The sequence below is a fragment of the Littorina saxatilis genome, linkage group LG14 (assembly GCF_037325665.1).
Source record: "Littorina saxatilis isolate snail1 linkage group LG14, US_GU_Lsax_2.0, whole genome shotgun sequence".
Classification (NCBI taxonomy): domain Eukaryota; kingdom Metazoa; phylum Mollusca; class Gastropoda; order Littorinimorpha; family Littorinidae; genus Littorina; species Littorina saxatilis.
In genome coordinates, this window is record NC_090258.1 from 1,004,227 (window position 1) to 1,063,791 (window position 59,565).

A 59,565-nucleotide genomic window follows, 5' to 3' on the forward strand; every position below is an offset into this window, starting at 1 on the left:
AACGGCTTACTAATTCGTAAATCGTGAACATCAAGCTACGGGAACAGTCACACAAACTCAAAAAGTATAATTATTTAGGGCTCTTCGGATTATTTTTTTTATCATGCACACATACAAACACACACGTAGTCACAGGCAGACAGATGCATAAACTCACGCACTTGCACACCAAAACACCATGCCAAAGACACATTTCAAAAACAACACACCAAACAGCAGATCTTATACAAAGGAAAAATGTAATCGCTGAGCTTTTTGCAATTAACCTTGATAGTGTAAAGTGTGTGTCCTAATCACTTAGCGACCTTAATATGAGTTTTTCAGACGTCATCGTCTTAAAATAGAACAGCGCTGTGGAGCGAGATTTTACATTTTATTTCTTCAAAGTCATGAGGCTATATCTTTTGAGCCCATGAAATAATGCTTCTGAAACCTGGCACACATGTAATGACACCATGGTTTGCACAGTAAACAACGTTGTGTGCATGGCACATTTGTTTCCAGGACGTTACGAACGTTTGCAAATTGTTAACGAAAAACCGTTACAACGTCCATTCTCGGGATCTGTTTGCTCCAAGTACTAGCGCGAATCCAGATGAGGGTCTTTGTCGTCGTTCTGTGAAATTTGGTGAGGCTGCTATTTGTAGTTATAGATTTATTGCATATCAACTGCAGCTACCCAGCAAAAACACCACTAAAAACATGGATTTTTGGCTGTTTTTCAGTTTTGTGGTCGCTCTCTTTTATACGCTAGATAAGCCTGACAGTGCGACGGATTTGAACGAAATGTGTTTGAACTGTTAGGTAAGATACCAAATAAACTTTCGTATATAAAAAATGTACAATATCATTCAGTTGAAGTCACTGTTTTGACGGTTGAAAGTGAATCATGCCGTCAAAAAAACCGCTATTTTTGAGGGTAGGCGTGGTCATGGACCAGTGACGTCATACCCAGATATTGCTCAGATTCCAGAAACACATACTTGAGCAGAAGAAAGACTTATCTTCAAATACACGTATATTTCTGACCGAAAAAAAGCTGTTTAAAACACACACACACACACACACACACACACACACACACACACACACACACACACACACACACACACACACACACATACACACACACATCATAAAGAACAATAACAAGCTAAATGCTTACGGACACAAACGCACTTGCCATCCCAACCCACACACACTGTCACACAAACAATGCCTAGTTTGAAGCATGGTCAATTGGTAATTTGGTATTCACACAGGATTTGTGTCTTGCTCTCATTACAAGAATCATATTGCCAAGTGCTATAGTTTGCTTGTATGTCTATAACGAGGCAGGGTCTAGTCGGTGAGGGCAATTGGCCCTGTACGTTCCAGAAGTTGTCGCTGCTCCCGGGACCTGCCAGGGTTTCGCCGTTGGACCATCTATAGTCCGTACCTTCCAACCGTGCCCCCAGGTAAAAACGGTCACCCGACGAGGCTGAGGAAGAGACCCAGAAAGGGGAACTTTGAAAAAACCAATTTGGCTACTGCCCTTTGACGCGAACACCCGCTTACTTGACAGATACCATCTTATATTGGCTGAGACGCATAAGGCAGCTGGAGTTTTCTTTATTTCAGGTCACAAACGGGGAAATCAGAGGTTACAAAATAAAACAGCTCTAAGTTAGCATGGTAGCAAAGTAAAGTGCGAAGTGCTCTAGCCACTGAGATACCTACCTGTTCACTGTTAAAGCCACTAAACTACCTACCTGTTTACTGCTCTACCCTCTGAAATACCTACCTGTTTACTGCTCTACCCTCTGAAATACCTACCTGTTTACTGCTCTACCCACTGAAATACCTACCTGTTTACTGCTCTACCCTCTGAAATACCTACCTGTTTACTGCTCTACCCACCGAAATACCTACCTGTTTACTGCTCTACCCACTGAACTACCTACCTGTTTACTGCTCTACCCACCGAAATACCTACCTGTTTACTGCTCTACCCACTGAAATACCTACCTGTTTACAGCTCTACCCACTGTTTACTGCTCTATCCACTGAAATACCTACCTGTTTACTGCTCTTGCCGCTGAACTACCAACCTGTTCGCTGCCCTAACTACTGAACTACATACCTGTTCACTGCTCTAGCCACTGAACTACTTACCTGTTCGTTGCCCTAACTACTGAACTACATACCTGTTCTCTGCTCTAGCCACTGATCTACCTACATGTTCTCTGCTCTAGCCACTGGGGAACTACCTACCTGTTTTCTGCTCTAGCGACTGAACTACATACCTGTTCTCTGCTCTAGCCACTGAACTACCTACCGTTGTGCACTTTCAGGAGTTCCACAATCCATTGACTTTTGCTGCGGTTATCCAAGCTGGCCAAACGTCCGTGATTGTCCTCGCAGAATGCCTTGCTGTTGTGGTATGTTGCCACCTGTGGCGAGAGGTCGAGAAAGAAACACAGGTTGTCCGGACGACTCAGGTAGTAACACTTCTCGATTGGACATTTGTCTGCACAATAGAACAGATATTTTCGAAAGACCTTTTTACGCGTTTTCATGCACATGTAGATGACAATCATTTTTGAGTTGGCTGTCGGACTGTACAACAAAACTTTCTTTTGGGAGGCAAAAGTCTCTTGGGCTAACCACACACACACACACACACACACACACACACACACACACACACACACACACACACACACACACACACACACACACACACACTGTTACACGACACTTGAGATTGCCACAAGTTCTCAAATGCCGTATAGTTGTGTTCTTTTATTCTACGTCGCCCGTCTTCGCAGCAGCAGAAAACAACTCGTCAAATTGAGTTCGAGGATTTATTTAGTATTCCATACATACAACTGCACATCTAGCAGAACTCAAAGTAGAAGCTTTTTTACATACAAATCGCGCTGGCCTATATAGCAAATACTCAATCTCGAGAATATTCCAGACCGAACATGATACAACTACATTATACAGTGACGTTCTCTGTGACGTACATCAAAAGGTGCCGACGCACTTAATCCGAGCGAAAGCCACGAACCCAACGTGGTAAACAACTTGTTTTGACAGGACTAGAAAGTTCACCTGCATTCTCGTCCAAGCATACATATTGTGTTTACAAAATATAATATCGGTACTTTCCCACAAAGTACAAACAAGTCAACTACATGCAACACACAAAACCGAACCAAAGTTCAGCAGCAGCTTTGTCCCTTGGCAGGTTGGTTTGCCTGGTTTCCGCTCTTCTGGAAAGGTCTCGTTGACTTTGACGTCCCCAGGGTCCTTCCATGAGCAATGAGATAACGCTCAGCAGCATCAGTAATGTCCTTCAAACCCCGCAGTTTTTGCTCTTCCAAGCGGGTCGCCAGGTCCTTCGGGCAAGCATTAAGGAATTGCTCCTTCACGATCAAGTCCCGCAGACTCTCGTATGACTGCTCTTCACCTGATAACTCCACCCACTTCTGCAGGTATGACGACAGGCGCTCCACAAACTGGCTCGGTGTCTCTCCAGACAATGGCTGGCATTCGCGGAAGCGTTGACGGTAGCCCCTTTCAGTGAAGTTGTAACAACGCAACAGAGCTTCCTTCAGTACATCAGAGTCTCTGGCGTCATCGTTTGAGAGTCTAGTGTAGACCTCAAGTGCTGCCCCAGTCAAGTTTGCGCTGAATTGAATCGCCCAGTCGTCGCGCTGCCATCTAGCACTCTCAGCGAACCTCTCGAATCTTGCAAGGTAGCAGTCGATCTGGTCCTTCCCGTCAGCGAATGCTGGAAGTTTCGGTGCCCTGTGTAACATTTGCTGCTGGTTATCTCTTTGGCGTGGTGCCTCGTGCTCATTTTGAACACGCACCATTTCTGTCTGAAGCTCTAAGCGCTTCATCTCCATTTCTATTTGGAGCTCTAAGCGTTTCATCTCCATTTGCCTTTCTTCACGCTGTGCTTCTCTTTCTCTTTCTTTTTCTTCACGCTCACGCTGCGCTTGTCTTTCTTCACGCGTCAGCAGTCGTGTCTGGGACTCGACGAACTCCGTCAACTGCTTGCCTTTCAGTCCCAGTTCAATTCCTTTTCCCCAGAACTCAGCCATTCTGGTCTTTTCCGGTGCGTTCGTCTGTATTCTTTCACATCCACGAACGTAGACGAATGTAGTCTTCTAAAAGAACACAGTCTCTACTGCACCTCCGATGCTTCTCTCGTTGCTGGTCACCTAGCGTAGACGCAGGCTGCCACCCTCCTCGTCTAACGTGACGGCGCACTCTGCTCACGATACGTACACGACGTACCTCAGTCGTATTTCGTAGTATTAATGCACTAGCTCCGCGACGAAGTCCGACTCGTCCAAACGGCAGCTAACCTCTGTAATCCCGATACACTCCGGCGTCGCTCACCGTACCGAGCTGCGGCGATTACCAAACTCTTCACCAGTCACACCGAATCCACGGTTCCGTAGTCGCAATACTGATCCCTCAGGATACACCCGATTGATGGCTACCTCCTGTGACTTTCTTGACACTAGTCCTTGTTGCTGGAAAACCCTTGGCGTTAAACGTAGATCATTGGCTTGGCCCCCAATTGTTACACGACACTTGAGATTGCCACAAGTTCTCAAATGTCGTATAGTTGTGTTCTTTTATTCTACGTCGCCCGTCTTCGCAGCAGCAGAAAACAACTCGTCAAATTGAGTTCGAGGATTTATTTAGCATTCCATACATACAACTGCACATCTAGCAGAACTCAAAGTAGAAGCTTTTTTACATACAAATCGCGCTGGCCTATATAGCAAATACTCAATCTCGAGAATATTCCAGACCGAACATGATACAACTACATTATACAGTGACGTTCTCTGTGACGTACATCAAAAGGTGCCGACGCACTTAATCCGAGCGAACGCCACGAACCCAACGTGGTAAACAACTTGTTTTGACAGGACTAGAAAGTTCACCTGCATTCTCGTCCAAGCATAAATATTGTGTTCACAAAATATAATATCGGTACTTTCCCACAAAGTACAAACAAGTCAACTACATGCAACACACAAAACCGAACCAAAGTTCAGCAACAGCAGCGTTTCCTAACACACAAACACACACACACACACACACACACACACACACTCATACACGGTTTGAAGATTAGGCTGGAGGCCTAAAACCTTTAATGTTTTCATTTTCAGCGCACTTACCCCACTCATTCAATGTTTCACTCCCTTACTCACTCTGTGGCTCACTCCCTAAGTCATTGTCGCCATTACTCACTCTGTGGCTCACTCCCTCAGTCATTGTCGCCATTACTCACTCTGTGGCTCACTCCCTAAGTCATTGTCGCCATTACTCACTCTGTGGCTCACTCCCTCAGTCATTGTCGCCATTACTCACTCTGTGGCTCACTCCCTCAGTCATTGTCGCCATTACTCACTCTGTGGCTCACTCCCTAAGTCATTGTCGCCATTACTCACTCTGTGGCTCACTCCCTCAGTCATTGTCGCCATTACTCACTCTGTGGCTCACTCCCTAAGTCATTGTCGCCATTACTCACTCTGTGGCTCACTCCCTAAGTCATTGTCGCCATTACTCACTCTGTGGCTCACTCCCTAAGTCATTGTCGCCATTACTCACTCTGTGGCTCACTCCCTAAGTCATTGTCGCCATTACTCACTCTGTGGCTCACTCCCTCAGTCATTGTCGCCATTACTCACTCTGTGGCTCACTCCCTCAGTCATTGTCGCCATTACTCACTCTGTGGCTCACTCCCTCAGTCATTGTCGCCATTACTCACTCTGTGGCTCACTCCCTCAGTCATTGTCGCCATTACTCACTCTGTGGCTCACTCCCTCAGTCATTGTCGCCATTACTCACTCTGTGGCTCACTCCCTAAGTCATTGTCGCCATTACTCACTCTGTGGCTCACTCCCTCAGTCATTGTCGCCATTACTTACTCTGTGGCTCACTCCCTCAGTCATTGTCGCCATTACTCACTCTGTGGCTCACTCCCTCAGTCATTGTCGCCATTACTTACTCTGTGGCTCACTCCCTAAGTCATTGTCGCCATTACTCACTCTGTGGCTCACTCCCTAAGTCATTGTCGCCATTACTCACTCTGTGGCTCACTCCCTAAGTCATTGTCGCCATTACTCACTCTGTGGCTCACTCCCTAAGTCATTGTCGCCATTACTCACTCTGTGGCTCACTCCCTCAGTCATTGTCGCCATTACTCACTCTGTGGCTCACTCCCTCAGTCATTGTCGCCATTACTCACTCTGTGGCTCACTCCCTCAGTCATTGTCGCCATTACTCACTCTGTGGCTCACTCCCTCAGTCATTGTCGCCATTACTCACTCTGTGGCTCACTCCCTAAGTCATTGTCGCCATTACTCACTCTGTGGCTCACTCCCTCAGTCATTGTCGCCATTACTCACTCTGTGGCTCACTCCCTCAGTCATTGTCGCCATTACTCACTCTGTGGCTCACTCCCTAAGTCATTGTCGCCATTACTCACTCTGTGGCTCACTCCCTCAGTCATTGTCGCCATTACTCACACAATCTCTTGCTTATTTACGCACCTGGACAGTTATCGTGTTCCATAGTATTACCATTTCTTCCTGACATTTCTACATTTAGCACACGTATCAGAGGGCGGGGATGTAGCTCAGTCGGTAGCGCGCTGGATTTGTATCCAGTTGGCCGCTGTCAGCGTGAGTTCGTCCCCACGTTCGGCGAGAGATTTATTTCTCAGAGTCAACTTTGTGTGCAGACTCTCCTCGGTGTCCGAACACCCCCGTGTGTATACGCAAGCACAAGACCAAGTGCGCACGAAAAAGATCCTGTAATCCATGTCAGAGTTCGGTGGGTTATAGAAACACGAAAATACCCAGCATGCTTCCTCCGAAAACGGCGTATGGCTGCCTAAATGGCGGGGTAAAAAACGGTCATACACGTAAAATTCCACTCGTGCAAAAAACACGAGTGTACGTGGGAGTTTGAGCCCACGAACGCAGAAGAAGAAGAAGAAGACGCACACGTATCAGAACATAGATTGCTATGTTTTCTCAATGACAGCAATGGCAAGATTTTTCACGCAGCTTTCTTTCTTTCTTTCTTTCTTTATTTGGTGTTTAACGTCGTTTTCAACCACGAAGGTTATATCGCGACGAGGGAAAGGGGGGAGATGGGATAGGGGAAAGGGGGGAAATGGGATAGAGCCACTTGTTAAGTGTTTCTTGTTCACAAAACCACTAATCAAAAAATTGCTCCAGGGGCCCGCAACGCAGCACAATATATGACCTTACTGGGAGAATGCAAGTTTCCAGTACAAAGAACTAAACATTTCTTACATACTGCTTGACTAAAATCTTTACAAACATTGACTATATTCTATACAAGAACCACTTAACAAGGGTAATAAGTGAAGAATTTTATGGGTGAGAAAAGGAAAGCAAAAGGACTTTGGGGAGGCAGAAATAGAGAAGAAACAAGAAAAAGATCCTAATTAGGTTCACGGCATCGAGAGTGATGCGACCTTCTCTCAGAAGTTAGTAGAGAAGGCTCCCCCATCCACCACCCGGGGGACGCGCCTCTACGCCAATTAGGGGGCGCGAGGTCACGCAGCTCAAACGACTTGAAAAGGAACCATGCAATTTGTCTAAAACTAATGTTTCACATCAGTTTACGAAACTGGCAACTCGGCAAATGACTATCAACATTTCTGGTCTCAGGTGGTGAAATTTGTTTGCAAACAAACATCATGTGAAGTTCGGACTCTATGATAACAAACATCATGTGAAGTTCGGACTCTATGATAACAAACATCATGTGAAGTTCGGACTCTATGATAACAAACATCATGTGAAGTTCGGACTCTATGATAACAAACATCATGTGAAGTTCGGACTCTATGATAACAAACATCATGTGAAGTTCGGACTCTATGATAACAAACATCATGTGAAGTTCGGACTCTATGATAACAAACATCATGTGAAGTTCGGACTCTATGATAACAAACATCATGTGAAGTTCGGACTCTATGATAACCGGGCACAAAGTGCAATCACTGCCGGCAGGAATGTTTGACTTTGCGTAACGCTTGCCATCCAGGAATTGGCTTTTAACCCTTACACTGGTGCAATTCTGTAACACATGTTACATAGCCACTGGTGAATTAACAGAGAGAAAAAAAACCAGTCATACAGGTTTTCGCATCCATGGGAGGTAATCGGAACCGACCAAACAGACTGAGCCAGTAGCGCGACATATGTCGTGACAACCAGGTGACAGTATACGTAAAGCCACCACAAGGCTGATTCCTTGGCGCGGTGTGGTGGTTTGAGTGCCTCGATGACCCTGAGAGCTATGCCAGCGGGAGTGTAAACTCCTGGTAGGGCCACCCAAGCTGGACAGGTCAAAGGGTAGAGGTCAGACTAATTCAGCCACCTCTCCCCGAGGCTAATGGGGTATGAGAAGAATCACTCAGACAAAAAACCAAGGACGGGGGACGTTCTGCAGCCATGGACGGCAAGTCCCCTACGACAAGGAAAAGTCGGAGAAGAAACCACTGCTGAAGACGGATGCGCTGGGCCACAGTGCGCGTAACGACAGTGCAACGCATTTCACTCCCATGATGGACAACGACGATTCAACACGTGATGGTGCTCTACCTGTGGAGTCCCCCCGGGCTGGTAGATTGCCGGGCCCTATGCCTCAAAGGGGCCCAACCCAAGCTACCGGAGGTCACCCCGTCCCGCCTCGAGGAGCCAGCCTACGGAGGCGGAGGGTAAATGCTACTGGCCAAAGAAGAACAACAAGCGCGCAGGAGACTCCTCGACCGCTGAGCATTCTTCAATGGAATGCGGAAGGAGTGTACAACAAAAAGCTTCCTCTCACTGAAAGACTGTATGCTGACAATATTGATGTAGCCTGTATCCAAGAAACGCACCTGAATCCGAACCACCGGTTCACCATCAGATGATCCTAAACCTGCAGACAGGACAGAGAAGGAAGACACAAAGGAGGAGTGCTGATGCTCATCAAGAACAGTAGACCAGCACAAGAAATCAAAGTGGACACAAATCAGCAAGCTGAAGTCCAAGGAGTCAAAATCACAGTGGACAGCTCTGTCATTACCATCTACAACCTGTACTGCCCCCCAGACAAAGAACTTTCCTTGCAGTATCTGGAAAATCTACCAGCCGAGAACTGTTTGGTGGTTGGCGATTTCAACAGCCACTCAACTTGTTGGGGCTACGAGGACAGGAAGTGGAGGACTGGCAGATCGACGCTCAAATGATACTGCTGAACGATCCAGAAAACCCATCCACCTTCTTCTCACGTAGGTGGCTGTCGACTTCCATCCCAGACCTTGCCTTTGCAACTGATGACTTCTCCAAGAAAACCACAAGAGGGATACTTAGCCAGTTAGGAGGCAGCGACCACCGGCCAGTGAAGCTGGCCATCAACTTGCAGTACAGGCCACAGAACAGTACAACGTTTCCAAGATGGAACTACAAGAAGGCAGACTGGAACATATTTGCGAGCCTCACAGACCTCTACACCAAGGGCCTGAAGACAGACGACCTTCAGGGTCAAGGTCAAATAACTAAACCTAGCAATGACATCATACACTAAGAACTGCTTTACACATTTGTCCTACCAAAATACATGTGACCTTGACCCAAGGTCAAGGTCATCCAAGGTCATGCAACACAAAGCTGTTAATTCAAGACATAGGAAGTACAATGGTGCTTATTGGCTCTTTCTACCATGAGATATGGTCACTTTTAGTGGTTCACTACCTTATTTTGGTCACATTTCATAAGGGTCAAAGTGACCTTGACCTTGATCATATGTGACCAAATGTGTCTCATGATGAAAGCATAACATGTGCCCCACATAATGTTTAAGTTTGAAACAGTTATCTTCCATAGTTCAGGGTCAAGGTCACTTCAAAATATGTATACAATCCAACTTTGAAGAGCTCCTGTGACCTTGACCTTGAAGCAAGGTAAACCAAACTGGTATCAAAAGATGGGGCTTACTTTGCCCTATATATCATATATAGGTGACCTATTCAATCTTAAAAACTTCAGAGAAAATGTGAAAAATAGCTGTTTTTTAGACAACATTTATGGCCCCTGCGACCTTGACCTTGAAGCAAGGTCAAGATGCTATGTATGTTTTTTGGGGCCTTGTCATCATACACCATCTTGCCAAATTTGGTACTGATAGACTGAATAGTGTCCAAGAAATATCCAACGTTAAAGTTTTCCGGACGGACGGTCGGACGGACGACTCGGGTGAGTACATAGACTCACTTTTGCTTCGCATGTGAGTCAAAAAGCGACAGTGCTAGGATTTTTCAAATAACATTTTAACTTCTTTCGAAGGATCTCGTGATCCACTAGGTCAAAAGCTTTTTTTAGGTCCAAGAAAACATCCCCAAAAATGTCTAACCTATTAATAGGATAAGGATAAGGATAAGGATAAGATTTTATATAGTCCATGAGGGTAACCTCACAGAAATTCGGGCTGCTTTCTCCCTGGGGAAAGCGAGCTGCCATACAGTATACGGCGCTACTCATTTTTTTTCCCTGCATGCGTGTATTCATGTTTCCAAGCCCTGAGACTTAATGCCGTGTGAGATGGAATTTTTTTTTAAACTTTATTCCAAGTCACACGGGTATTTGATGGACATTTTTATCTATTCCTATACAATTTTGCCAGGAAAGACCCTTTTGTCAATCGTGGGATCTTTAACGTGCACACCGAAATGGATGAGTACCATGAATCAGTTAATCTGGCAAGGCAGTATTACATGAGTGTTGAGAGCGAAAACCAGACTGAAGTTGATGCAAAAGGTTGTGGTCCTCCAAATAAGTAACCAGATGTTTCTGAACATGCCTTTCAAGAGGCTTAGATAATACAGAAAACAAAGATATAGGTCTAAAATCATTTAAGTCTTGAGAACCTTTTTTCTTTGGCAAAGGTATGACTTTCGCTTTTTTAAATTCTTTTGGAAAAAAATGTTGTTGAATACATAAATTGTAAACATAAGTCAGCGACTCTACTACAAGGAGTAGACAATTTTAATAATTTATTACTTATTTCATCAAGTCCGGAAGATTTTTTATTTTCTTACCGTGCTATGTACTGGCCAACTTCATGGATGGCCATTATCGGAATAACAAACACATCCGTATTTCTTATGTCATCACAGAACATCTGCAAGCGTTTACAACAGGAATGTGGTTCTGTACCTGGAGATTTTGAGTGAGAATCTACCAGTGATTCAGCAACAGACAAAAAATAATCGTTAAAATCGTTGGCCTTTATATTCTGAGGAATACTTTTTTTGTTTGTTGAAGAGTTGCCTTTTAAAAACGTGTTCAGGGGTGTTATGTATGAGTGACGTCGAAAGTACACGCCGACTTCAGCGAAGTCATGACTTGAAAGTCGCCACCTACCGCAGGCGCTCAGTCGGTATGCACGGGTGACAACCAGACCGCCGACTTTCAAGTTGCCGTGTAAAGCAAGGTCACCAGTCAATCTATTTTTATAACGAGGAATTCCTTCCTTTGCGCATGCGCTAGGGTCATTCGATAACATCCTCCCGCTTCCTCGCACGGGGAGTTCGACTATTCAGAGACGGAGAGTAGTGAAATATGGGTCAGTGCTACTTTGCGCTGAAACGAATCAAAGATGTCTTCGCTAATCTTATCGGTGTTGGTTCTAAAATAATATGATAAGGGAAGTGAATCTCGCAAAAAAAATATCTTTTTAGTCCAGCACTTCCAACTATTGGGTTCTGTCTAAAAACGATTACGGCGCAAAATTCGTCGACTTTGATGGCGGAAAACCATGAAAATGGCCATTCTGTTCACTGAAGTCGGCGTGTAAACCATTTAGACGACCTCCGGAGCACGTCTAAATTTAGTCGCCAGTTTCGGCGGTACAAGCGTGTAGTCGCCACCCGTACATACCGTGTACCTCGCGGTTGGCGGCACTCGCTGTTTGCACGCCGCCTAAACGTTTAGACGTCCCTCATACATAACACCCCAGGGCGCGCCAGATTTTTGAAACATCTTTGCTGTTTCCCACAAGTTTATTAAAATTTGATCGCTTCGCGTTTCTCACAAGATTCTTTACTCTGTTACGCGCTATTTTATAATCTTCAAATAATTTGTTTGTCTTTGCTTCGATGACATCAATGGTTAACCAGGGAGGAAGTTTAGGATGTCTTACTCGTTTCCGCCTCACAGGTGCATGTCGATTTACCACATCGATAAAGACGGAATACCAGGCTTCAAGTGCTTCGTTAGGATAGGTAAAATTAAGAACATAAGCAAAAGGTGTACAATTCAAATCATTAAAGAAGAGACCTTGATTAAGAGAGAGAGAGAGAGAGAGAGAGACAGACAGACAGAGAGAGAGAGAGAGAGAGAGAGAGAGAGAGACAGACAAACAGACAGACAGACAGACAGACAGACAGACAGACAGACAGACAAAAAGTCAGAGAGAGGTCGAAAACCGTCCTTAAGGGCTTCAGAGAAGAATGACATCTACACTGTTCGACGTTAGTTAGTTAGTTGGTTAAATGTTGCTTTTTGAGTCCAGCGGACCATATAGGCCAAATCAGGACCCCGACGTGCCATAACGGCATTGTTAGAGCTCAGACAATACATGGATGCATATGTAAACATATCTGACTGTCTTGGATACAAAATTGATCTTTGTTTGTAATAAAATACCAAACGTGTTCCGTTCTAGCTGTCACAATACAATAACCGGTCTCATCTTAAACATCTGCCTACTTTTTTATGACGCGAAGTATAGTACGTGTGCGGGTGACGTCATTGCTACGCGTACATGTACACGTCTTGACTACACGTAGCACTTCTTGAACTCTGCACTGAAGGGGAGGAAGAGAAAGCTGGACCTACCTGACGCAACGCGGTAGTAGTCAACCCCCATTTGCGGACGGAGGAACTTTCTGTCGACGTAGATCGTTCTGAACAGAAGGCAGTGCTTGTTTTGACTGCGGTAAAAGAACGAAGAACACCAGGGCTTTGTTGAACACAGACCAGCGCAGGTCATCAGTGTGACGTACTTCTCTAGGTCAGACTTATTGACGGGGTCAGGCCAGTAGTTTCTGAAGTAAAGGTCCGGGCCCCAGTTGACTGGAGCCGGTTGGCTGTAGCAAACTTCCACAAACAGGCTGGTCATCAACAGCAGGAATCTGTCAACAACGTAACGCGTTTGGTTTATGTATGTTTTGTTCACTTTTTGCTATAAATTATAATTGTTGCCAACACACACACACATACACACACACACACACACACACACACACACACACACACACACACATACAACAGGGCCGGACTACCGGGGGGGGGGGGGGGAGGGGGTTATGGGGATTACGCAACCCCCCCCCCCCCCCTAGCCTAAACATGTACCTCACTTATTTAAAACATTTTTGGCTCACGTAAGTGTAGCCTATGCGATGCTAAACTTTGTCTGTCTGTGCGTGTGTATGTGTGTGTGTGTGCGTGTGTGTGATAGAAACTTTAACATTTGACTAAACAAAGAAATGCTAATTTAGTAGTAAGGAAAAGGTATGCCTCATGCCTCGGCGCAATGCGCAATGCGCAAGGGTAGGGTCCATCATAAAGTGATAGGTTAAGGTGCCTGTGTTTAAGTAGTGATAAAGAGGGATTGCGTTTAAACGGTTTATTGAGTTTTATATTTTGTCATGTGATTTCATGTGCCTGTACCTATTGCTCGATACTAATGACCACTCCAGCTGGGGTAATGACAGGACTACTGCCCCCCGGCCTTTTTTTTTATTGGTGCTTAACGCGGCTGGGTTACTGAGCCGCCTCCTTTCTATTGACAGTAACCCCCTCCCCATTTTCTCCGCGCTTCACCGAACACTCTCTCTTTAATAGCTATGTAGTTTGGCGCCCTGTCAGGGGAGGTGTCAGGATAAGGTAATTAAACGGTACCGATACGCTTCGCGGAAGCCCCTCACCGATAAACCACCAGAGGTGGTCAGCAGTTAGAGAAGTTTAATAGGACGCGGTTTGCCTACCCCGAGGTTTGCTTAGAGTTTAATGCTTAGATTAGTGCTAGACAAATGGTGTGGGGTGGGTGTGGAAGTTAGCTCGACTGATGAGAGGGATGGGAGCTGATGTACACATATAACAAAAGTTTTAACAAGTAGACTCAGATTGTTGTTTTTTATGTAGGTGTTATAAACATCGGAGGTACATTTTACACCGAACACGAGTTGTTCTACAGTCAGTCATACATAATGTTAGGTTAGAGACTGATCACGTCTGACCATTGCACCACACAGATGCAAGACCTAAACATGTTAGAACTTGTTGATTGATCAGCACTAAAAATAGAAACGCGTAGTTAGACACTAGTGTGATGCGGTCAAAAAGGGGGGGTATAAAAAAAAGTTCTTTCTGGTGTTTACATCTGAGTATTGCACCACAGAGATGCAAGACCTTGTATGTTAGACCATGTTGATTGGTCAGCCTCTAAAAATAGAATCGCGTAGTAAGACACAGGTGTGAGGCGGGGTATAAAAAAAGTTCTTCTGGGTGTTTACGCCCGAGTATTGTACCACAGAGACACAAGACCTAAACATGTTAGAACTTGTTGATTGGTCAGCACCTAAAAATAGAAACGCGTAGTTAGAATACGACGGTGATGCGGGCAAAGAGGGGGTATAAATAAACTTCTTCTGGGGCTAACTCTTGAGTCTCTTCGACTTTACAAGTGGGTGGTGGTGAACAAAAACAACTATGGCGACCAACAGCAGCAGCAGCAGTGACGCTAACACAACGCCACAACCGGCCTCAACAGATTTGGTAAGTTGATTTTGTTTTTGTAAAGATAAAAAAAATAAAGTAGCGTGTTACTTTTTTCTCAGACATAGCTTTTTAGAAAAATAAATGTTTTTATGTAAGATTTTTTTTGATATTGTTTTTTTTTTTTTTTTGTAGTTCAGACATAGTTTTTTTTTTATTGCAGCGTAACCAATGCCCGCACTGTGAACAGGTTTTTACACAAAACTACAACCTTAACGCTCATGTTAACGAAGCCCATAACAAAGCCAGACCTTTTCTCTGTGCTATGTGCGGCAAGTCGTTTAGCAGAAAACACGGCCTTGCTCGGCATGAAAAAACCAAAAACTGCCAAGATGTTGCGAGTCGGACACCTCCACCACCAGTGCCGACAGGCGGACAGAAAAGAAAAAGTTCGTCTTCACAGGAAGCCCCTTCCCCCAAAAAGGGATTAAACAAACGAAGTCTAGAAAAAGAAAAAATCAAAAAGTTACCTTTTGAAGAAAGACAAATGTACGAAAAGCATTGGAATTCTGTTAAATCTCATAAGCGGCCTGGTAAACTTCAGTCAACCTATACCATTCTCTGGAACCCTTGTTCTGATTTCCCTGATTGGGACGAGTCGCTTCTTGATCTGTTCCATGAACAGAACAAACGCTTCAAAATCAATTTTTCTCACTCTTTTCTTCTCAAAAACAAAGAGTCGGGTGACTTGTCTTTCTTTCATGCCTCAGTCAATAACCACTCTGTCTTACAACGACCGCGCCTGATCAACTCAAAGCAGGACTTTCTTTCTTTTCTCGATGAAATCAGTGACCGTGACATTCTAGAACAAGTTAGACTCGAACGCCCAAACTCTCGGTATGCTGTTCATACCATCATGTCTTCCAGTTTCTATGTCACGCCTTTGACTGACTTTCCTATCGGATGTGCCTGTGGTAGTCTACCTGACTACATCACAAACACACCGTTCTTGCACAAACTCCAAAAAGATCAGAATCATCATTTTCCTTATACTGATGGTCTGTGTCTCTTTCGCTGTCTTGCTTTGTACAAAGGAGCCTCGCTTCATTCTTTGCAAAAACCCACAAAAACCTTGTTCAAACAGTGGGCCGGACATTTCCCCCCTGTCCACTTTCCGGGGGTCACTTTGTTTCAACTTGAGTCGATTGAATCTGAGTTTAAGGTGAACATAGATGTGTTTGAGTTTGATGAGAACCAAACACCTGTCTGTCTCGTTCCTCTGCGTCGTAGCGCTTACAAACATCCTGGCGTTATGCGCCTCTTGCGTTACAAAGACCATTTCATGTACATTTTAGACATTGATAAACTCGGTCATGCTTTGGCTTGTTCCAAATGCGGGAAACTCTGGTCGTCTTTGTTTAAAATGAATCGACATGAACAGACTTGTCAGGGTGAGGGTTCAAAAGAAACGTTGAAAGGCGGGGTTTACTCACCACCCCAAAACATTTTTCAACAGTTACAAAACCACGGTGTTCAGGTAGCCACAGATTTTGTTTTTCCCTACAGAGCGACTTTTGATTTTGAGGTGTTTTTTGACACAGATAACTTGCCGCAGACAAAATCAGCTGAGTCAAACTGTACACAGTATACAGCAAAACATATTCCTCTTTCTGTTTCTGTATGCAGTAATGTTCCCCATTTCACAGAACCAACCTGTTTTGTGAGTAAAGGTAACCCTCAAGAACTAGTGAACAACATGGTTAACTACCTAGAACGTATCTCCGAGGCCTCCTGCGCTCTTCTTTGTGAAGAATTTAAAGATGTGTTTGACCAGTTGACTGAGATCGAAGAGACACAACAACAAGAAACAGATAACCTCAACATCCCCGTAGAAAGACTCAGACAGAAATTATATGAGTATTTACAAGAACTGCCTGTCGTAGGTTTCAATTCTTCCCGCTACGATCTGAATGTGATCAAACCTTTTCTCATTGAAAAGTTTGTCAAAGACAAAACAGCCCATAACGATCTTCCAAAAGACGACAGTCAAACAGACCCTGTTTTTGAACCAGATGGTTTTGATACCGTGGGTGAAGAAGAAGAAGAAGAAGAAGAAGAAGAAGAAGAAGAAGACAAAGAAGTCAAAACAGAGGGAAAAAAGAAGGCCCCTAAAAGACCCCCTTTCAAGTTTGTTGTTAAACGAAACAACCAGTATATGTGTCTTTGTACAGACAAACTTCGGTTTCTCGACATCAACAATTTTCTTGCGCCAGGTTTTAGTTATTCCAAGTACCTCAAGGCGTTCGGTGTCGAAGAGCAAAAGGGTTTTTTCTGCTATGAATACGTCACTAGTCTAAGTACACTAGATGAAAGAGAACTCCCACCCCATGCAGCTTTTTTTAGTAAGCTCAAAAACTCAAATATTTCTGATACAGAGTACGCTTTTTGTCAGCGTGTGTGGACTGAAAACAAAATGATGACTTTGAAGGATTTTTTGGTGTGGTACAACAACCTAGACACAGGGCCGTTTCTGGTTGCTTTGCAGCATCAGATTAGTATGTACGCTAGTCTGCGAGTTGATTTGCTGAAAGACGGTATTTCTGTCCCCGGTGTGACACTGAAGTATCTGTTTGACACGTTGTCTTCAGATACCTACTTTTCACTTTTTAACGAAAAACAAAAAGACGTTCACGCACTTTTGCGAAAGAACATTGTCGGGGGTCCGTCTATTGTCTTTCACAGATACCACGAAAAAGACAAAACATACATTCGTGGTAATCAGGACAAACCGGTACAGTCTGTTCAGGGATTTGATGCAAATGCGCTGTATTTAGCTGCACTCATGCAAGACATGCCCACAGAGCACCCTGTCATTCGTAGAAAAGAAAACGCTTTTAAAGCGGAAAAAACAGATCCCTACGGTCAGCTAGCTCGGGAATGGTTGGAGTGGGTCATGGCATCAAAACAGATCCATCTCCAACATAAGTTTAACGCGAAAGAGAAGGCCCTTGGTCGAAAAAAGATTAGAGTTGATGGTTGGGATGCCACAAATCAAATTTGCTATCAGTTTCACGGATGTTTGTTCCACGGGCATGACTGTTCTGTGACCGCCGGTAAAACGTCTAACCCTGTCACCGGAAAAACACTAGTTGAACTCAGAGAACATACAACCAACATCACCAAATACCTACGTGAGGAAGTGGGTGTGACTGTCGTCGAAAAATGGGAGTGTGAATGGCACGCAGACAAAAAACAAAACACCTCCATTCAGACTTTTCTACAAGGTCGTTTTCCGACACTTAAACCCTTCCGGCATCCTTCTACCATCACAGATCAAACTGTCTTAGACGCGGTGCAAAACAAAACTTTGTTCGGGTTGGTACAGTGTGATATTTATGTACCTGATCATCTAAAAGAACATTTCAGTGAAATGCAGCCTATTTTCAAAAATGAGTCTGTCAGCCGAGAACAGATCGGGGATTTTATGAAAGACTACGCTGAAAAACACAAGCTCTTATCTCAACCACGCCGCACACTTGTTGGGAGTTACCACGGTGAACAAATTCTGCTAGCCACACCCCTCTTGTTTTGGTACGTGCAGCACGGGTTGGTTGTTAAAAACATCACGCTGATCGTGGAGTATCAACCCAAAACCTGTTTCCGTCAGTTTGGTGACAGCGTTTCAAACGCAAGACGAGCAGGGGACCAAGACCCATCAAAAGCTATCTTAGCTGAAACTTTCAAACTGCTCGGTAACTCAGCCTACGGGAAAACCTTAACTAACGTGGCCAACCATCGTGATATTCATTACGTTTTGTCTGATGAGGCCTCAAAACTGATCAACAATGGTCGTTTTCAAAAACTAACAGAAGTGACAGATTCTGTCACTGAAGTAGAGATGGCTAAAAAAAAAATCAACTGGTCACTTCCCTCTCAGATTGGTTACTTTGTTTACCAGTACGCTAAACTACGCATGTTGGAGTTTCATTTTGATTTTCTAGATAAGTTTGTGTCCAGAGCCGACTACCAGCTTTTGGAAATGGATACAGATTCTCTATACATGGCGCTTAGCGCTTCAACGTTAGAAGAGGTAGTTCGTCCTGAACTACGAGAGCAGTTTTACCAAGTGTATAACCAATGGTTCCCTGCACAAGCCTGTGACCAACACGAGGCAGCCTTCCAAAACACCCGTTTAGCTAACGCCCCATGGGACCCGACTCTCTGTCAGGCCTGTACAGCGCGTGTCCACTATGACAAACGAACACCCGGTCTCTTTAAAACCGAATACCAAGGAAATGCGTTTATTGGTCTGTGTTCTAAAACCTACTTTTGTGAGGGGGATAGTGGAAGTAAATTTAGTTCAAAAGGTTTGAACAAAAACCAAAACAAACTGACAAAAGAGTCTTACCAACAGGTGCTTCTAACGCAAGAAAGTGGTGGTGGTACAAACACTGGTTTCAAGACAGACGGAAAGTCTATGTTCACCTATTCCCAAACCAGAAAGTCACTCTCGTTTTTCTACATCAAGCGTGTGATCGCTTCTGACGGGGTTTCAACCCTGCCTACACCCGTCTAACGGGTCTCTTTCTTTTTTGACTGTGATACCCCTCTAATGGGTCTCTTTCTTTTTTTGACTGTGATACCGCCGCCTGTGATATGGTTAACATTCCAATGCCAAACAACTTTGTCGTTTTTGTAAATAAATTTGATAAGACATGTTTTGCTTCTGTAAATAATGCTCGTATTGTTTAATCCCAAAAACCCCCAATGTGGCTTTGACATACCTTGTCAAAACGGTCCCAAGCCCGTGAAAACACAGAGGGAGGGTCAATTACTGAATTTTATTGGTGCTTACCCCAGCTGGAGTGGTCATTAGTATCGAGCAACAGGTACAGGCACATGAAATCACATGACAAAATATAAAACTCAATAAACCGTTTAAACGCAATCCCTCTTTATCACTACTTAAACACAGGCACCTTAACCTATCACTTTATGATGGACCCTACCCTTGCGCATTGCGCATTGCGCCGAGGCATGAGGCATACCTCTTCCCTACTACTTACGGGGGACACAACTGCCAGATGGCCAGATCGACACCGCGCTTTCGACAGCGCTTCCTCGCGCAGACACTGGAAACACGCTGTGCAGATTAACCTGTAGGAAATCTGCTTTGGTATCTTCTTTATCTATTTTTCTGGAGCTACGAAACCGAACAATGTGAAATCGTCTTCTCCGAATCGGCGAACTGCAGCTCGGTGATAACTGTATCTATACCATCATCCTTCACGCGATCTGACCTAACCTTGACCCATGACCTGGTCTACATACCACACACGACACAAACCAGTCACCTGTTTTTACCCCCCCCCCCCCCAAACCCCCCACCACCCGTTTTCTTTGGATACACACTTTAACTACATACGTGCTGACGAAATGTTGATCATTGCTTCAATATTTTGAAGCTGTTGCTTGGATAATAACCAGGTAAAATTAAGTAGTAAGGAAAAGGTATGCCTCATGCCTCGGCGCAATGCGCAATGCGCAAGGGTAGGGTCCATCATAAAGTGATAGGTTAAGGTGCCTGTGTTTAAGTAGTGATAAAGAGGGATTGCGTTTAAACGGTTTATTGAGTTTTATATTTTGTCATGTGATTTCATGTGCCTGTACCTATTGCTCGATACTAATGACCACTCCAGCTGGGGTAATGACAGGACTACTGCCCCCCGGCCTTTTTTTTTATTGGTGCTTAACGCGGCTGGGTTACTGAGCCGCCTCCTTTCTATTGACAGTAACCCCCTCCCCATTTTCTCCGCGCTTCACCGAACACTCTCTCTTTAATAGCTATGTAGTTTGGCGCCCTGTCAGGGGAGGTGTCAGGATAAGGTAATTAAACGGTACCGATACGCTTCGCGGAAGCCCCTCACCGATAAACCACCAGAGGTGGTCAGCAGTTAGAGAAGTTTAATAGGACGCGGTTTGCCTACCCCGAGGTTTGCTTAGAGTTTAATGCTTAGATTAGTGCTAGACAAATGGTGTGGGGTGGGTGTGGAAGTTAGCTCGACTGATGAGAGGGCTGGGAGCTGATGTACACATATAAAAAAAGTTTTAACAAGTAGACTCAGATTGTTGTTTTTTATGTAGGTGTTATAAACATCGGAGGTACATTTTACACCGAACACGAGTTGTTCTACAGTCAGTCATACATAATGTTAGGTTAGAGACTGATCACGTCTGACCATTGCACCACACAGATGCAAGACCTAAACATGTTAGAACTTGTTGATTGATCAGCACTAAAAATAGAAACGCGTAGTTAGACACTAGTGTGATGCGGTCAAAAAGGGGGGGTATAAAAAAAAGTTCTTTCTGGTGTTTACATCTGAGTATTGCACCACAGAGATGCAAGACCTTGTATGTTAGACCATGTTGATTGGTCAGCCTCTAAAAATAGAATCGCGTAGTAAGACACAGGTGTGAGGCGGGGTATAAAAAAAGTTCTTCTGGGTGTTTACGCCCGAGTATTGTACCACAGAGACACAAGACCTAAACATGTTAGAACTTGTTGATTGGTCAGCACCTAAAAATAGAAACGCGTAGTTAGAATACGACGGTGATGCGGGCAAAGAGGGGGTATAAATAAACTTCTTCTGGGGCTAACTCTTGAGTCTCTTCGACTTTACAAGTGGGTGGTGGTGAACAAAAACAACTATGGCGACCAACAGCAGCAGCAGCAGTGACGCTAACACAACGCCACAACCGGCCTCAACAGATTTGGTAAGTTGATTTTGTTTTTGTAAAGATAAAAAAAATAAAGTAGCGTGTTACTTTTTTCTCAGACATAGCTTTTTAGAAAAATAAATGTTTTTATGTAAGATTTTTTTTGATATTGTTTTTTTTTTTTTTTGTAGTTCAGACATAGTTTTTTTTTTATTGCAGCGTAACCAATGCCCGCACTGTGAACAGGTTTTTACACAAAACTACAACCTTAACGCTCATGTTAACGAAGCCCATAACAAAGCCAGACCTTTTCTCTGTGCTATGTGCGGCAAGTCGTTTAGCAGAAAACACGGCCTTGCTCGGCATGAAAAAACCAAAAACTGCCAAGATGTTGCGAGTCGGACACCTCCACCACCAGTGCCGACAGGCGGACAGAAAAGAAAAAGTTCGCCTTCACAGGATGCCCCTTCCCCCAAAAAGGGATTAAACAAACGAAGTCTAGAAAAAGAAAAAATCAAAAAGTTACCTTTTGAAGAAAGACAAATGTACGAAAAGCATTGGAATTCTGTTAAATCTCATAAGCGGCCTGGTAAACTTCAGTCAACCTATACCATTCTCTGGAACCCTTGTTCTGATTTCCCTGATTGGGACGAGTCGCTTCTTGATCTGTTCCATGAACAGAACAAACGCTTCAAAATCAATTTTTCTCACTCTTTTCTTCTCAAAAACAAAGAGTCGGGTGACTTGTCTTTCTTTCATGCCTCAGTCAATAACCACTCTGTCTTACAACGACCGCGCCTGATCAACTCAAAGCAGGACTTTCTTTCTTTTCTCGATGAAATCAGTGACCGTGACATTCTAGAACAAGTTAGACTCGAACGCCCAAACTCTCGGTATGCTGTTCATACCATCATGTCTTCCAGTTTCTATGTCACGCCTTTGACTGACTTTCCTATCGGATGTGCCTGTGGTAGTCTACCTGACTACATCACAAACACACCGTTCTTGCACAAACTCCAAAAAGATCAGAATCATCATTTTCCTTATACTGATGGTCTGTGTCTCTTTCGCTGTCTTGCTTTGTACAAAGGAGCCTCGCTTCATTCTTTGCAAAAACCCACAAAAACCTTGTTCAAACAGTGGGCCGGACATTTCCCCCCTGTCCACTTTCCGGGGGTCACTTTGTTTCAACTTGAGTCGATTGAATCTGAGTTTAAGGTGAACATAGATGTGTTTGAGTTTGATGAGAACCAAACACCTGTCTGTCTCGTTCCTCTGCGTCGTAGCGCTTACAAACATTCTGGCGTTATGCGCCTCTTGCGTTACAAAGACCATTTCATGTACATTTTAGACATTGATAAACTCGGTCATGCTTTGGCTTGTTCCAAATGCGGGAAACTCTGGTCGTCTTTGTTTAAAATGAATCGACATGAACAGACTTGTCAGGGTGAGGGTTCAAAAGAAACGTTGAAAGGCGGGGTTTACTCACCACCCCAAAACATTTTTCAACAGTTACAAAACCACGGTGTTCAGGTAGCCACAGATTTTGTTTTTCCCTACAGAGCGACTTTTGATTTTGAGGTGTTTTTTGACACAGATAACTTGCCGCAGACAAAATCAGCTGAGTCAAACTGTACACAGTATACAGCAAAACATATTCCTCTTTCTGTTTCTGTATGCAGTAATGTTCCCCATTTCACAGAACCAACCTGTTTTGTGAGTAAAGGTAACCCTCAAGAACTAGTGAACAACATGGTTAACTACCTAGAACGTATCTCCGAGGCCTCCTGCGCTCTTCTTTGTGAAGAATTTAAAGATGTGTTTGACCAGTTGACTGAGATCGAAGAGACACAACAACAAGAAACAGATAACCTCAACATCCCCGTAGAAAGACTCAGACAGAAATTATATGAGTATTTACAAGAACTGCCTGTCGTAGGTTTCAATTCTTCCCGCTACGATCTGAATGTGATCAAACCTTTTCTCATTGAAAAGTTTGTCAAAGACAAAACAGCCCATAACGATCTTCCAAAAGACGACAGTCAAACAGACCCTGTTTTTGAACCAGATGGTTTTGATACCGTGGGTGAAGAAGAAGAAGAAGAAGAAGAAGAAGAAGAAGAAGAAGACAAAGAAGTCAAAACAGAGGGAAAAAAGAAGGCCCCTAAAAGACCCCCTTTCAAGTTTGTTGTTAAACGAAACAACCAGTATATGTGTCTTTGTACAGACAAACTTCGGTTTCTCGACATCAACAATTTTCTTGCGCCAGGTTTTAGTTATTCCAAGTACCTCAAGGCGTTCGGTGTCGAAGAGCAAAAGGGTTTTTTCTGCTATGAATACGTCACTAGTCTAAGTACACTAGATGAAAGAGAACTCCCACCCCATGCAGCTTTTTTTAGTAAGCTCAAAAACTCAAATATTTCTGATACAGAGTACGCTTTTTGTCAGCGTGTGTGGACTGAAAACAAAATGATGACTTTGAAGGATTTTTTGGTGTGGTACAACAACCTAGACACAGGGCCGTTTCTGGTTGCTTTGCAGCATCAGATTAGTATGTACGCTAGTCTGCGAGTTGATTTGCTGAAAGACGGTATTTCTGTCCCCGGTGTGACACTGAAGTATCTGTTTGACACGTTGTCTTCAGATACCTACTTTTCACTTTTTAACGAAAAACAAAAAGACGTTCACGCACTTTTGCGAAAGAACATTGTCGGGGGTCCGTCTATTGTCTTTCACAGATACCACGAAAAAGACAAAACATACATTCGTGGTAATCAGGACAAACCGGTACAGTCTGTTCAGGGATTTGATGCAAATGCGCTGTATTTAGCTGCACTCATGCAAGACATGCCCACAGAGCACCCTGTCATTCGTAGAAAAGAAAACGCTTTTAAAGCGGAAAAAACAGATCCCTACGGTCAGCTAGCTCGGGAATGGTTGGAGTGGGTCATGGCATCAAAACAGATCCATCTCCAACATAAGTTTAACGCGAAAGAGAAGGCCCTTGGTCGAAAAAAGATTAGAGTTGATGGTTGGGATGCCACAAATCAAATTTGCTATCAGTTTCACGGATGTTTGTTCCACGGGCATGACTGTTCTGTGACCGCCGGTAAAACGTCTAACCCTGTCACCGGAAAAACACTAGTTGAACTCAGAGAACATACAACCAACATCACCAAATACCTACGTGAGGAAGTGGGTGTGACTGTCGTCGAAAAATGGGAGTGTGAATGGCACGCAGACAAAAAACAAAACACCTCCATTCAGACTTTTCTACAAGGTCGTTTTCCGACACTTAAACCCTTCCGGCATCCTTCTACCATCACAGATCAAACTGTCTTAGACGCGGTGCAAAACAAAACTTTGTTCGGGTTGGTACAGTGTGATATTTATGTACCTGATCATCTAAAAGAACATTTCAGTGAAATGCAGCCTATTTTCAAAAATGAGTCTGTCAGCCGAGAACAGATCGGGGATTTTATGAAAGACTACGCTGAAAAACACAAGCTCTTATCTCAACCACGCCGCACACTTGTTGGGAGTTACCACGGTGAACAAATTCTGCTAGCCACACCCCTCTTGTTTTGGTACGTGCAGCACGGGTTGGTTGTTAAAAACATCACGCTGATCGTGGAGTATCAACCCAAAACCTGTTTCCGTCAGTTTGGTGACAGCGTTTCAAACGCAAGACGAGCAGGGGACCAAGACCCATCAAAAGCTATCTTAGCTGAAACTTTCAAACTGCTCGGTAACTCAGCCTACGGGAAAACCTTAACTAACGTGGCCAACCATCGTGATATTCATTACGTTTTGTCTGATGAGGCCTCAAAACTGATCAACAATGGTCGTTTTCAAAAACTAACAGAAGTGACAGATTCTGTCACTGAAGTAGAGATGGCTAAAAAAAAAATCAACTGGTCACTTCCCTCTCAGATTGGTTACTTTGTTTACCAGTACGCTAAACTACGCATGTTGGAGTTTCATTTTGATTTTCTAGATAAGTTTGTGTCCAGAGCCGACTACCAGCTTTTGGAAATGGATACAGATTCTCTATACATGGCGCTTAGCGCTTCAACGTTAGAAGAGGTAGTTCGTCCTGAACTACGAGAGCAGTTTTACCAAGTGTATAACCAATGGTTCCCTGCACAAGCCTGTGACCAACACGAGGCAGCCTTCCAAAACACCCGTTTAGCTAACGCCCCATGGGACCCGACTCTCTGTCAGGCCTGTACAGCGCGTGTCCACTATGACAAACGAACACCCGGTCTCTTTAAAACCGAATACCAAGGAAATGCGTTTATTGGTCTGTGTTCTAAAACCTACTTTTGTGAGGGGGATAGTGGAAGTAAATTTAGTTCAAAAGGTTTGAACAAAAACCAAAACAAACTGACAAAAGAGTCTTACCAACAGGTGCTTCTAACGCAAGAAAGTGGTGGTGGTACAAACACTGGTTTCAAGACAGACGGAAAGTCTATGTTCACCTATTCCCAAACCAGAAAGTCACTCTCGTTTTTCTACATCAAGCGTGTGATCGCTTCTGACGGGGTTTCAACCCTGCCTACACCCGTCTAACGGGTCTCTTTCTTTTTTGACTGTGATACCCCTCTAATGGGTCTCTTTCTTTTTTTGACTGTGATACCGCCGCCTGTGATATGGTTAACATTCCAATGCCAAACAACTTTGTCGTTTTTGTAAATAAATTTGATAAGACATGTTTTGCTTCTGTAAATAATGCTCGTATTGTTTAATCCCAAAAACCCCCAATGTGGCTTTGACATACCTTGTCAAAACGGTCCCAAGCCCGTGAAAACACAGAGGGAGGGTCAATTACTGAATTTTATTGGTGCTTACCCCAGCTGGAGTGGTCATTAGTATCGAGCAACAGGTACAGGCACATGAAATCACATGACAAAATATAAAACTCAATAAACCGTTTAAACGCAATCCCTCTTTATCACTACTTAAACACAGGCACCTTAACCTATCACTTTATGATGGACCCTACCCTTGCGCATTGCGCATTGCGCCGAGGGGTGAGGCATACCTCTTCCCTACTACTCCCGTAAGTAGGCTACAGACAGACAGATCTAGATCTAGTGTCTCGCACTCTTGGACCGTGTCACCTATGCTTACTGTGTGTGTGTGTGTATGTGTGACGGAGTGATTGAGTTTGTGTTACTGTTTGTCGATTTCTTACGTGAGCCTTGAAGGCTTCGCCTCTTGTTTATTATACGTTATTTGCGTTTTTGACCAAATTATGACATTTTACGCAAATAACATTCATGTATCGATCGAATTCCTTTCAGGTACTATGACTTTGTTGTTGTTTTGACGATTGAACGAGCACACACACACATGCAATCAAACACATAAGCTTCATGTTTGGGTGTTTCAGGTTGACCGAAACTTCAAAGGAACTACAAAACACACGTCATGTACTGACTTTGTTGTTGTTTTGACATTGAACAGCACACACACATGCAATCAAACACATGACGTGTGTCCAGGGCCGGACTACCGGGGGGGGGGGGGGGGGGGGGTATGGGGGTTGCGCAACCCCCCCCCCCCTAGCCTAAACATGTACCTCACTTATTTAAAACATCCGACCATTGTCCTATCTCAGAATATGATCTACCAATCAGCTTCACTGCCTTCAGGGGGCTTCGTTCAGGGGGGAACATACCCCTGGACCACCACTGGCACCCCCCCTCCTCTTTGCCTAGTCCGGCCCTGCACACACACACACACACACACACACACACACACACACACACACACACACACACCATAAAGAACAATAACGAGCTAAATGCTTACGGACACGTTACGCTTTGACGGATGGCCCTACCTCTACCCAGTCGTCAAAATACAATGGGCAGTGAAAAGATAGAGCGCGACACGTTTGAAATGTTGAACATGTCAGTTTGAACGGACACTCTCATTCCATGGAACTTTGTCTACACATAATTTTGGTTCATGTTTCGATATTTGTGTTCGAATACCAATGTTTTACCATTTCCCCAAATCACTTGAATGGGCATAATTATAATATTGCCTTATCAATGAAACCTCTCTTACTCTGCATCGCGGGAAAAATAAGAATACTTACAGGACAGCCATGACTGAGTTTGTCAAAGAAACAAAGAAAGTTTCCGTTGCGACGATAGCTAACACTGGCTCCTGCAAGGTACCTACACCAGATCCAGACATAACACGTCTTTGTCCATAATGACGTCGTCCCCTATCATGTTGATGACGTCGTATTATTTTATTGTGAAAGCAATGACGGAGGTCTCGGTCAATCTAACCTTCGGCATCTCACATTTTGAAGCAAAAGTTGTTGTTTCGGCTTGCAATTTCTTTTTTCGATTTGACTGGAGATATAAAAAAACAAAAACATTTCTGTGCCCATTTTTGAAGCTCAATTAGAAGCATAAAACAGCCAAACATTAATTAAAAGTGTAAGAGTGATTACAGTGTTCAGAAATTGTGTTTGATACCAAGTTGAGTTATCCCGCTTCACCGCAGAAGAAATACACCTCTTGTCCTGCAAAATCTTGAACAGTGATGCTTTTACTACCCCCACCCCCTACCCACTGGGACAGAAAAGAGTGCATATTCTCCTCCAATTAGAAAAGTAAGATAATCAGATGATCAGAAACTGAAGAAGAGAAGTAGGAAAGCAAAATAGAACATAAAATATAGTGATTTTACTGGTGAATTCAGAAAAAACAACTTTTGTACCCATTTTTAAAGCTCAATTAGAAACATGGAACACAGACACACATACATTAAAAGTGCTAGAGTGGTTACAGTGTTCAGAAATTGTGTTTGATACCAAGTTGAGTTATCCCTCTTCACCACAGTTAAAAGAAATACACCTCTTGTCGAGGAAAATCTTGAACTGGCATGCTTTTACTACCCCCACCCCCTACCCATTTTGACAGAAAAGAGTGCATATCCTCTTCCAATTAGAAAAACAAGTCAAAGTAACTGGATTTTTTTAAATACATTTTTTCCGTCAGTCCAAGGATTGCTTAGTCCATTAAAAACAAACATACTAGGATTAAACGCACTCATTTTAAGATAACATTAACATGATATATCAGACATAGACTTATTCATGCAATTACTACTGAAGAAACTGTTTACATTTTACTGTGATTTTGTAAACAAATTACCAATTAATTGATCAAAATTCAAGAAGACTTACAAAATTCAAGAAGACTTACAAAGGAACAAAATAAAGTATGAAACATAGTTACTGTCCTGGTAATATGAGAAAAAAACTCTTTTGTATCAGTGTTGAAAGTAATTTTCAAGCATGAAACACAAATAAACATATGATATAAAGTGTTAAAGTGGTCAGGATGCGCTGAAACTTAGGTAAATTCAATGGAAAAAAGATACACACCGTCATGCGCAAAATCTTGAAATGTAATGATTTTACTAACCCTACCCCCTACCCATTATGAGAGAAAATAGTGCATTTGCTCTACCTATGAGACAAGTAAGTAAAAGCGACATGTCACTTTTCAAATATTATTTTGATGTAAGTTCTGGCTTGTTGAGAGAACAAAATGAAAATAAAAGGGGCATTTTGCTGATTCAGTAGATAATAAATACAACTTGAATATGGTGTCGCTCTTACGTAACGTAACTATTCATTCATTTAATAAAATTCTACTGTGCAAATGTTAATAAATGAAATCGTGTTTGTCCACACATGAAAAAGACTGATAGTGATAGAGGATCAAAATAGAGTGTCACGGTCCGTGACAGAGAAAGGGCTGCGTAGTGTAAAATTTGTCACGGGATTTACCTGTTACCTGTATTTTTGCTGAGTGTGTGAGCGATGGTGACGGGCGTGTGGAGTTTCCCGTGTCATTCTTTTTCACGTGTATTACGATTTTTCGTGTGGGGTGTGAAGGGTTGAGTTGTTGTTGTGTAGTCTGTTCAGGGCAGACCCCACCAGTCTTTGTATTGCAGGTTCATAGTAGTTGTTATTGACCGTATGCTATGTTTTGTTCTGTTTTTGTTACGTCGTTTGTTCCGTTAACTTCAGTGCCCGTATGCTTATGGGGAAAGTTCGCGAAAACTCCCGAAGTTTTGAGTGACATCGGAAGAACTTGCCTCACTTTCGTATGCATGGGCCGGAAGAAGGGCTTACTTCGAAGCAAAGCGAGGAAGTAATTGATGGTAGTTTGCGACAACTTCCTACGTTTTGAGCGACATCGGAAGTACATCCTCAATTTCGCATGCATGGGACGGAAAAAGTGCTTACTTTTGAAGCAAGCGAGGAAGTAAGTGAGGGTAATTGTACTACAGCGAAACCCAGGAGTAAACACGCTGCTTCCAAAGTTTCTCAGTGCAAAATAGCAGGGCTTTTCTTCGGTTTTTCATATAAAACCGATCTAACGCAAATGAAAGTTCCAAAGAGAGAAAATAGAAAGAAAAGTCGTATCTCGTGCGTGCATTTCGTGTAAATTTCCCTGAATACAAACCTGAGTTGCCAGCTTTGACTTTTGTTCGTTCTGGGTCACTGGCCACCACTCTTAAAATTTCATCCCCGCTTATAGGAGGGGGTGTTTCTATGTAAATGGGCGTCTGTGTGTGCATGTGTGAGTGTGAGAGTTTGCGTGTGCGTGTGTGTGTGCGTGCGTGCGTGCGTGCGTGCGTGTGTAGGTGTGCGTCTGTTCATTCATTCATTCGTTTGCAGTGCACGCGCGCACATGTGTGTGTGGGGGGGGAAGGGTGTGTGTTTGTGTGTGTGGGTGTGTGTGTGTGTGTGTGTGTGTGTGTGCGTGCGTGTGCATGTGTGTGAAAGTGTTTGTATGTATTTGTGCGAGTGCCTGTGTGTGCGGGTATAATTGTGCGTTTGTTTTTGTGTGTGTGTGTGTGTGTGTTCAACGGTGTGTGTGTGTGTGTGAGGGGGGGAGTGGGGGTGCACACACACACACACACACACACACACACACACACACACACACACACACACACACGCACTATTATGAGCTGATTATTTGCGCCTCCATATTTTATTTATTTTCTTACGTTTTATGTTGTTTGTTGTGATTCACCACACCCGAGTTTCTCGAAATTGAGATAATAAAGTGTTCTATGTCTAACACACATGCACACACGTACGCGCGTAGGATAAAAACAATCCAATCCCGAAGTTCCCACTTTCAAAGTTAATTTCATCATTTATACGACGATATCGCATCTTAAAGGTCCTTACTCATCTAAAAGAAACCTCCAATACATGCTACAATTGCATGACATTCTGGTTTTAAAGGCAGCTCATTGGGAAATAAATACAAATACGCATACCAGACATACATATATCAGACACAATATTGAAGACGTGAAATGCGTCAATCGAGCAACTGTCGTAATTGGCTACAATGAGACGGTCGGCTACCTTGCACCATAGACACGAACTGTGACATTCTTGTTTAATTTAGGTGAAAAGCTTGAAACAGCGGGGCTCAAAACCGACAGTACGATCATTTACTGACCGAAAAAAACGTGCTCGAGTCATTCGGCGAAGATGGTGAGCTTTCAAACTACCACGACTGAATAACTGATAACACATCTTTGCATAATGCTTTTTCTAGACGAGTAGCATAGTGCAGTGGTTACGGATTCGGGATTTCAATCCGACGCTCTGGGTTCAAGTGCCGCTGGGAGCTAATTTTCTTTTTTTTTAATTAACCTTGTTTTTTTAATAGACCTCCATTGCATTCAGACAGCAACAACCGGTTTTTGCCTCGTGTTAATTTTTTTTTAAACGCGTAAAGAAACTGTCCTATGCTTTCAAAAAAAATCGAATCTTGACTTTTAACTGTACATAACCATGCATCGCCATCGTAATCAAAGATTAACGAGGGAAAACAAATTAAAACACCGATGAACAGTATTGTCTTTTCTAAACTTCTTGACAGACATTTCCCCAATAAATAAGGAACAAGTCACTAAACTTAGTTATTTACGGTCTACTGCATAATGTTCTTCCTTTTAAACTTTACCAGTAAGCCAAAGTTTCCCTATAACCAATCTATGTTTGTCCAACAAAGAGTTTTACCGATATAAAATTATTAAACACAAGTTCAACATACAGTTATTGTTGTACTTATTGTGAGAACGAAATTGATTACACTGATTTTTTTTGTTTTTTGTTTTTTTTGTGTGCCCCAAAATTATGTTCACTTGGAAATGCGTTGAGGATAAAGTGATTTGTAAATATAATATGATTATTAAAAATTACCGTTAAGGAAGTTTTTTGGGCGTGTTCAAAATACATTTAGAAATAGTATTGTAAACAATATAGGTACATTTAAAGTAGAAAAATTAATATAAAAAGCAGAAAAAAAAGAAAAGAAAAAAAGATCAATGAAGAGGGATACTCCCCGCAAAACAATTTTTTTTTTTAAATTAAAATAAAGGGTTGAAGCAAGCAGCTGAGATCCCCCCCCCCCCTTCCCCCCAAAAAAAATTCAACATAATCATTTACTCTTCTTCTATCATTCAAGCCAACAAAGTCATTTGTCATAGACAGTCATTCGATTCCAAGACAATCATCACAGGTTTGAACCGACCCTTTCGTTTAACCATTCCAAAAAAACAAGCAATAACGCTGTTAGTACTACAGCGCGCTCAACGTTCGCCTTTTTGAACTGCGATGAGATTTGTTTCTTCTGGTGGCAAGCTCACCGTTAACAAACGCATGCGTACTAGTTAGGATTCCCCCAATTTTCGCGACCTTGACCGAATACTCTCGAAGTCACCACTCCGGCGTTCATGCCTAGTGAACTGTTGGAAAGTTAAACTTCGGGAGTTCCCACTTCCGAAAGAGGCCTCTACTTCCAGTGTTGCTGACTTCCTCCTCATGCATACGGGCCCAGGTAGCGACAGGATTAGAAGAAAACACGCTCATGTTGTTTGTTGTTTGACCACGTGTATGGTTTCTTTGCTAAGTTAACCTGAAATGTTAAAGCATAGGTCGGCGTTGATTGTTTTGCTTGTGCCGTTTTGCTTGTTTGATTGTTTTGCTTATTGTCTGCTTTGTAGACGTATGGCTCGCCATTTTTGCCGGAGCTAAATTGTGAAACGTGTTTTGATTCAATGTGGAACGGGGCTTTTTCCCGCATTGATATTATAATGTTGATATGGCAGTGTATGGAGGTAGGGCTATTTCGTATAAACCATGTGCGAACCTGACAAAAGCCGAGTTCTTTTTCAGGCTTTTGTGTGTTTACCTCGACACTGTACTGTCCTGTCGAGGGGGTCTCGCCAACACCATGGCTCGTCGTACGAGGGCTGGAGCTTGGCTGGCAGTGGTGCCAGTCTCCTGCTACGGGGATGCAGCGTTTTGCGGATGGCACGTCGCCGTCGCATCATCGAGGGATGTGTTTTTTCGTTTAAGGTTCTAACGAATTCGAGTTCATAATTAATTATTCTTGCATTGACAGTCTGGTTTGATATCGAACTGAACTTATCTCAAATAGGCTGGTTAGTTACAAAGTCCGAATGTCCTGATGGAAAGTCTGGATTCACATGATGACCAGTAGCAGTGACGAACTTGATTTTTTGTTTGCTTGCTTAACGCCCAGCCGACCACGAAGGGCCATATCAGGGCGGTAACGAACTTGATGAAGATCACTTGATGATGATGATAATTAGTAGACGAGCTCCTTTTGCTCCTCGCTGGTGGAACACACTGGTGGCGTAGCTTGATTAGTTCACCCTTATTCCAGCGGATCCTAGACGCTCGAACCCCTGGATCAAAGGTAATACTTGTTATTAACAACGGTATCCTAGGATCAAGGTTAATTTTGACTTCTTGCCCCATCTTCATGTCGGGCGGTTCGCAGACAAACCAAGCATGGTTACTGAATAAAATACTATATGCCGAATTAACTTGCAACATGTATGTTTATGATTAACTTCCTTAAACATTCTAAAACACAATATATGCGATATAGATGTGTGTGTATAATAGTTGTTCCTTGATGGACGCTCGATATTATAACGACACCTTACCTTCTTGATGCTCCGTTTGAGTAGGACTAAAGAACACTCCTTACTTGACGGACACTTCATTTACGGAATAATTTACCTCTTGATGCTCCTTTCCGGACACGACTAAACGAGTCTGTGCGGCTGCGGCTTACATCTCATGGCCTTGGGATGGCAGCTCGGATGCCGGCGGCTTTCAACGGTGGTTACAACAGGATTCTTGTTTCGACTTGCTTTACGGCTTGCTTTACGGCTCGCGCAAATCTTATTTCCATTCCTGACACTGTCCTGTGTCTTGTTTCCCACTTATAGCCTATTCAGAACCCGGCAAATAGAGCGACGGTAATGGCTCTATGTCGCGAGATGGGTTGCGGGTAGTTTCTAAATCGACAAACCGCCAGCCGCGGTATGTAGTATGTCCGTGTTCGTGACCGCATTGCGGGGAGCACGTGAATTTGGTGCGTCGCTAGCGCTCACCCGTCGTCTGCGCTCAGCGCTGAACGGGATTCGGGGCAGAAGCCAAAGAACTTTGGAAGCAGTAACACCTCGATTGTGTGTTCTGGAATGTGGCGCGACTGCTGTCGGCCCAAGTACGTGGTGTGACTCATGTCAACCCGGTCAAGTTTTCAACATTATTGTTGACGTCGGCTTTGCCGTGAAAAGGGAAATATTCACCAGGGGAAGGATAGAGGTTCTTCCATGTGAGTATTTTTGTGTGTGTAAATGTCTTCTGTTGTCCACGTGTTTTGGTCTCTAGTTTGTGTTGTAGGTCGGGTGGAGGGTGGTAAAAGGGAAGTAGAATTTAGCTCATGGCCTTTTCACTTTATTTCATTCCCCCTTCATTGTCATTCACGCTCATTTTGGTTATCATTCCATGCTCTGAAATAAGCGTGTTTTTCTGGTTGGAAAATGTTACATGAATTTGTGAAATGAGTCTAAAGTTGCAAGACTTGAAAGTGACAGTAAGGTTGATTTTTGGTCACACACTCCAGTTAGCTTTTGTGTAAATATTATGGAGTGACCTCTGTTTTGTTTGTTGGCTAAACTCTTTTTGCCTTGTGAATCATTTCGCATTTGAGTACCATGTGTTCTAATTATGGCCTTATAGGCCTGTGTTTTTCTTTCATTTATTTATCGAGCACGGCCTCATCTGCGAACTGAAAAGGGTGCCTGCGTGGAGCTTCGTCACAAGGTCGAGATTGTCGTCTGGAGTCCCGCTGCCCGTCGTTGGCCGTCCTCGCCGTCGCCGATATCATCTGTCATCTACTCGTCTGTCATCATCGCCGTCACTGCTTGCCTGACAGTGCGGGCTGTTCGTCGTTCTCAGCGCACTGGGTCAGGGGAGGCCATCGTCTATCGTCAGCGTCTATTCGTCTTCCTCTTTCCCCCTTCATCAGTTCTGCCCAACGCTTGCAGACAGGGGTCGAAGGAGGGGGAGATATCTACATCGTGTCTATTCGTCTTCCTCTTTCCCCCTTCATCGATACTGCTCAACGCCTGCAGTAAAGGGGTAGAAGGAGGGGGAGATGTTTCATCGTCTGTTCGTCTGTCTAACTCCTTTCAACGTTACTGCTCAACGCTTGCAGTAAGGGGGTAGGCAGGGGAGATCATCATCTTCGCACTCACTCCGTGTCATCAGCGCAAGCATCTAGTTGGCGTTCGTCACACTCGCCATTCGCATCTTGGCTGATTTAAAGGGAAGTAACTTTCACATGTCATTCTAGCTTGAACAAGCGCCAGTCATTGCTCGAGGGTTTATAACCCGAGTTCGGCGTAGATATGTTGGTGAAGAACACGTTTGCACTCACCTTTAAGGCCGTACGGGTGGCATTGTCGCACATTCAGCTACCTTAGTATTTCATTGACAAAAGTGACAGTTGTGTTGTTTATTCTTGCTTTCTCACATGTGTGCGTGGCCTTATGTATGTCGTTGCCATAACCACATGTATGTTGATGTGCAATTGTGTTGACATGATGTTTTGCATTATCATCATTGCCGCCACCCTTCATTCCTGATCATCAATCATCATCATCATCACTAACTTTCTTTGTGCAGCAGTAGAGCAGAGCCCAGCAGTTCTTGTTCATTCCCCCATCATTTCATCAACATCCTTTCATTCTCATCCACTCATCCTTTATTTTCTAGAAGCAATAAAGTCTTCATTTGTTGAACTTTACCACTTGAGTTCCTGACTCCTTCTGTGTGAGAAGTTAAGGTCCTACCTATCAGGTTGGTCGCGACATTGGCGAGCTTGCCAGGATTTATCCAAATTTCATATCGCTCGGGAACTCATTTGGTTTTGTTCTAGGTGTTAGGTTGTTTTGTTTCGTCATTGTTTGTCTTTGTGTTGGTTCTTGTTTGAACGCGGTTGTGTCACACTTGTGGCACAACGCAGTATCTTTTGACCTGCTTTCAGGAAAGGCTGCTCAGAGTGCTGTTGGTTGTGTTATGTCAATGCTCACCCAGTCCAGGGCCATGGCTGAGAAAGGAGCGGTGAGTCAGACTGAAGAGGTGCAAGCAGGACATGGGCAGGAGGACTGGCAGCCTCGACCTCCTTTTCATACTACACCTCGGGGGTATGCTGGGGTCAGCGTCTTCACCGGGAAGGGGGCGCGGTAGAGGTAAGCTGTTTGATGATCGTACTGTTCGACAAAGTGGCGGCTATCCTGCGCCTGGTCAAGCTGAAGGGGGGTTTGTCACGCTGTCAAAAGGTGATGGTGAACTCAAACACCATATTCCGCAGTTTCCTTCTCCCGAGGAGGACACCAGCGCTATGCTCTTGCAGTTTTTGCAGGTGGATAGAGAAGAGCGTAGGCGGCGTGAGCAGAAAGAAGAAGAAGAGCGTAGTCGGCGTGAGCAGAAAGAAGAAGAAGAGCGTAGTCGCCGTGAGCAGAAAGAAGAAGAAGAGCGTAGTCGCCGTGAGCAGAAAGAAGAAGAAGAGCGTAGTCGCCGTGAGCAGAAAGAAGAAGAAGAGCGTAAGCGTCGTGAAGAGAAGGAGAAAGAACGGAAGTTCTGGCAGCTCATGTTAGAGCGTGAAACCGATAGGGAAAGAGCCAGAGTAGAGAGGGAGGAGAAGAGAGAGAAAGCGAGGGTGGAGAAAGAGGAGAAGACCATAAAGGGAGTCAAGATTTCGACTTTGGAGGACAAGGACAACATTGAGGAGTATTTGGACCAGTTTGAGAGGATCGCTGGAACCCAAGGGTGGAAGAAGGAGACATGGATAGCTCGGCTTTTGCCTCAGCTCAGGGGTACAGCTAGGTCCTTGTACTTTACACTTCCAACGGAGGAGGCAGGGAACTATGACCAGTTCCGAGATGCGCTCATGAAGCGGTTTAATCTCACGGCAGAGGGGTATAGGAAAAAGTTTCGAGAGTCGAGGAAAGAACAAAGCGAAACTTTTGCCCAGTTTGTTGTCAAGATTAAGAGCTATTTCAAGAAGTGGGTCTGCCTGTGCAAGAAAGATTTCGAGAAAGGTGAGGACCTCCAGGACGTCATCCTGACAGAACAACTGATGGAAACATTGTCGTCTGATTTAGTGGTCAAGGTCAAGGAGCGTAAGCCTGCAAATGTTGTTGAAGCGGCAGAAGCCGCAGACGTGGTGATTGAAGCAAAGAAGGGCGTCAGAAAACCTCAGGTTGCCCCTACCAACTTAAACCCATCCGGGGGAGGGTTCGGGTGTAGACACAAGAGGGGAGGGGAACAAGGGAGGTAAGACCATCCAAGAAGCTAAGGAAGAAGGTCTGTGTTTCAAGTGTTTCCAGCGCGGACATCTGAAGAAAGACTGTAAGAAGGTGGGTATGGTCGTCAGTTCCCCAGGGAAAGTTGTTTCAGGTGGTGTGCCTTCTCTTTGCGAGTCCTGTCATAAAAAGGATTTTGAGCCTCGGTGTACAGTCCAGGTGAATGGAGTTGAGGTACCTGCCCTTAGGGATACGGGCGCTGAGTCTCTGATCATTGATGCAAGCCTTGTCCCTTGTGGCGCTTTGACTGGGAGGAAACAGAATGTCACCTTCGCCTCCACCAACTACCAGACTGTCTGTGACACTGCTGTTGTCGGTGTAGTTTCCCCGTTCTTTACTGGAAAAGCATTTGCCGTTGTCATGGAGAATCCCCTGTTCCCGGTTATTATTGGCAACCATGTAGAGATGGAAACGGGTCAGGTGTTTCGGGTGCCAGTCTACAGCAAGGATCCTGAAGTGGGCGCAGTAGAAACTAGGGCGCAGGTGCGCAAGAAACAGGTTCCTGGAAAACCCCTTCCCGTCTCTCAGCCTTTGATTGGTCAGACAGGACCAGAAGGAGTGGCCCAGATGCAGTCTGAAGACGACACTTTGGAGAAAGTTCGTGAGTATGCCCAGACTGGGAAACAGTTTGGCTCAGGTGTTGGCACTATCCATTTCGTGAAGAAGAAGTCTCTGTACTATAGGGCATTTTCGGGACCGGCAGGGTCATACAGTCAGTTGGTTGTCCCCAAGCAGCTGCGACAAGAGGTTCTGCGGTTGGCTCATGATTCCCCTATGGCTGGACACCTCGGTGCAAAGAAGACTAGGGAGAGAGTGTGGCAAACTTTCTATTGGCCTGGACTTTGTGCCGACGTGAGAAGGTATTGTGCGTCGTGCGTCGTGTGTCAACGCACAGTTCCCAGAGGCGTCGTCAGGAAGGCCCCGCTGGAACAGATGCCATTGATGGATGAACCTTTCAAACGTGTAGCAGTCGATTTGGTTGGGCCCATTCTTCCCGCCTCTGAGCGTGGTTTTCGTAGAATGTCCTAGATCTGTCTTCGCATTCAAGTTCTTTGTTGTGTTCCTGCAACATTTCTCGCTCTGGATTCATTACAAAACTGGTAGTTTTGTCTTGGTGGGGGGATATGTCGCGAGATGGGTTGCGGGTAGTTTCTAAATCGACAAACCGCCAGCCGCGGTGTGTAGTGTGTCCGTGTTCGTGACCGCATTGCGGGGAGCACGTGAATTTGGTGCGTCGCTAGCGCTCACCCGTCGTCTGCGCTCAGCGCTGAACGGGATTCGGGGCAGAAGCCAAAGAACTTTGGAAGCAGTAACACCTCGATTGTGTGTTCTGGAATGTGGCGCGACTGCTGTCGGCCCAAGTACGTGGTGTGACTCATGTCAACCCGGTCAAGTTTTCAACATTATTGTTGACGTCGGCTTTGCCGTGAAAAGGGAAATATTCACCAGGGGAAGGATAGAGGTTCTTCCATGTGAGTATTTTTGTGTGTGTAAATGTCTTCTGTTGTCCACGTGTTTTGGTCTCTAGTTTGTGTTGTAGGTCGGGTGGAGGGTGGTAAAAGGGAAGTAGAATTTAGCTCATGGCCTTTTCACTTTATTTCATTCCCCCTTCATTGTCATTCACGCTCATTTTGGTTATCATTCCATGCTCTGAAATAAGCGTGTTTTTCTGGTTGGAAAATGTTACATGAATTTGTGAAATGAGTCTAAAGTTGCAAGACTTGAAAGTGACAGTAAGGTTGATTTTTGGTCACACACTCCAGTTAGCTTTTGTGTAAATATTATGGAGTGACCTCTGTTTTGTTTGTTGGCTAAACTCTTTTTGCCTTGTGAATCATTTCGCATTTGAGTACCATGTGTTCTAATTATGGCCTTATAGGCCTGTGTTTTTCTTTCATTTATTTATCGAGCACGGCCTCATCTGCAAACTGAAAAGGGTGCCTGCGTGGAGCTTCGTCACAAGGGCGAGATTGTCGTCTGGAGTCCCGCTGCCCGTCGTTGGCCGTCCTCGCCGTCGCCGATATCGTCTTGTCATCTGTCATCTACTCGTCTGTCATCATCGCCGTCACTGCTTGCCTGACAGTGCGGGCTGTTCGTCGTTCTCAGCGCACTGGGTCAGGGGAGGCCATCGTCTATCGTCAGCGTCTATTCGTCTTCCTCTTTCCCCCTTCATCAGTTCTGCCCAACGCTTGCAGACAGGGGTCGAAGGAGGGGGAGATATCTACATCGTGTCTATTGGTCTTCCTCTTTCCCCCTTCTTCGATACTGCTCAACGCCTGCAGTAAAGGGGTAGAAGGAGGGGGAGATGTTTCATCGTCTGTTCGTCTGTCTAACTCCTTTCAACGTTACTGCTCAACGCTTGCAGTAAGGGGGTAGGCAGGGGAGATCATCATCTTCGCACTCACTCCGTGTCATCAGCGCAAGCATCTAGTTGGCGTTCGTCACACTCGCCATTCGCATCTTGGCTGATTTAAAGGGAAGTAACTTTCACATGTCATTCTAGCTTGAACAAGCGCCAGTCATTGCTCGAGGGTTTATAACCCGAGTTCGGCGTAGATATGTTGGTGAAGAACACGTTTGCACTCACCTTTAAGGCCGTACGGGTGGCATTGTCGCACATTCAGCTACCTTAGTATTTCATTGACAAAAGTGACAGTTGTGTTGTTTATTCTTGCTTTCTCACATGTGTGCGTGGCCTTATGTATGTCGTTGCCATAACCACATGTATGTTGATGTGCAATTGTGTTGACATGATGTTTTGCATTATCATCATTGCCGCCACCCTTCATTCCTGATCATCAATCATCATCATCATCACTAACTTTCTTGTGCAGCGGTAGAGCAGAGCCCAGCAGTTCTTGTTCATTCCCCCATCATTTCATCAACATCCTTTCATTCTCATCCACTCATCCTTTATTTTCTAGAAGCAATAAAGTCTTCATTTGTTGAACTTTACCACTTGAGTTCCTGACTCCTTCTGTGTGAGAAGTTAAGGTCCTACCTATCAGGTTGGTCGCGACACTCTAGTTCTCTTCCATTAGCGGTTCAGCTGCTTCTCTCCAATGACTGTTTGCATTCCCACAATGCAACTCCATGACGTAAATTCTCATACTAATGACGCAGTAATGACGTCGATTCACCATGTAGATTCTCATACTAGTGACGAAGTAATGACGTCGTTTCTACATGTCTCCAAAGTCTCGTGTAGACTCTTACCTTAATGGCGCAACAAAATATTTCAGTCTCGGCTAAACAAGAGTTGTTTGGAGTTGAGTCGTAAAAATCAAAACGTGTAATTGTTAACAGCTCGAGAAACATAAACAATGAGTACATGCCCTATTCAGAGTGTCGTCTCCTTCAACCAGCTCTGCTACCACAGCAGTGCAAATGCAAAGAAAGGCGACATGGAAAGGTTGGAGAAGATTGTGAAGAGAGCAGGCTCCACCATTGGCTCTGAGCTTCAGCCTCTCAGCACTCGATTCGTGGCGCTGAAGAAGCTGAGCATGATCCGCTCTGACGACCGCCACCCTCTGCACCAGGCGCTCGCATCGTGCGAGCCCACGCGTGAGTCATCACGCCGTTTGAGGTGCTGGCGGGCCAGGACGAACCGGATGAGGGACTCGTTCCTCCCGATGGCTGTACGACTCTACAACCAGTCCCTGTGAATGTGACAGTATGCTAGATAGACTTGAGTGCTGTGAAATTTGACTGTGAGGACTATGGGTGATGTGAACTGTGATGTGAGGACTATGGGTGATGTGAACTGTGACTGCGGAAGGACAATGAGTGCTGTGAACTGTGACTTGGAGGACTATGGGTGATGTGTAGTAGGTGTGAGCGATGGTAGAGTAGAGGACGTGTGATTGGCGGGGGGGGGGGGGGGGGTAAGAGTGAAATGTTGACGTCTGTTTACTTTGTATGATGGGGGGGGGGGGGGGGTTATGATGTAATGTAATGTATGATGATGTACTATGTGTTGATTGCGTATGTATGGGGGTTATGATGCAATGGATATATGTATGATGATGTATTCTGTGTCGATTGTGAATGTATGGTGGGGTGGGAGGGTATGATGTAATTTAATGTACGATGATGTATTTGGTGTTTGATAGTGTATGATTGTTTGTTAGTTGTAGATTATAGTACGATGTTTGATGTTGTAATGTCTGTGCGTGTGTTATAATGCAATATGTTATGATGTAATGTATGATGATGTATTCGGTGTTTGATAGTGGATGTAGGCTTGTTAGTTGTAGATCTAGTACGATGTTTAAGGCTGTAATGTTTGTGCGGGTGTCATATGTAGCCGTACGAGGGTTCCAGTGTGTGAGTTGTGCATGGCCGGGCGCTAGAGTGCTGCATGAATGAGTAAGTGCATGTGGAGTTGTATGGCTGGGTGAATTGTGGGTTGCGTACGTCCGAGGGGCACATGTAGCCTGTGTGTCTGAAGTAGTGGGTATGTTTGCGTAAGGGTGTGCTGATATTGAACTTCAGTTGTTGCTTTGTAAATGTCTATGTATTAGTGTATTATGTCTTGCCACACACATGCCGAATTTCCTTGTATTGATGAGGACAATAACATTTCTTGTATCTTGTATCTTGTATCTAACAGTAACAATGGGAAATCATGTTATTCAAGAAACCCCATGAGTGTAAATAAAATTAGAAAAAATAAAAAATATACAAGAACAAGACAAAAATGCAGACTGTTTCAACTAATACATCTATAAACTCATTCCGTTGAAAAAAGTTTTATTTGAAAAGGTATGGTCTCAATGAAAGAAATTCCCGGATTATGACTATATTCATGTATACATAACATTGTGGAAAAAAGGCTACAATTAACTACATATATATAATTGTTTACTTATCAACACCAATTTAGAATTCTTTTGAAATACATGTTAGCAATTGAATTAAGCTTAGCAATACTTTTTTCATTGTTGTGAAAAATAAAAGTTGAAACTTAATCACATTAGGATTATTGCCATACTTAAATGAAATACATTTTTTCTGAGAAATTGCAATTAAACACATAATGAAATTCATCACCAACCTCGCCATTATTGCACTTTACACACACTCTTTTATTCTGTAATACATTCATAAACCTTCCTTTCTTGATAGGCAACTTGTGATTTAGCGTTCTAAAGCGCAAAAATAATAATCCCAAAATGTGTGGTAATACACTGAGCACAAAAAAATAAGGATATTTTTTCAGTGGTATACCCCAGATGTTAAACAGCATTTTTTTGGTCAGAAATATACGTGTATTTGAATATCAGTCTTTCTTCTGCTCAAAAATGTGTTTCTGGAATCTGAGCAATATTTGGGTATGACGTCGCAGGTCCGTGACCACGCCTACCCTCAAAAATGGCTTTTTTTGACGGCATGATTCACTTTCAACTGTCGAAACGTTGACTTAAACTGAATGATATTTTGCCTATTTTACACCAAAAAGTTTCTTTGGTGTCTTACCTAACAAGTCATACAAATTTTGTTCAAATCCGCCGCGCAGTCAGGCTGATCCAGCGTGTAAAAGAGAGCGACCACAATACTGAAACAAGAAGGGCAAAGCCCATACGACTCACATGCTTGACCTTGACCTTTACATGACCTTGACAGCAATGACATCATACACTAAGAACTGCTTTACACATTTTTCCCACCAAAATACATGTGACCTTGACCCAAGGTCAAGGTCATGCAACACAAAGCTGTTAATTCAAGACATAGGAAGTACAATGGTGCTTATTGGCTCTTTCTACCATGAGATATGGTCACTTTTAGTGGTTCACTACCTTATTTTGATCACATTTCATAAGGGTCAAAGTGACCTTGACCTTGATCATATGTGACCAAATGTGTCTCATGATGAAAGCATAACATGTGCCCCACATAATTTTTATGTTTGAAACAGTTATCTTCCATAGTTCAGGGTCAAGGTCACTTCAAAATATGTATACAATCCAACTTTAAAAGACCCTTGCGACCTTGACCTTGAAGCAAGGTCAACCAAACTGGTGTCCAAAGATAGGGCTTACATTGCCCTGTATAGCATACATAGCTAAGGTTGCCATTCTCGATAACTTCAGAAAAAAATGCGAAAATGTGAAAAATGGTCGTTTTTAAGACAACAATTACGGCCCGTGTGACCTTGAACTTGAAGTGAGGTCAAGTTGCCGCACATGTTTTTTGAGATCTTGTAACCATACACCATCAGGCCACATCAGGTGTTGATAGACTTAATAGTGTCCAAGAAATATCCAACGTTAAAGTTTTCCGGACGGACGGACGCCGGGACGGACGGACGGACGGACGGACGACTCGGGTGAGTACATAGACTCACTTTTGCTTCGCATGTGAGTCAAAAACGGTCAAAGGGTCATTGTTGTCGTTCTGTGAAATTTGGAGAGGCTGCTATTTGTAGGTATAGATTTATTGCATATCAACTGCAGCTACCCAGCAAAAACACCACTAAAAACATGGATTTTTGGCTGTTTTTCAGTTTTGTGGTCGCTCTCTTTTATACGCTAGATAAGCCTGACAGCGCGACGGATTTGAACGAAATGTGTTTGAACTGTTAGGTAAGACACCAAATAAACTTTCGTATATAAAAAATGTACAATATCATTCAGTTTAAGTCACTGTTTCGACGGTTGAAAGTGAATCATGCCGTCAAAAAAACCGCTATTTTTGAGGGATAGGCGTGGTCATGGACCAGTGACGTCATACCCAGATATTGCTCAGATTCCAGAAACACATATTTGAGCAGAAGAAAGACTTATCTTCAAATACACGTATATTTCTGACCGGAAAAAAAGCTGTTTAAAACACACACACACACACACACACACACACACACCCACACACACACACACACACACACACATCATAAAGAACAATAACAAGCTAAATGCTTACGGACACAAACGCACTTGCCATCCCAACCCACACACACTGCCACACAAACAATGCCTAGTTTGAAGCATGGTCAATTGGTAATTTGGTATTCACACAGGATTTGTGTCTTGTTCTCATTACAAAGATCATATTGCCAAGTGCTATAGCTTGCTTGTATGTCTATAACGAGGCAGGGTCTAGTCGGTGAGGGCAGGTCCCGTACGTTCCAGAAGTTGTCGCTGCTCCCGAGACCTGCCAGGGTTTCGCCGTTGGACCATCTATAGTCCGTACCTTCCTTCCATGCCCCCAGGTAAAAACGGTCACCCGGCCTTGCTGAGGAAGAGACCCAGAAAGGGGAACTTTGAAAAAAACAATTTGGCTACTGCCCTTTGACGCGAACACCCGCTTACTTGACAGATACCATCTTATATTTGCTGAGACGCATAAGGCAGCTGGAGTTTTCTTTATTTCAGGTCACAAACGGGGAAATCAGAGGTTAAAAAATAAAACAGCTCTAAGTTAGCATGATAGCAAAGTAAAGTGCGAAGTGCTCTAGCCACTGAGATACCTACCTGTTCACTGTTAAAGCCACTAAACTACCTACCTGTTTACTGCTCTACCCTCTGATATACCTACCTGTTTACTGCTCTACCCACTGAAATACCTACCTGTTTACTGCTCTACCCTCTGAAATACCTACCTGTTTACTGCTCTACCCACCGAAATACCTACCTGTTTACTGCTCTACCCACTGAAATACCTACCTGTTTACTGCTCTACCCTCTGAAATACCTACCTGTTTACTGCTCTACCCACCGAAATACCTACCTGTTTACTGCTCTACCCACTGAAATACCTACCTGTTTACTGCTGTACCCACCGAAATACCTACCTGTTTACAGCTCTACCCACTGAAATACCTACCTGTTTACTGCTCTACCCACTGAAATACCTACCTGTTTACTGCTCTACCCTCTGAAATACCTACCTGTTTACTGCTCTACCCACCGAAATACCTACCTGTTTACTGCTCTACCCACTGAAATACCTACCTGTTTACTGCTCTACCCACTGAAATACCTACCTGTTTACTGCTCTACCCACTGAAATACCTACCTGTTTACTGCTCTACCCACTGAAATACCTACCTGTTTACTGCTCTACCCACTGAAATACCTACCTGTTTACAGCTCTACCCACTGAAATACCTACCTGTTTACTGCTCTACCCACTGAACTACCTACCTGTTTACTGCTGTACCCACCGAAATACCTACCTGTTTACAGCTCTACCCACCGAAATACCTACCTGTTTACTGCTCTACCCACTGAAATACCTACCTGTTTACTGCTCTACCCACCGAAATACCTACCTGTTTACTGCTCTACCCACTGAAATACCTACCTGTTTACTGCTGTACCCACCGAAATACCTACCTGTTTACTGCTCTACCCACTGAAATACCTACCTGTTTACTGCTCTACCCACTGAAATACCTACCTGTTTACTGCTGTACCCACCGAAATACCTACCTGTTTACTGCTCTAACCACTGAAATACCTACCTGTTTACTGCTCTACCCACCGAAATACCTACCTGTTTACTGCTGTACCCACTGAAATACCTACCTGTTTACTGCTGTACCCACCGAAATACCTACCTGTTTACTGCTGTACCCACTGAAATACCTACCTGTTTACTGCTGTACCCACCGAAATACCTACCTGTTTACTGCTCTACCCACCGAAATACCTACCTGTTTACTGCTGTACCCACCGAAATACCTACCTGTTTACTGCTGTACCCACTGAACTACCTACCTGTTTACTGCTCTACCCACCGAAATACCTACCTGTGTACTGCTCTACCCACCGAAATACCTACCTGTTTACTGCTCTAGCCACTGAGATACCTACCTGTTTACTGCTCTACCCACCGAAATACCTACCTGTTTACTGCTCTACCCACTGAAATACCTACCTGTTTACTGCTGTACCCACCGAAATACCTACCTGTTTACTGCTCTACCCACTGAAATACCTACCTGTTTACTGCTCTACCCACTGAAATACCTACCTGTTTACTGCTGTACCCACCGAAATACCTACCTGTTTACTGCTCTAACCACTGAAATACCTACCTGTTTACTGCTCTACCCACCGAAATACCTACCTGTTTACTGCTGTACCCACTGAAATACCTACCTGTTTACTGCTGTACCCACCGAAATACCTACCTGTTTACTGCTGTACCCACTGAAATACCTACCTGTTTACTGCTGTACCCACCGAAATACCTACCTGTTTACTGCTCTACCCACCGAAATACCTACCTGTTTACTGCTGTACCCACCGAAATACCTACCTGTTTACTGCTGTACCCACTGAACTACCTACCTGTTTACTGCTCTACCCACCGAAATACCTACCTGTGTACTGCTCTACCCACCGAAATACCTACCTGTTTACTGCTCTACCCACTGAAATACCTACCTGTTTACTGCTCTACCCACCGAAATACCTACCTGTTTACTGCTCTACCCACTGAAATACCTACCTGTTTACTGCTCTACCCACCGAAATACCTACCCGTTTACTGCTCTACCCACTGAACTACCTACCTGTTTACTGCTCTACCCACCGAAATACCTACCTGTGTACTGCTCTACCCACCGAAATACCTACCTGTTTACTGCTCTACCCACTGAACTACCTACCTGTTTACTGCTCTACCCACCGAAATACCTACCTGTTTAATGCTCTAACCACTGAAATACCTACCTGTTTACAGCTCTACCCACTGAAATACCTACCTGTTTACTGCTCTATCCACTGAAATGCCTACCTCTTTACTGCTCTTGCTGCTGAACTACCAACCTGTTCGCTGCCCTAACTACTGAACTATACATACCTGTTCACTGCTCTAGCAACTAAACTACTTACCTGTTCGTTGCCCTAACTACTGAACTACATACCTGTTCTCTGCTCTAGCCACTGATCTACCTACATGTTCTCTGCTCTAGCCACTGGGGAACTACCTACCTGTTTTCTGCTCTAGCGACTGAACTACATACCTGTTCTCTGCTCTAGCCACTGAACTACCTACCGTTGTGCACTTTCAGGAGATCCACAATCCATTGACTTTTGCTGCGGTTATCCAAGCTGGCCAAACGTCCGTGATTGTCCTCGCAGAATGCCTTGCTGTTGTCGTATGTTGACGCCTGTGGCGAGAGGTCGAGAAAGAAGCACATGTTGTCCGGACGACTCAGGTAGTAACACTTCTCGATTGGACATTTGTCTGCACAATAGAACAGATATTTTCGAAAGACCTTTTCACGCGTTTTCATGCACATGTAGATGACAATCATTTTTGAGTTGGCTGTCAGACTGTACAACAAAACTTTCCTTTGGGAGGCAAAAGTCTCTTGGGCTAACCACACACACACACACACACATACACACACACACACACACACAGAGACAGACACACACACACACTGTTACATGACACTTGAGATTGCCACAAGTTCTCAAATGCCGTATAGTTGTGTTCTTTTATTCTACGTCGCCCGTCTTCGCAGCAGCAGAAAACAACTCGTCAAATTGAGTTCGAGGATTTATTTAGCATTCCATACATACAACTGCACATCTAGCAGAACTCAAAGTAGAAGCTTTTTTACATGCAAATCGCGCTGGCCTATATAGCAAATACTCAATCTCGAGAATATTCCAGACCGAACATGATACAACTACATTATACAGTGACGTTCTCTGTGACGTACATCAAAAGGTGCCGACGCACTTAATCCGAGCGAAAGCCACGAACCCAACGTGGTAAACAACTTGTTTTGACAGGACTAGAAAGTTCACCTGCATAAATATTGTGTTTACAAAATATAATATCGGTGCTTTCCCACAAAGTACAAACAAGTCAACTACATGCAACACACAAAACCGAACCAAAGTTCAGCAGCAGCAGCGTTTCCTAACATTACCCCCAACACAAGAAGAAATTTACCTAATTTCTTTCAATCATTGAAATGCTACCTGTACACATATTATGTATACATGACAGATTAAAATCCAGGTATGTACATTAGTCTGTTAAAGAATGAACACAGTTTTACTCACATACTCGGCTGAGAAAATCTGCTCCAACATTGTCTGAACCCTTAATCGATTCCACTCGCATATCAAAGTTCTGCAAGTACATCACCCACCTCATGATACGATTATTTACAAACTTTGCAGAGTTCAGGTAGGTGAGGGGTTTGTGATCAGTCTGAAGCACGAATTTCACCCCTTGGAGGTAGAGTTCAAATTTCTTGATTCCCCACACGATGGCTAAACACTCGTTCTCCATGGTCGAGTAGTTCTTCTCGGCTCCTGACAGCTTCTTGCTGGCATAGCTGACCGGAAACGGTTTACCTCCATGCTCTTGCATCAGCATGGCGCCGATCCCTTCGTCCGATGCGTCTGTACGCAAGATGAACTCTTTGGCAGTATCAGGAAGGCGTAGCACCTGGTCTCGTGACATCAGGTCGCGCACAGTCTGGTATGCCTTCTCCTGAGCTGGTCCCCAGAGTATTCGGTTGGGGCATCCTTTTCGGGTCATGTCCGACAAAGGCGCCGTTATGGCTGCGAAGTTTGGAATGAACTCTCTGTAGTACCCAGCCAATCCAAGGAAGGATCGCACCTGCTTCTTGGTTTCAGGACGTGGCGCATTGAGAATCTTGGTGACGTTTTTCAACAAAAGCCCCTTTTGACCTTCCTTCAATGAATAACCTATGAAGTCAACGTTGTCGGTCCCCAAAATGCACTTGCTGGGTATCACGGTCAGATTAGCTTTTGTCAGGCGGGAAAACAGTTCCCTCAGAGTCTCCAGATGCTCCGCAAAGGTTTCCGTGTGGACTAGCAGATCATCCCAGTAGTACACAACATTCTTCATTCCTTTGAGCATTTTTCGAATTCCCCTCTTCAGGGTAGCACCACTGTTCACCATGTCAAAAGGCATCCGCAGGCACTCATACGTTCCGTCTGGAGTTGCAAAGGCGTTCTTTGGTATGTCCTCTTCGCGCACAGGAATTTGCCAATATCCTTTGCTGAGATCGATCTTTGAGAAGATCTTACTGCCAGTTAACTGTCGGAATAGATCAGTTGCCGTCGGCATTGGTTCAGGATCAAACACGGTGATCTTATTGACTTTCCTGAAGTCAATGCATACTCTGTTTGTGCCGTCTTTCTTCTTGACAACAACAACGGGAGATGAGTAAGGGGATGATGACTCACGGATGACCCCCATCTTCAACATGTTGTCGATGTCCTTCTTCAAGGATTCCCGAGCCTGAGACGGGATAGGGTATGGTTTTGAGCGAACAGGAACGTCAGATGTGAGGTGGACTTCATGTTCGACCAAGGACGTAGAGCCTGGAAAATCACAGAACCTATGGGTGAAGTGTCCCATAAAATCATGCAGCTCCTTCTGCTGATCTTCTGTCAGGTCAGGTCCTAGCTTGACGTCATCCACTCCCTCTTTCTTGTGGAGGTCTCCCAACTCCAGTAGTTCCTCGCCGTCGAACTCGTCTAGTTCGGCTGGTTCTTCCACAATTGCTGCGACCTGTACTGCTTCCGGAGGTCTCTCCACATACAGTTTCAGGAGGTTAGCGTGGTAGATCTTGGACTTCTTGCCGACATTCACCTTGTAGTCGTTGATCCCTACCATGCCTCAACCTCGTATGGGCCTTTCCACTGCATCAGTAGTTTGTTGTGATCAGTGGGAAGCAGTATCAGCACTTTGTTACCTGGTGTAAACTTCCTGTTTACGGCTTTGCGGTCGTTGTAGTGCTTTCCGCTATCCTGAGACTTTCTCAAGTTTTTTCTAGCAATCTCGAGAGTCTCCTCCAGTTTCTCTCGCAACTCAAACACGTACTGGTAACTGTTCTTCACTTCAGGTGTGTCCACATCTTTCCTCCACAATTCCTTTAGTATTTGCATCGGGCCTCTCACGGTCCGCCCGTACATCAGCTCGAACGGGGAGAATCCAGTGGACTCTTGTGGCACCTCCCTGTATGCAAACAGCAAGGCATTGATGTAGCGATGCCACTGCCTTGGCTGCTCACTGCATAGTTTCTTAAGCGTGGACTTCAGCGTCGCATTGAATTTTTCGACCAGCCCATTGCACATCGGGTGATAGGCTGTCGTAGTCAAGTGACGAATGCTCAGCAGCCTGTTGACCTCTTCCATGCATTCAGAGACAAACTGTGTCCCCAGGTCTGTGAGGATCTCTTCAGGAACCCCAATTCTGCTGAAAATGTCCACAAGTGCCTCGGCAACAGTCTTGGTGTCAATTTTCTTCAGAGGCATGGCTTCTGGGTACCTGGTTGCATAGTCTACCAGGGTCAGTACCCAACGATGACCCTCTTCACTTGGCGGTTTGATCTCGCCGATGAGGTCAATGGCCACCCTCTTGAAAGGTCGGTCGATCAAAGGCATCTTCTGCAACGGTACTTTCGGGACCCTTCCTCGAGGTATGGTTTTCTGGCAAATATCGCACGATCGGCAGAATCGAGTCACATCTACATGCAGTCCTGGCCAGTAAAACGCAGCCTGGATTCTGTCCGATGTCTACTTGACACCCAGGTGACCTCCCATAATAGAGTCGTGGGCCACCTCCATCACCTGGCGCCTAAGTGGTTGAGGCACCAGAACGTGACGTAATGGCTTCCCGCCGTTGACTCTCGCGTGCTGGAACACTCTGTACAGGATCTTGGCCTTCACCTCAAAGTGCACAGTGCCGTCGCCCTTAGTCATCTCCTTGACAGGACGACTCCTGTACTTTGTCAAGGTCAAATCAGCTTCCTGTAGCTGAATCAGCTGATCCCTGTCCACGACAGCAGTTGCAGAACTGTTGGTGACCCTGAGTGGCGTAGTTGTTTTGTCCTTCTTCGCCTGGGCTCTGGTCGTCACAGCGCTTACAACCTGCGGCTGGTCGCGGCGATGCACAGTGGCTCTGTCATCTCGTAACAGTTCGCTGATATCTTCATTCGCGAATGGCAGTGGATCTTCCTCCTCAGCAGCAGGCTGAGCTGAGCCCATTCTCCATTCGAAATCAGGGTCATCAGGACGTCTCGCACCCTCAATGTTCCCAATTAATAGATCGTACAAGGGCTTCTTCAGGCAGACGGCCTCAACTTCTCCGGTGAAGTATGGAGTATCGATCTGGATCTTTACCACTGGTGCCTTCACGCATTTGCTGTCAGTTATGAGCGTCCACTTGAAGTCACCAGTGAACTTCTCTGTTGGCACCAGATCCTCTTTGACGATGACCCCATTGCAGCCCGAATCTCTGGGAACAGTCACTTCCTGCTTCTCAACAAATCCCTTCGACACGGGCATGTTCGACACTGACACAGCTGCGCTGGCGACAACAGAGATTGACTTGCCATTGGCGAGTAGAAGCTGGCCATCAGATATACATTCTTCCATGTCCGATGGTGTAGCCACTTGCTCGGCAGCCCTTGGAAGTATGACGCTGCTCGCACATACTTGTTGGTTCGAGCCACTCGTTTGCCTCTTGTTGTCGTAATATCTCCGTCGATGTTCTTGCGCTTTGTCATTGTCATGTCCGTTATTTTTCTTTTGGGGACAGTTGGCGACTCGGTGGCCCTTGGCCTTGCAATGGAAACACGTTATGTTCTGCCCTTCATTGGATGATGGTGCGGACTAAGTTTGTCCCTTGGCAGGTTGGTTTGCCTGGTTTCCGCTCTTCTGGAAAGGTCTCGTTGACTTTGACGTCCCCAGGGTCCTTCCATGAGCAATGAGATAACGCTCAGCAGCATCAGTAATGTCCTTCAAACCCCGCAGTTTTTGCTCTTCCAAGCGGGTCGCCAGGTCCTTCGGGCAAGCATTAAGGAATTGCTCCTTCACGATCAAGTCCCGCAGACTCTCGTATGACTGCTCTTCACCTGATAACTCCACCCACTTCTGCAGGTATGACGACAGGCGCTCCACAAACTGGCTCGGTGTCTCTCCAGACAATGGCTGGCATTTGCGGAAGCGTTGACGGTAGCCCCTTTCAGTGAAGTTGTAGCAACGCAACAGAGCTTCCTTCAGTACATCATAGTCTCTGGCGTCATCGTTTGAGAGTCTAGTGTAGACCTCAAATGCTGCCCCAGTCAAGTTTGCGCTGAATTGAATCGCCCAGTCGTCGCGCTGCCATCTAGCACTCTCAGCGAACCTCTCGAATCTTGCAAGGTAGCAGTCGATCTGGTCCTTCCCGTCAGCGAATGCTGGAAGTTTCGGTGCCCTGTGAAACATTTGCTGCTGGTTATCTCTTTGGCGTGGTGCCTCGTGCTCATTTTGAACACGCACCATTTCTGTCTGAAGCACTAAGCGCTTCATCTCCATTTCTATTTGGAGCTCTAAGCGTTTCATCTCCATTTGCCTTTCTTCACGCTGTGCTTCTCTTTCTCTTTCTTTTTCTTCACGCTCACGCTGTGCTTGTCTTTCTTCACGCTGCGTCAGCAGTCGTGTCTGGGACTCGACGAACTCCGTCAACTGCTTGCCTTTCAGTCCCAGTTCAATTCCTTTTCCCCAGAACTCAGCCATTCTGGTCTTTTCCGGTGCGTTCGTCTGCATTCTTTCACAGCCACGAACGTAGACGAATGTAGTCTTCTAAAAGAACACAGTCTCTACTGCACCTCCGATGCTTCTCTCGTTGCTGGTCACCTAGCGTAAACGCAGGCTGCCACCCTCCTCGTCTAACGTGACGGCGCACTCTGCTCACGATACGTACACGACGTACCTCAGTCGTATTTCGTAGTATTAATGCACTAGCTCCGCGACGATGTCCGACTCGTCCAAACGGCAGCTAACCTCTGTAATCCCGATACACTCCGGCGTCGCTCACCGTACCGAGCTGCGGCGATTACCAAACTCTTCACCAGTCACACCGAATCCACGGTTCCGTAGTCGCAATACTGATCCCTCAGGATACACCCGATTGATGGCTACCTCCTGTGACTTTCTTGACACTAGTCCTTGTTGCTGGAAAACCCTTGGCGTTAAACGTAGATCCTTGGCTTGGCCCCCAATTGTTGCACGACACTTGAGATTGCCACAAGTTCTCAAATGTCGTATAGTTGTGTTCTTTTATTCTACGTCGCCCGTCTTCGCAGCAACAGAAAACAACTCGTGAAATTGAGTTCGAGGATTTATTTAGCATTCCATACATACAACTGCACATCTAGCAGAACTCAAAGTAGAAGCTTTTTTACATACAAATCGCGCTGGCCTATATAGCAAATACTCAATCTCGAGAATATTCCAGACCGAACATGATACAACTACATTATCCAGTGACGTTCTCTGTGACGTACATCAAAAGGTGCCGACGTACTTAATCCGAGCGAACGCCACGAACCCAACGTGGTAAACAACTTGTTTTGACAGGACTAGAAAGTTCACCTGCATTCTCGTCCAAGCATAAATATTGTTTTTACAAAATATAATATCGGTACTTTCCCACAAAGTACAAACAAGTCAACTACATGCAACACACAAAACCGAACCAAAGTTCAGCAACAGCAGCGTTTCCTAACACACAAACACACACACACACACACACACACACACACACTCATACACGGTTTGAAGATTAGGCTGGAGGCCTAAAACCTTTAATGTTTCACTCCCTTACTCACTCTGTGGCTCACTCCCTAAGTCATTGTCGCCATTACTCACTCTGTGGCTCACTCCCTAAGTCATTGTCGCCATTACTCACTCTGTGGCTCACTCCCTCAGTCATTGTCGCCATTACTCACTCTGTGGCTCACTCCCTCAGTCATTGTCGCCATTACTCACTCTGTGGCTCACTCCCTCAGTCATTGTCGCCATTACTCACTCTGTGGCTCACTCCCTCAGTCATTGTCGCCATTACTCACTCTGTGGCTCACTCCCTAAGTCATTGTCGCCATTACTCACTCTGTGGCTCACTCCCTCAGTCATTGTCGCCATTACTCACTCTGTGGCTCACTCCCTCAGTCATTGTCGCCATTACTCACTCTGTGGCTCACTCCCTCAGTCATTGTCGCCATTACTCACACAATCTCTTGCTTATTTACGCACCTGGACAGTTATCGTGTTCCATAGTATTACCATTTCTTCCTGACATTTCTACATTTAGCACACGTATCAGAGGGCGGGGATGTAGCTCAGTCGGTAGCGCGCTGGATTTGTATCCAGTTGGCCGCTGTCAGCGTGAGTTCGTCCCCACGTTCGGCGAGAGATTTATTTCTCAGAGTCAACTTTGTGTGCAGACTCTCCTCGGTGTCCGAACACCCCCGTGTGTATACGCAAGCACAAGACCAAGTGCGCACGAAAAAGATCCTGTAATCCATGTCAGAGTTCGGTGGGTTATAGAAACACGAAAATACCCAGCATGCTTCCTCCGAAAACGGCGTATGGCTGCCTAAATGGCGGGGTAAAAAACGGTCATACACGTAAAATTCCACTCGTGCAAAAAACACGAGTGTACGTGGGAGTTTGAGCCCACGAACGCAGAAGAAGAAGAAGAAGACGCACACGTATCAGAACATAGATTGCTATGTTTTCTCAATGACAGCAATGGCAAGATTTTTCACGCAGCTTTCTTTCTTTCTTTCTTTCTTTGGTGTTTAACGTCGTTTCCAACCACAAAGGTTATATCGCGACGAGGGAAAGGGGGGAGATGGGATAGGGGAAAGGGGGGAAATGGGATAGAGCCACTTGTTAAGTGTTTCTTGTTCACAAAACCACTAATCAAAAAATTGCTCCAGGGGCCCGCAACGCAGCACAATATATGACCTTACTGGGAGAATGCAAGTTTCCAGTACAAAGGACTAAACATTTCTTACATACTGCTTGACTAAAATCTTTACAAACATTGACTATATTCTATACAAGAACCACTTAACAAGGGTAATAAGTGAAGAATTTTATGGGTGAGAAAAGGAAAGTAAAAGGACTTTGGGGAGGCAGAAATAGAGAAGAAACAAGAAAAAGATCCTAATTAGGTTCACGGCATCGAGAGTGATGCGACCTTCTCTCAGAAGTTAGTAGAGAAGGCTCCCCCATCCACCACCCGACGCGCCTCTACGCCAATTAGGGGGCGCGAGGTCACGCAGCTCAAACGACTTGAAAAGGAACCATGCAATTTGTCTAAAACTAATGTTTCACATCAGTTTACGAAACTGGCAACTCGGCAAATGACTATCAACATTTCTGGTCTCAGGTGGTTATATTTGTTTGCAAACAAACATCATGTGAAGTTCGGAGTATATGATAACCGGGCACACAGTGCAATCATTGCCTGCAGGAATGTTTGACTTTGCGTAACGCTTGCCATCCAGGAATTGGCTTTTAACCCTTACACTGGTGCAATTCTGTAACACATGTTACATAGCCACTGGTGAATTAACAGAGAGAAAAAAACAACAGTCATACAGGTTTTCGCATCCGTGGGAGGTAATCGGAACCGAGCAAACAGACTGAGCCAGTAGCGCGACATATGTCGTGACAACCAGGTGACAGTATATACGTAAAGCCACCACAAGGCTGATTCCTTAGCGCGGTGTGGTGGTTTGAGTGCCTCGATGACCCTGAGAGCTATGCCAGCGGGAGTGTAAACTCCTGGTAGGGCCACCCAAGCTGGACAGGTCAAAGGGTAGAGGTCAGACTAATTCAGCCACCTCTCCCCGAGGCTAATGGGGTATGAGAAGGATCACTCAGACAAAAAACCAAGGACGGGGGACGTTCTGCAGCCATGGACGGCAAGTCCCCTACGACAAGGAAAAGTCGGAGAAGAAACCACTGCTGAAGACGGATGCGCTGGGCCACAGTGCGCGTAACGACAGTGCAACGCATTTCACTCCCATGATGGACAACGACGATTCAACACGTGATGGTGCTCTACCTGTGGAGTCCCCCCGGGCTGGTAGATTGCCGGGCCCTATGCCTCAAAGGGGCCCAACCCAAGCTACCGGAGGTCACCCCGTCCCGCCTCGAGGAGCCAGCCTACGGAGGCGGAGGGTAAATGCTACTGGCCAAAGAAGAACAACAAGCGCGCAGGAGACTCCTCGACCGCTGAGCATTCTTCAATGGAATGCGGAAGGAGTGTACAACAAAAAGCTTCCTCTCACTGAAAGACTGTATGCTGACAATATTGATGTAGCCTGTATCCAAGAAACGCACCTGAATCCGAACCACCGGTTCACCATCAGATGATCCTAAACCTGCAGACAGGACAGAGAAGGAAGACACAAAGGAGGAGTGCTGATGCTCATCAAGAACAGTAGACCAGCACAAGAAATCAAAGTGGACACAAATCAGCAAGCTGAAGTCCAAGGAGTCAAAATCACAGTGGACAGCTCTTTCATTACCATCTACAACCTGTACTGCCCCCCAGACAAAGAACTTTCCTTGCAGTATCTGGAAAATCTACCAGCCGAGAACTGTTTGGTGGTTGGCGATTTCAACAGCCACTCAACTTGTTGGGGCTACGAGGACAGGAAGTGGAGGACTGGCAGATCGACGCTCAAATGATACTGCTGAACGATCCAGAAAACCCATCCACCTTCTTCTCACGTAGGTGGCTGTCGACTTCCATCCCAGACCTTGCCTTTGCAACTGATGACTTCTCCAAGAAAACCACAAGAGGGATACTTAGCCAGTTAGGAGGCAGCGACCACCGGCCAGTGAAGCTGGCCATCAACTTGCAGTACAGGCCACAGAACAGTACAACGTTTCCAAGATGGAACTACAAGAAGGCAGACTGGAACATATTTGCGAGCCTCACAGACCTCTACACCAAGGGCCTGAAGACAGACGACCTTCAGGGTCAAGGTCAAATAACTAAACCTAGCAATGACATCATACACTAAGAACTGCTTTACACATTTGTCCTACCAAAATACATGTGACCTTGACCCAAGGTCAAGGTCATCCAAGGTCATGCAACACAAAGCTGTTAATTCAAGACATAGGAAGTACAATGGTGCTTATTGGCTCTTTCTACCATGAGATATGGTCACTTTTAGTGGTTCACTACCTTATTTTGGTCACATTTCATAAGGGTCAAAGTGACCTTGACCTTGATCATATGTGACCAAATGTGTCTCATGATGAAAGCATAACATGTGCCCCACATAATGTTTAAGTTTGAAACAGTTATCTTCCATAGTTCAGGGTCAAGGTCACTTCAAAATATGTATACAATCCAACTTTGAAGAGCTCCTGTGACCTTGACCTTGAAGCAAGGTAAACCAAACTGGTATCAAAAGATGGGGCTTACTTTGCCCTATATATCATATATAGGTGACCTATTCAATCTTAAAAACTTCAGAGAAAATGTGAAAAATGTGAAAAATAGCTGTTTTTTAGACAACATTTATGGCCCCTGCGACCTTGACCTTGAAGCAAGGTCAAGATGCTATGTATGTTTTTTGGGGCCTTGTCATCATACACCATCTTGCCAAATTTGGTACTGATAGACTGAATAGTGTCCAAGAAATATCCAACGTTAAAGTTTTCCGGACGGACGGCCGGCCGGACGGACGGACGTCCGGACGGACGGACGGTCGGACGGACGGACGTCCGGACGGACGGACGGTCGGACGGACGACTCGGGTGAGTACATAGACTCACTTTTGCTTCGCATGTGAGTCAAAAAGCGACAGTGCTAGGATTTTTCAAATAACATTTTAACTTCTTTCGAAGGATCTCATGATCCACTAGGTCAAAAGCTTTTTTTAGGTCCAAGAAAACATCCCCAAAAATGTCTAACCTATTAATAGGATAAGGATAAGGATAAGATTTTATATAGTCCATGAGGGTAACCTCACAGAAATTCGGGCTGCTTTCTCCCTGGGGAAAGCGAGCTGCCATACAGTATACGGCGCTACCCATTTTTTTTCCCCTGCATGCGTGTATTCATGTTTCCAAGCCCTGAGACTTAATGCCGTGTGCATGTGAGATGGATTTTTTTTTTTACACTTTATTCCAAGTCACACGGGTATTTGATGGACATTTTTATCTATTTCTATACAATTTTGCCAGGAAAGACCCTTTTGTCAATCGTGGGATCTTTAACGTGCACACCGAAATGGATGAGTACCATGAATCAGTTAATCTGGCAAGGCAGTATTACATGAGTGTTGAGAGCGAAAACCAGACTGAAGTTGATGCAAAAGGTTGTGGTCCTCCAAATAAGTAACCAGATGTTTCTGAACATGCCTTTCAAGAGGCTTAGATAATACAGAAAACAAAGATATAGGTCTAAAATCATTTAAGTCTTGAGAACCTTTTTTCTTTGGCAAAGGTATGACTTTCGCTTTTTTAAATTCTTTTGGAAAAAAATGTTGTTGAATACATAAATTGTAAACATAAGTCAGCGACTCTACTACAAGGAGTAGACAATTTTAATAATTTATTACTTATTTCATCAAGTCCGGAAGATTTTTTATTTTCTTACCGTGCTATGTACTGGCCAACTTCATGGATGGCCATTATCGGAATAACAAACTCATCCGTATTTCTTATGTCATCACAGAACATCTGCAAGCGTTTACAACAGGAATGTGGTTCTGTACCTGGAGATTTTGAGTGAGAATCTACCAGTGATTCAGCAACAGACAAAAAATAATCGTTAAAATCGTTGGCCTTTATATTCTGAGGAATACTTTTTTGTTCGTTGAAGAGTTGCCTTTTAAAAACGTGTTCAGGGCTGTTATGTATGAGTGACGTCGAAAGTACACGCCGACTTCAGCGAAGTCATGACTTGAAAGTCGCCACCTACCGCAGGCGCTCAGTCGGTATGCACGGGTGACGACCAGACCGCCGACTTTCAAGTTGCCGTGTAAAGCAAGGTCACCAGTCAATCTATTTTTATAACGAGGAATTCCTTCCTTTGCGCATGCGCTAGGGTCATTCGATAACATCCTCCCGCTTCCTCGCACGGGGAGTTCGACTATTCAGAGACGGAGAGCAGTGAAATATGGGTCAGTGCTACTTTGCGCTGAAACGAATCAAAGATGTCTTCGCTAATCTTATCGGTGTTGGTTCTAAAATAATATGATAAGGGAAGTGAATCTCGCAAAAAAAATATCTTTTTAGTCCAGCACTTCCAACTATTGGGTTCTGTCTAAAAACGATTACGGCGCAAAATTCGTCGACTTTGATGGCGGAAAACCATGAAAATGGCCATTCTGTTCACTGAAGTCGGCGTGTAAACCATTTAGACGACCTCCGGAGCACGTCTAAATTTAGTCGCCAGTTTCGGCGGTACAAGCGTGTAGTCGCCACCCGTGCATACCGTGTACCTCGCG

At 44.7% G+C, this 59,565-nt stretch overlaps 2 protein-coding genes across 2 annotated transcripts in view; both read right to left on the minus strand.

Annotated features, from left to right (window-relative positions):
* Positions 1-957: 957 nt before the first annotated feature.
* Positions 958-27,772, minus strand: LOC138946628 (uncharacterized). Its single transcript, XM_070318071.1, has 4 exons — positions 27,655-27,772; positions 12,945-13,240; positions 2,318-2,509; positions 958-1,480 (listed from the first exon to the last, which is right to left on the minus strand). Exons 1-4 carry the CDS (start codon positions 27,753-27,755, stop codon positions 1,236-1,238), a joined length of 834 nt encoding a protein of 277 aa, XP_070174172.1. The 5' UTR covers positions 27,756-27,772; the 3' UTR covers positions 958-1,235.
* A 14,282-nt stretch (positions 27,773-42,054) lies between these two features.
* LOC138946629 (uncharacterized) overlaps positions 42,055-59,565 on the minus strand; it is a 27,245-nt gene continuing 9,734 nt past the window's right edge. The window contains exons 3-4 of the mRNA XM_070318072.1: positions 47,313-47,504; positions 42,055-44,540 (exon numbers count right to left, since the gene is read on the minus strand). Coding sequence (XP_070174173.1) covers positions 44,299-44,540; positions 47,313-47,504 — 434 coding nt within the window. The 3' untranslated portion in view covers positions 42,055-44,298. The remainder of the gene's footprint in view (positions 44,541-47,312; positions 47,505-59,565) is intronic.

Excerpts from the sequence above, each read along its gene's own strand:
- LOC138946628 (XM_070318071.1), bottom strand. The coding sequence starts at position 27,755 with ATGTCTGGATCTGGTGTAGGTACCTTGCAGGAGCCAGTGTTAGCTATC. Across the intron at positions 13,241-27,654 it reads AACTCAGTCATGGCTGTCCT|ATTCCTGCTGTTGATGACCA; the intron begins GTAAGTATTCTT and ends CGTTGTTGACAG. Across the intron at positions 1,481-2,317 it reads ACTCCTGAAAGTGCACAACG|CCTCGTCGGGTGACCGTTTT; the intron begins GTAGGTAGTTCA and ends TCTCTTCCTCAG.